Raw genomic sequence first — 61,820 nt, forward strand, 5'->3', positions numbered from 1 at the left:
TGAGAACAGTTAGAAAGAACAAAGTACTTACCAAAGGTGGAAGAATTGAAAGTAGTCCAACCATCTATGACACTATGGTTCCCTGTGATGATAGTCTTGTTAATACCATCTCCAACTAGCAATATATTCTTCTTTTCTTTGGGAATAACTACATATTCCTCATAGAGTCCCTCCCTAACATACACAAGGAAATATCCATCTTCAGGCTTTGTATTATTGGGTGCAGCAGCAATAGCATCTCCAATGGAAGTGTAGTTGTCTATTCCATAATGGCTCACAATCACAAAGTCGTACAATAAAATTCCTTGACTTCCACTTTCTTTAAGAATCCTTTCAGTTCTACTAGTACAATTGGATAATTTGGCGCAACTATACTTTGTGCGAAGAAGCTGCAACAAAATAATATTTCAATTTTTACCTTATATATAATCAAATGTAACTCTGATTAAGTAACACCAAGACAAAATTCATGCATAAATTCTCAAAATTAACTTCATTGCTTCTTACCAAATACTAAGGCCACATGATTGAATTATATTCTCATAAATTATTGCATTAAATAACACCAAGACCACATTCATGCATAAATTATCATAATAAAACTTTATTGTTTCTTACTAAATACTAAGGCCATATGATTGAATTATATGCTCTTGTATTTTTATGTATTTATATATGTTGTAGCATTCATGATTGTTTGACAGGCATAAAGGAAAGCTCATGATATATATGAAATGTTCCATTTCTTTCTGATACATTTATTCTTGAAATGATATTATTGAATATGCCTTTGAATAACTTTGTTTTCAAGTTCCTTATATATAAACTCTAGCTAAATAATGGGCACTGGCACATTTGTTTCTAAGCAAACTTGGTATGAAAGCTAAGACAATAATTGAAAAGAATCTTATACGTTTTATGATACTAAAAAAAAGCTAAGAAACATGATATAAGTATGAATAATTTTTTTGTCATTTATGAAAATTTGTAAAATCTAAGAATCATTGCTCATGAATTGATCAGCAAAATGTAGACAAGTTCTCATTAATACATGGTATATATAATGGCATGAAGAAGTTTAAAGGTATATGACACGTGTATGGAAGGGTGCCAATGGCATAAGCAAACAAGACTTCACGTGATTGATCATAAAGTTGTTACATTATGTTAAGGCGTTCACGTTAAAACAGAGGAAAACAGAGCGTACTAGGTCAACCCATTTAATGTGGTTGACTTGACCTATCATTGCTTTTTAATCTAAGTAAAGCAGGTCATCTTAGAAGTTGAAACTAGCTAAGTCAAGTTATTTTGTTTATGTAAGTCGAATCTTTCACCCCATCTCCATGTGATATAAGAAACTAGATAAGTATATTATAATGACGTCAAATATGAAGAGAACAGAGGATTAATCTTGAATTACCCTAGAAATAGAACTTCTCATTAAAATTTTGAGAAAAATATAGTTTATAATAGTGGACTATTAATGATTGAAAGTTTTAGAGATAACAAGACAGAATAATAGAAAGGGTGAAGAAATAGAAACGAAAGGTATGAATTAAACTAAAAAAAAAGGGGGTTATCCTTCCCTTCCCCACTTGACATTAGAGAGACACATCCTACTCAAATTCTCAATTTTTTGTTCCCTTGCAAACTAGTTTTTCACTTTTATTTTAAAGCTTGTTATATTCTACCCCTGTTTAATATCTACTAATGTTCTAGTCTTTTTTATTTTTAATTATTGATATTTTAAAAATCCAGAATATTATTAAGTACTTTTCAACTATATCCCTATTTAACAATTATAAAAATAGTAATCTATCAATTACTATGATAATGATTCATTTATACTCTATTTAATAATTGTTTCAATAGTAATTTATCAAAATATTAAATAAAGATATTTTATCTAAATATAGTAATGTTTTCCTATTAAATGATTCTTAACATCAATAGATATAGAACAACGGAGATACTTTTAAGACAAAAGTTGTTACACAACCAAACGTGTATAACAGCTATTGAAATCTGTATGGAGGAAGTTAATTTTGTCTTACGAAAAGAATAAACTTCTGAGTCCTGACTCCACCAACAAGCAACGTGGACATGTTATGGCAATTTAAATCGATCAAATTTTTTTATTATTATTTGATATCAAGTTGTATGTTTTCTTGTTCTTAGATATATAATAGTCATCACATAAGAAAAATTTAAAAAAAAAATATATGTTTTTTAGTGTTTAATATCCATGTTGTAAAGAAACCGTATGTACCAAAAAGTAAAAAGTAGTAAAGATTTCATTCTGGAATAGAAGTGGGCAAAACATACTTGAAGAGATTTACTTTAAAAAAGAAAAAAGTCAAACTCTTTATGATAAAGCAGACAAAGAACTATGAGAGGAAATAAAAGAAATGGACAAAATCAAGCATAAACTAAAATCAATTAAACCATTCAATGAATCATGTTTTCTGCGCTTGGTTCAGATGACTGAATGGACGAAAAACCCATTGAAGATATGTCCGTCTCCCATGCAAATAAAAGTAAATCAGTGATGCTAACCTAGTCATAACATTAGAACATAGACACAAACTCTTTTTCCAACGTACTCTCTTTCAATGTTTCACTAAACGGTTTGTGACTACAATTATCGTGATCGTAATTGTAGTATATTGGTTGTATTTGTTTATAATTTCTCATAATATTAAAAATTACGATGAAAAGACCGTTCTAACCACAATCATAATTTTAAACCTTATATACTCTCTTCTTTTGGGTAAAACTTATGTGAATTTCATTCTCAAAACTAGTTAAATTCACACGAATTTAACCAATAGAAAGAATATTATTTAAAAAATAGTGTTAAAAGAGAAAATTTATTATATAATTTGAAATCATTAAATTTTTTTTATTTTATTGACAAATATTAATTATTCATTTTATTCATTTTTGTTAATAAAAAATTTTGAATCTATAACTTATTCCTTCTTTCATTGACAGCAAGTTAACTTTATATCTCATTTAAAATCATCAGTATCTTTAGATTTGACTAATATTCATGTGAGCATGACCACTTTTTTCATTTAAGAAAGAGTTAATAAAATTGTCAGTACATGCCACATGAAAATTGACCTTAGACTTAGACAAGGGATGATAATAACAATGTCACATCATACAATAATTTCACATACCATACTCACCAAAATAGTAGTCAGAAAAAACATAGCAATCATCAGAAGTAACACACCAATGCAAAATCCACAAGTGAAGAGAAAAAAAAAATGGGTTGATTAAATTAATTACCTTGATGAGCTTCTCTAGTGGTTGCCTAACCTTGAAGGTCTTGGTGGGGAGACCATGCTTGCGGGTCTTATTCCTCCTTAGGTTTTTGTCAAGAGCCTCAGTGACCAACCCAAGTGACACACTATACAACTGTGTCACATCCTTGAGTGGCACGGCAAGTGCATTGGCAATGTTGCTTTTGGTCACAACCAACCCATCATAGCAAGTGTAGTGGTTGGTGGCCACGGCACTGAGGTAGCTCTCGATTTTCTCGATGAGTTCGGAGTCTGAGGAGCTTGCGGATTTGAGCTCCTCGGATATGGACGCCAAGTAGTCCACATTGAGCTGGTTTAGGTCTCTGCAGTCACCAAGTGATGCAGTCTCAGCATGGTTGAGGGAAGGTGATTTTTGGTGGCGTTGGAGAAAGTCCTCAAAGACTTTGGCTAGTTTTCTTGCCTGTTTGAGGCTTTGTTTTATGGAGAACTTGCCATAGCCATAAGGGTCTGAAGGGGATGAACGAATGGCTGAGAGAATGGAACGGCAGAGTTTTGGATATAGTGTGCCTTTGCAGGCAACAGAAGAAGAAGAAGAAGAAGAAGGAGAAGGAGAAGGTGGAGATTGAGCTAAGAGTAATGGTGCTAACAGGAAGACAAAGAGAAGGGAAATAGAGAGAGGGGGGGAAAATGGTGGAGGTGACATTGCTTTTTTAGGTTCAATGTGGGGTTGGAAATGGGGTTTGTGATTTGTGTCTGTGAATATATGTTTTGGCTTGATGAGCATTTATAGGCCGTGAGGGGTGAAGTTGAGGAAAAATGATTGTGTTTTTTTATTATTATTTCATAAGAATTAAAAATAGGTACCAAAGAGTTACATCATCTCATGCATTATATCCCATCAATTGAATTAGATTTATGTATATTATTTATTCATATTTTTTTTCTTTTCTTTTTCCTCTCTAGTGTCAAGTAACATATTTAGTGTTGACGTAACATTTTTCTATTTTGTCACAGTAATTTTTGGACTATATAACAATTTATGAGTTGAGATTGAGAGAGCTAGGAAGCATAAATGCGCGTAAGGAATTATTAAAAGTAGAGAAATAGTACATGGTGTGGGGTGTGTCGGTGGGGGTGTGTGTGGATATGGTTATACAATGAATGCATATTGCAGAACAAAGGAACGTGCAAGGAAAGGTTTGAACTAATGTTAATTAAGGTTGCCATAGAGATGATGCATTGGTTGGTACTTCTAGTAGTGATGAGGTACTAATTACTACATGTTTGTTGGTTTTCTACCCTTGCAATTATTACCATTTGGTACAACAATAAGGAATAATATCATCAATTTTAATTTCTTGAATTATCTCTTTGTTTATTTTTTTTTCTTGTCTGTCCTTCCTGTGTTTGTGTTTTTCCAGGTTCAGTAATGAATATAGTAAACATATAACTTGAAAAACGTGTGGTGAAATCTAGAATATATGAGTTTGAGATCTCTCACAAAGATACGGATTTGTGTATCTATTTAGGTAGATGTTAAGGTAATTAATTTTAAAAAAATGAGTGATATTTAAAGTTTTATATATAAATTAAGAAAACTCAATTTTACTAAAATATTTTACTCTTTTAAAATTTTCATAATAGAATTATCAAGAATTTTTAAATTAAAATTTCTTAGGAGAGAAAATTATAATTAAAAAATTAAATATTTCATTAAAAACTTAAACGTCAATCGATATTTTTTTATTAAATATGTTTTTTTCTTTGTAAGTTAACATTTTTTATTTGTGGTCCTATAAGTTTTTTTCGTTCATTTTTTGTTTTTATAAATTTTTGTTTGTTTCAATTTTAATCTCTTTAATTATTTTTATTTGTAATTCTCATAAGTTTGTGTTTATAAGAATTAAAATTAAAAAATATAAATTTAGAATAATTAAAAATAAATAAAATATTTTAGAGGGACTAAAATTTTAAAAAAAAAACATAAACTTATAAGCACTAAAAATAATAGAAACCATAAGTTAGAAAAATACAAAACTTACGCTAACCAAAAACATGTTTAATTTTTTTAATACTAAACGTCAATTAATTCAGTCTGGAAGGAGAATATTTATGAATTCTAAGAAATTGATTGAGTAAAGTAAGATAGAATTTCTTATCTATTAAATCGCAAATTCAAACTCATACTCATCTTTTTGGAATGAGTCTAAATATAACTTAAACTGAGGCATCATTCTCTCTAATTTTTGTTTATAAAATAACGATTAAATGCTTGTGATAGTGGTTGTAATAGTAGAATCTAGAAAATATTAAACGAGTAATTCATCTAACACAGATGTGACAGCTGCTTTGTAGATATTCAACAGTCAGTTAAACAAGGATTTAGTTATTAATCATTATGTGGATATATACATATATGTACTAGAGCTCCAAACAAAATAGAATGATGGCATATATATATCATGGACACTTAAAAGCAATTTTAAACACAGTCCTTATTAGGTAGAGTTAGTTAAAAAAACTATCAAATCATATATAAAAGTTGAAGCTTAAGATATGACGTCAGTGATAGTTCAGCTGCTTAGCCAACTTTTATCTTGCAAACTTAGGTTGCAACTTAGGATTGTATTTTTATTTTTTGTTTTTATTTTTTTAGAACTGTTTTCATTTTTAAAATATTAGAATTCTAAAAATATGTTTGGTTTAACTTCTTATTTTCTGTTTTTAAGAAATAAAAACATTAAAAATGCATTTTTAAAAAAAATGTATTTTTAGATTTGCTTAAAATTATATTCCTTAAATTACATTCCTTGTCACCACGTTTTTATTTTACCCAAAATAAGATTTTCTGATTTCAATTGAAAACACTAAAAATGAAATTTTATTGTTTCCAGTTTTTGGTTCATTTGAAAAAATATTTTCATTGAAAATGAAAACAGAAATTCAACTAAACATATTTTCATCATCATTTTCTATTTTCAGTTAAAATGAAAACAAAAAACAACTAAACCAAACACCTTCTTAACTTTTTACTTGAGTTATCATCTTATATATATGACTTTCTTTATATTCGTTTGTTTCAAGGAAGACCACACTTACCCATTCAAGGAGATAAATATGGAAAAAAATATATATCAATGAGTCATAAACATATTATATCAATATGTCTAAAACATGTTGAATCACTTTGAAGAAGGTTGAGATGGTTAGATACGAGGTATAAGAATGAAGTTCATCAAGCTTAACTCAACGTGTTTTAGACATATTTTGAAACATTAGACATTAATGTGTTTTAGACATATTTTAGATATATTTTTAAAAATTTCTAGCTATTATGACAGCGACATTAATTGTGACATGTTTTGATGTCTTTGTTTTCTTTGGTAATGTATAGTAATGGTAGAAATTTTACTACTACTTGAGAACTTGGGTATGTTATATGTAATGAACAATAATTTTTTATGTTATGTGAATACTCGTTTTAATTAGCTTTGTGGACTACATGCATATTATCTTATTTCATGAATGATTTTGTTAGTGAGCGCATGTTATCACTTATCTCATGGACTAGTTTGTCTGTCCCTTAATAATATTTGTTAGGAATTAATTTGTTAATAAATATATATGTTTTGGTGAAAAATTATTAGAACAAAAGTTCTTTATATGTAATCATTATGTTTGTTGCTTAAAAAATTAATAAATTAAAAAAAAAGTGATAATTTAGTTCAAAATGATGTAAAAAATTACTACGCACATATGTACTTGTCACGTGATTGAATATGAACCACGTAGGCTACGTTCACTAATGGAGATGAAAGAATTTTAACAATTAGATTAAATTGTCGTGACATTTGATATTTATGGACTAAATAGATAATTTTCATAATAAAAAATGAAATTGTCGGAAAATATAAACTATGTGCACAAAATTAGCTATTTACCCTGTAATTATATTTGTCAATTAATAGGATTGATCAATCTTCATGTGTATATGGAGATCGACTAAAATTATATGATTTAATTAATAGGGTTGATCAATCTTCATATGTATATGGAGATAGACTAAAATTATATGATTCAAAATTATGTAATTTTAAATTATGTAATAATTTCTTCTAATTAAAAGAGTAAATGATTGGATTAAATATTTTAAATTATAATACAATAGTAAATATTTGTCACGTCTCTCTGTAATAACAATGGTTCAATAGTAAAGCTAGTGGCATTTTACACTGCTCAATACCCATGCCAGCCCAAATTCCACAAACTCCCATCCTGGTCAATGAGACAATCATAGGACTTTGAAAAGTCTAAGTATTTCTGTGACAGTGCCGGTGGTCATTGTTCTCTTTTTCGAAGTGGAATATAGCAAGCAAGAAGCTTCTTATGTTCACATTACACATTCCCGTTGCATTGCATGGTCCAAGACTAGGATATATAATTATTATATTTTTTTTTTGGTAGAGTGGCTAATGTTTTTTTTTTGGTAGAGTATATATAATTATTATATAGTATATAAAGATAATATATTTATTGTCCTCTCAACGTGTAAAAAGAGGTCCAAATTGGATACAGTCAATCAAGTAGCTGTATTCCATCTCCTATAGTCAACCTTGTAATTATGAATAAAAAAAATACTTAAATCAGTAGTATGTTTTTGTGATCTAAGTTCTCTATAAATTAACAATACTCCATTAAAAATATATTATTGTTTAGAAGAAGAAAAAAATAGCTTCAAGTTATTATTTGATAAAGAAAAGTTTTCTAGCTTTCAAGAAATTTGGACAATATCGGAGCAAGAAAAGGTGGATATATAATGAGACAAAAACATATGTTCTTATTGCATTTTGTTGAATGCAAACAACACACGGAACACTGTTCAAGAAGTTTTTGATAGGAGTTTTGCTTTTCCTTAACTTGCAAACGCGTTTTCGGCTCCTATACAAAATAGGCTCTAACTAATTTTTAGATTACAAAATTAGTTGCGATAATGTTATATATATAAAAAAAGATAATATATTTAATTTACGTATATTTAAGCTTATTAGCATTATTATGCACAATTTGAATGATATTCGAGTTAATTTTTTCTATAAAACTGATTTCTGCAAAAAAACACTTAAGTATAACTTAAGTGTAGACATGCATAAGTCATAAATCATTGTAGGCAACTTTCCATGGCCACACTTTCAATTTGAATATATTATTATAAGGAGACAATTATTAATGTTTAGCATGTAATGAAATAAACCTTCTTCTATAAAAAAAAAATATATACTTCATTTTAAATTATTTATTGAAATTAAGAAGTACTCTAACTCAACCCAAATCACGTACACAAAAACCCAAATGATGCCGAAGCCATTTCTTGTTGCTTTGGATTGATGTGGAGATCGAGAGTGTGATGATTGATGATATAAAAATGAAGTTCCAAATATATGCACAGTATTAGGAAATTCTCCATCCGAAGTAACTTTCATGAGTTGCTGAAATTTGTTTTATATAATTTTTCATAACGCCACGTCATTTTCTCTTTAAGTAATACAAACAACTTTATACTTGAATTCAATAACTCTAAAAATTTCTTCGATTGATTTCACTTTCTATACTTTTCCTGTATTTTGTATGATATTAAGATGGATCAATCATTACTATTTATAGCAACTATTACTCTTCTGTTCAAAATTTAAATCAATAAAAAAAATGCTCTTAAAATCAAAAATAAACTTGTCCCAATTCAATCATAAAATCCAATTCAAGATAAGAAGGTTGTCCAAATAATAATAAAGAGTAATCAATTAAACTTAGCCCTATAATTATTAGCCGATGTGTAATGTCAACATCCACATTATAATAATTAAAAGGGTGTCATAGTATCCTCGAGAAATTAGTTATGCACAACACACAACTTTGGTTCATTAACTGAACTACTTAGTGTCTATTATGTACGGTTGGTTGCAGACTTATAGATTGAGATGAAGGAGCAAGCAAAGCAAACCCATGTGGGTCTGTGGATTATAGGCTATCAAGTCAAGACTCGTGGGGACCAAGAGAAGAGAACTCCCCACTTGGCAACTAGTATATGTCCTTCAAACTTTGTTGGTTCCTAATCTATTGCGCTTGATATTAGAGGACATGAGAAAAAAATCTAAGGCATGCATTCTTTTGTGGGGTTAAAGTGTAGAATAGTATATCCATATACACTGGCGGATCCAAGACCTTAAGTCAGTGGGTGTAAATTATAAAAAATAAAATCAGTGGGTTCAATTATATAAATATAAATAAAATAAAATATAAAAATATAAAATTTTATTTACAAATTTAATCAATTTTATAAAATGAGAGGGTGCAAGTACACACCCTCGATTGGCTGTAGATCCGTCACTGTACATATATATATGTGTTCACGTATTACTCATTAATGAAATTTTTATATGTATGAAAAAATTAAAATTCATATTATTATGGGATATAAATCTTATTCTTATCAAATAGATTAAGCTTTGTTAACTTATAAGATAAGTTCTTTTTTTTTTATTTGAAGCGTTACCATATATTATTATTAAAAGGTATGAATTTAAGACTTTGTTAATGATTTATTTTTGTCTGAAAATCTAGTTAATCATTTTTAGTGAAATTTTTTATATATAATTACATTTTTTTTCTTTTGCAAAACTCAAATCTAAAACATTATTTAAAATATTCGAGTCCTCTTGTTATATATGTATACTAGATATGTATGAATGAGTTTTGATGTAGAGGTAGTAGAATGCAACATACAGGCCTATTTCTTATAAGAACTTTTGAGAATTAATTTGTGTGAGATTTTTATATTATCTATAAAAATGTTTCCGCTCCACACTACACTAAATTGAAAGGAAGTGAATTTAAGATTTCACTCTTATCAAGTCATATTATCAATATTTAGATTAAAAAAAATTAAATGTAGTCTTCAAAATTATATGCGATGTCACCATAATCTTTCAAACACTTTGACCAATAATTAGTTCCTCAAAGATTTAATCTTTTGCTTTGTAAAAAAAAAAAAGATTTAATCTTTTTTTCAAATTAACTTGCAACATACAAAATGACATCACATTCATTCTGATAAATAAAAAACAAAAAACTATAGTAGTGACAAAACATTGTTGATATATTAATTTGTTGACAATTTTTTTAAAAAAATAATGATAAAAGAAATATTTAAAGAACTAATTCGGTTATTCAATAATTCTAGAGAATCAAATGAAGAATCGTGTAACTTATTGTTCTCAAGTTATATCAGTACAGCTTATGTGCCTCTAGATTTTCTAGATTGGAATATGGCTTTATCCTACTAGTTTGCTAGGCCAACTTTATTTTTGATTGCGACCAGAGTTTGATCCGAAGACCCACATTTCATGGAACATGTCTGCCTTAGTTTCATATATATAATAAATTTAACTGTTCTTACACTACCAAAAACAAACTTATTTCGACCAATGGATGTCCCAAAACTTTGCTCGATTGCCAACAATGTTGTGAAAATTGAGAATTCATATTCATAAATTTATAAGTCCTAACTAATAGGTCCATCAAAACAAGTAACAACTCACAATTTGTCATATTAAAATGTAAAACTTAATTAACTTCTAATCAACTAACCTAAAATAAAATATAACACAGAAAATTATTGTTGTTATTTAGATATTTTATTATAAAATAAAATAAAAATTTTAATCTTTTTTAAATAATAAAGATGTTTAGGTGAAAGATGTCTAGGTGAATTAGATTTCAATGACTTATCTAAATCATGACAGACCTCAAAAATCATTGAGCGTCTACATGGATACTTATATATTATTCATTAACAAAATCTTTAGAGGTATTTATATATTACTTACTAAAAAAATCCTCACATGGGAAATAAAAAATTAATTTGTTCCTTATTAACTAAAAAATAAATTAAATAATATTCATTATAATTAAATTACTTGTGTATCACCTTCCTTGCAAACCAACATCATAGAGGTAGAACACAAATTGTAACCACAAAGAGGCAAGACATGAACTATTAAATAGTGGAAAACATAAGAACTAGGTAAGAGCCAAGCAGATCAAAGCGCAAGAACAGAACAGAGAACAAAGACACAACATGAGAAAAATAACCATTTTCAGGTCTTAGTTTAGACAAAGCACAAAGCAAAATACCAACGAAAAAAGGAAGATGAATAAAAGAAGAACCCTGAAGATGAAAAAAAGTTGCAAGAGAATGATCAAAGACAAAAGTACATGGATTTTTCAGCTTTTGTGAAGTGGTCGAGCAAAAACTTGATCCAAGAACCTATCTCTAGAAAAATGACATGGATCGTAACATTCATTCTTTAACGTGGAAGATCGCAAATCGGTGTGATATTGAACAATTTAAGATCTTGCTTAAGATTCAGCAAGGGTTTCAGTTAAAAAATCATAAGATCCTGAGATTTTAAATTCATCAGAAAGATGATGAGCTTGATAAGTCATTTGTCAAAAATGAGCACTCATGATAGCAAAGGAAATTGAATTTTGAAGTTTGTAGCAATTATTATAATTTTTTTTAATTATAAAAAAAATATTGTTTAAACTTTCTTTTAACAGAAAGGTCATAAAGAAGCATAGAATCTAAATTTCACACACCATATACATTTGTCCAAATATTATTACTGTAAATCAATTTCATTACAAAATTCAAAATATATTTAATATACTTCCACAAATAAACATACAATGACAAAGATTAAAAATTTAAACAAAAACAATACAAGTTAGAAGAATAAAAATTAAAACAATGTTTAAAAATAAATACTAATTTAAGATTGGATAAAAAATTTACAAATTTTAAAAAATATATATTATGAATGATTAAATATTTAAAATATAATAATATGTAATTAAAACATGCACAAATTTTCTTATCAAAGAATCATTCAATAAAAGTGTTTCATTAAAGACATAAAGTTAAAGGCTTTTGCTATTTCTACTCTCCTTTATTACTAATACACTTTCCTTTCAAAATTTTTTTCTCGGCACTTCCCTTCAGATTTGGGAATTGTCCTCAGTCAATGCATTCCAGAAATTTGCCAAGAAATTATAACAATATCTCGATTCAATAATATCCCAACACTTTGTATCTCCAACAATTTCAAATTGTTCTAAAAAATTTATGTGCATTCCAGTAACTCCCCCGCCCAACCCAAATAAAAAAGGTAGTGTTATATCCACACCTTTTCTTTTCTAAATACACTCCCTTTTGGTATTTTAATTTGGTTATCGCTTAAATGATTATTTCCCTCACATATCGCACACTCTCCCTCCACATTAATACACTCCTACCAAGGTAATGAAACACTCTTCATCTCTTTCATTAGAATTGTTCCTCTTTCTCTTTCACTCTCTTTCTAATCTTCAATTCAATATTTTCTTGTTTGCTTGGTCTCTTTATCTAACATTAATGTTTTTTCATCATCAAATTCTCAAACACGGTATGTTTGTGCTCATTTTTTGTGATTTATGCTTAACTAAAGGAAATAACTATTTTTTTGAATTTCAAAAAGTAGTTTCTAGAATATTATTTCACATTTTATATTCTGAAAAGTGATTTATGGAATACAAAAGCTAAAACAATATTCTAAAAACTACTTTCTGAAACTTTATTATTATATTAAGGAATGTAATTTCCAGAATTCCGTTTTAAATTTTGCATTTTGGAAATTAACTTTTAGAATGTTAAAAACTAAAACATATTTTGGGAAACTACTTTATGGAATAATGATAAAGGTTATTTTGGCTATAAATAGTATTTATGATAGTAAAAAAATTAAATAAAAATAAAAGGAGAATTTACTTAGAAAAAAAGGGAGTGGATATATCACTTGCCATAAAAAAACCATTAAATCCACTTACTAGGTGTGTTTACTTTCAGAAAATATATTTAAATGTATATTTTCAAATTGGCTTCCATTTGTAGTTGTCCCAGAACTAGTGTCCATCATGAGCACATTAACTACATATTACATTATCATAATTTGTCTTTCTCACAAACATAAGAAAATCTTTTTACTCTAATCCTCTTTCTTCTGTTCATAGCAAAAGGCACAGTCCTACAGGTAAGAAAAAAAAAATATTTTCACAAATTTCACAACATAATCCAAATTTAAAGCACAATAAAAAAGGAGACATGACACAAATACCAATGGTCACTACATCAAGGACCACTGCATAGCAAGAAACCATTTTCGAACAAGGAAAATTTCCTTTTCACAACAATCACAGTCAGTAAGTTGCATACAAGATTAAAGTTAACACTTAAAGTTTTAGATTTAGAACTTCCTCTCCCACTTTTATTTTTCAGAAATTCTTAGGCCTGTTAATATAAGAGAAAAAAAATAATAATATTCTTTCACAAGAGAGACTCATGCAGAGAGATGACAGATAGTGTACTTTTGGGTATTTTTGAAAAAAAGAGAGACGAGTGCATTAGTAACAAAAGAAGTTCAAATAGTAAAAGCCGAGCTAAATATCAATAAGAAGTAACTAAACTTTGAGAGCCCGAACAAAAAGGCCCATTAGTTATTTATATTTTGGGAGTTGTTATTATAACTACCAGAATTGTTATTGGCACTTTAAACCTTAATAAATGACCATTTTACCCTTATGAGTTTTCCTACACTCTCAATCCTTCTCTCTTCCTTTCTCACTTCTCCCTTCCTCTTTCACAACACCCTCAATCCTTCCCCTACCTAATTCATTTTGTCCTCTCTCTTGTCAGACCCATTCAAGACATGGTAAATTATTTTTTTACACAACAGAATCACAATGTTGTGTCTTTGGTAACTCAAAATTGTGATTTCATTTTTTTATTTTCAAAACCTTCAACGGAATTTCATTGTGCGTACATAAAATTATTCACTTAATTATAATTAAAAGTTTAATTTGATTTTTCAATTATTAAAAAGTTCAATCAGACAGATCCAACCATAAGCATGGTCGAGGGTGTGACCAGTCAAAGCCCATAGCTAAAAGGGCCCAAAAAAATTATAATTGTGTTGTACTTTTTTTTCTATATTATTTTCATAAATAAGTTAAATTGTTTTCTTGTTTTATGTCTTTCTTAATTCAACTTAAATATGACATGTAAGTATAAAGTAAAAAAAAAAAATAGTTTTTGTCTAATATGTTACATCCATAAACTCAAGTTAAATGAGTTTTCAAATGTTTGTTTTATTAACAAGATAAGAAATACATGCAATAACTCAAATTATATAAAAATAATAATTAAAAGTTAGTATATTAATGAAGAACAAAAATATATTATGTGAAGAGAATAGAAAAAGTGAAACAAAGAAAAAAAAGATGATTTTTAAGAAATAAAATTGCATAAAATTTTTATATATACATATTGTATATATCTTTTTTTCTCTAGGACGTGACCTTATATAAATATTTGTGCACATATAATTTTTAAATGACCTAAATTGTATGAAAATTGTAATGCAACTTACTTGTTGAGATTTGTTAAAATCATATTGTTTACTTAATGTAATAAAATATATCATTTTTAATGAAATTACATGTCTATTTTTTTATACACAATATGTTTATATTGTTAAATACCTAATTAGGTTCAATAAGGCCACTAAAATGTCACAATGGATTTTTTCATCATGGAAATAAACATTTTTGCAACAGATTTCAATACAATTGATGTAAAATAATTTTTTTTTGCACTAGATGCATTGTAAAAATTATTGTCATTGTTAAAATTTGTTGTCAATGTAAATAGATATTTTTATATTTATTGTCAATATAACCAATATAAAAAAAATTTATTTACACAATTTTTGTTAATTAAATTAATGTTATAGACGAAAATGATATGATTGTAGTGTTCTTAAAGAACTTGATTAAACATTTTAATAGATGGATTCAATTTGAACTTCTAATTAATTAAGAGACTAATTATATGATTAAGTATTATTATTTTTTCCTCAAAAATGAAATAGTTATTTTAACATGGTATTATTGTTCCGTGAGGTGAGCTTAATTTGCACGCGCCTTGTCATTCATTAGTGTTTTCAAGCAATAAACCGTGAGCGGGAAATGACAAATAGAGAAAATAACAAGAATACTAACATATTGATGGTCGGTCAAATTAGTGGGTAAAAAGTAAAAAATATACTCATATCTATATAGAACAATGAGTTAGTTTGTTTAAATTTTTAAAAAATAAAATTTTATATAAAAAAAAATCATTTTTTCAATGAGTAGATATGATTTTTTTTTAAAAAAGTAGAAAATGGATTTTTTTTTAAATAAAAGCAGTTTAGATAAACATAGAATTGTTTGCTCTATTTAAATAAATATATTTTTAAAAAAATAAATTTAAACAAAGATTTTAATTTTTGTTACCATTGTGAAAATCTTGTTAGTGTAATATGTAAGCACTTATTGAAATCTTAGCTAAAGTATTGATTAGAAAAGAAACACTGATTTTGATTATTATTGGTATTTAATTAAAAGAGGGCATTGGTAAGTAGAAGGTACGCGACACGTGCGGGGGTCTGGGAGAGTTGGATTGGGAAAGGAAGAGAAGAGAGTGTGTTCGGAAACCCTAAGCTTCACGCATTTGGGGAACCTCCTTCCTCCACTCGCTCATGCTCCTCGCGTGACTCGTCAACGACGATACCCCTTTTCTTTCTTTCACTCTCAAACTCATCATCATCGATCATCGATCATCGATCATCGTCACCACCATCTTCAATCTCTTCTTTCAGGTACCCTCTCTCAACACCACACAACCTAACCCTCTTCCTTGATTTCTTCTCTTGGCGTTTCACCATCATTAATCAAATTTATGCTCATGTGTGTGTATAACTGTGTGAGAGAGGGACATGATGTGCGCAATGAAGTAGAATTTGGATTGGAATTGGAAAGAGAGTTTGTATTATGGTGCTAGTTAGTTAGTGCCTATGTGACTTGCTATGTTTAATTCATTGATTTACCTGTGAAATGAAAACCCCTGGTGTGACAAGAATGGGTGAATGAGTCAGTGACAGTGTTTTTCGTTTTTGGTTTGAATTTTGGAGTTAGTTAGTTGACTGCTGTTTTTTTCTGTCTGTTTGTTTGACTTGTGGGGTATAAGAGATGGAGGGGCAGGTTGAATTGTTCTGATACTGGGGTAAAAAAAAATGAATTTTTTTAAAATGTTTTCTGAGTTTTGTTGATATTGGTAAATGATTTTGGAGATTAAACATAAATCCTTCTTGAGGGTTTCTGAAGTGATGGTTAGCCATTGGAAAGAATAATTTTCTATTTAATAAGTTGCGATAGTGAGGGCTGTGAGAAATGATTCGTCTTTTGGCTGGAGACGTACAATTATGTTAATGTTGATGTTTCTTGAGGTAGTTTTATGAGCCCTGATAAATGTCCACCCCGAAATGTGGTGGAAAGATGAGAGAGACAGGAAGAAAAGAGAAAAGGTAGAGGGAGAAAGTGATAGATGTGATAGAAAAGGAAGAGAGAGATAGGAAGAAAATTGGGTGCAAATGACATGTAAGAGAAAGTTGTGGATGATCCCTTCATGGGGATTTTCTAAAGAGATGGTTAGCGATTGGAAAGAATTCACAATCCTAAATAAAATTGTGATGGCATAACTAGCACGAACAATGCTTCATCTTTTGGTTAGAGTTGAACATATATGATTATGTCAGCGTTGATGTTACAGCCTTTCGAGGTTGTTTTATGGGAGTCCTGACTTTGCTTGGAATGTTTTCTTTTCTGAGCAAATTAGTCACTTAGATTAAACAGTTGGATTAGTATACTATTTTCCCTGAGTTTTTGCATGCTATGCATATTTTAGCACTAGATGACTGTGGAGCTTAAGGCATTTTGGTCCTTCTGTAACACCTTCTCACTGTCCGTCACTGCTTGTTGTCTTTACTTGAATCTGTTCCACAAGGTTTAATCACGATAATAACAAAAGCCTTTGCAAGTTCTTACTTCTTTGGGAGGTATGCATTACTTCTTGCTTTGCGAGATCACTAAAACCCACTATATAACCCGTTAGTGGTCAAACCACTTGTTCAAAGATACACACCTTGGTGACATGACTCTGTTCTCTGCTCTTCCTAGCCTCACCTCTGCTTACACTTTACAGCACCTGGTATAGTTTGGTTTATTAATTTGGGTGGGATTTAAGAACTTTGTACCTTCCCACTTTCTTGTTTTTGTTCAACTAAATGTTGGTTCCTGGTGCAAAGTGCATTTTTTTTAAGGATTTCCCTAAAAGGTATGCAGAGAGTCGGAAGCTCTTCTCCATTCATGTATTATCCTTACCCCTTCCCCTGCCCCTTTTTTCTGGTTTTGGAGGATCCCTTATCCTCAAAGTGGAGTGCTAGCAACACACTTCCATTGGTTGAAATTCATGTTTGAGAATGAGACCTGCCAAATGGGGATTTGGGTCCACATATTTAGTGGGATCCACATAAGGAAAGAGCATTTTAAAAAGAGAGTATCAGAGAATGTTTTGCTAGCATTTCTCATTCTCAATTAGATCACTATTTATCTAAACTTTGCTTTGTGCAACTTATGAAATATGAAATTGTGTGGAGAAAATGACTTGATTTTTGTGGCAGCCTTCGTTTTCTGTTTGCAAGATCCTAACTGGAGAATTTTGGGCCCTGTATAAATTGCCATGCATCTCTCACTCTCTCCCCTAGATTAGGAGCATTGGTTTGTTGCCGATTGATGTTTCAAAATCTGTACAAATGCTCATTACCTGTGATTGTTTTCTGGCTATAATAAAGTTATATTGTCAGTTCTCTTATTTATGAGTTAACTGCCTTGTGCCTTAAAGCCCACAGAATTATGTTTTTTTTTCCCTTTGAAGTTAAAATTTCTTGTCATGATCTATATTGCTTTCTTTTCTTTTGTTCCTACAAATTACAAAATCACATAGGGATGCACTGTATACGTTATTAAGGTGGAACTAGTTTACTTGATGGCTTGACATGTCTTTTCTTTATAATTCAGTACCCTTTAAACCATCAAGCAGAAAGCTGTTTTCATCATGGATATAGATCTTCGGTTACCTTCTGGTGAACATGATAAGGAGGATGAAGAAACAACTACAATTGATAACATGTTGGACAGTGAAGAAAAATTGCATAATGGAGGTATAGATGGCAGAAATATAGTTGATGCTGGCATTGAGGTACATGCTCTAAATGGTGGAGATTTGAATTCACCCACAGTTGATATTGTAATGTTTAAGGAAGATACAAATCTTGAGCCACTTTCTGGCATGGAATTTGAGTCTCATGGAGAAGCTTATTCATTTTACCAAGAATATGCTCGGTCGATGGGATTCAACACTGCAATACAAAATAGTCGTCGTTCAAAAACATCAAGAGAATTTATAGATGCAAAGTTTGCTTGTTCCCGATATGGAACAAAGCGAGAGTATGACAAATCATTTAATCGCCCACGTGCACGACAGAACAAGCAAGATTCTGAAAATTCAACTGGTCGAAGATCTTGTTCAAAGACTGATTGTAAAGCAAGCATGCATGTAAAAAGAAGGTCAGATGGAAAATGGGTTATACATAGCTTTGTGAAGGAGCATAATCATGAGCTTTTACCAGCCCAAGCAGTTAGTGAACAAACAAGACGAATGTATGCTGCGATGGCTAGGCAGTTTGCTGAATACAAAACTGTGGTCGGTCTCAAGAATGAAAAGAATCCATTTGATAAAGGTCGGAATTTGGGCCTGGAGTCAGGGGAGGCTAAACTCATGCTTGATTTTTTCATACAGATGCAAAACATGAATTCTAACTTCTTTTATGCAGTAGATCTTGGTGAAGATCAACGTCTGAAAAATCTTTTATGGATTGACGCTAAAAGTAGGCATGACTATATCAACTTTTGTGATGTAGTGTCGTTTGATACCACCTATGTTAGAAACAAATATAAGATGCCTCTTGCATTTTTTGTTGGAGTTAACCAGCACTACCAATTTACATTACTTGGATGTGCCCTGATATCAGACGAAAGTGCTGCCACTTTTTCTTGGCTATTTTGGACGTGGCTGAAAGGAGTTGGTGGTCAAGTTCCAAAAGTGATCATTACTGACCATGACAAGACATTGAAGTCAGTTATTTCAGATATGTTTCCTAATTCAAGTCATTGTGTTTGCCTATGGCATATATTAGGGAAGGTGTCTGAAAATTTATCTCCTGTAATTAAAAAGCATGAGAATTTTATGGCAAAATTTGAAAAATGCATTTATAGGTCCTTGACAAGTGATGATTTTGAGAAGAGATGGTGGAAAATTGTTGATAAGTTTGAACTTCGAGAGGATGAATGCATGCAGTCATTGTATGAAGATCGTAAGTTATGGGCACCAACATTCATGAAAGATGTTTTCTTAGGTGGTATGTCTACCATCCAGCGATCTGAAAGTGTAAATTCCTTCTTTGACAAATATGTTCATAAGAAGACCTCTGTCCAAGATTTTGTCAAACAGTATGAAGCAATCTTGCAAGACAGGTATGAAGAGGAAGCAAAAGCAGATTCTGATACATGGAATAAAGTGGCAACCTTAAAAACTCCTTCTCCTTTGGAGAAGAGTGTTGCAGGGATTTTCACACATGCTGTATTCAAGAAGATTCAAGCTGAGGTTATTGGTGCAGTTGCTTGTCATCCTAAAGCTGACAGGCATGACGATACAACCATTGTTCACAGGGTTCATGATATGGAGACAAATAAAGACTTCTTTGTTGTGGTGAATCAAGTAAAATCTGAGTTGTCCTGTATATGTCGGTTATTTGAATACAGAGGTTATCTTTGTAGACATGCATTGATTGTTCTTCAATATTCTGGCCAGTCAGTGTTCCCCTCTCAATATATTTTGAAACGGTGGACAAAAGATGCAAAGGTCAGGAATATAATAGGAGAAGAATCAGAACACGTGCTGACTAGGGTGCAACGGTACAATGATTTATGTCAGCGAGCACTAAAACTTATTGAAGAGGGATCATTGTCTCAAGAGAGTTATGGTATTGCATTCCATGCGCTACATGAAGCACACAAAAGTTGTGTGAGTGTTAACAATTCTAGCAAGAGTCCTACAGAAGCTGGTACATCAGGGGCTCATGGTCAGCTTTCCACTGAAGACGATACCCAAAGTAGAAATATGAGCAAGTCAAACAAAAAGAAGAATCCAACTAAAAAGAAAAAGGTTTATTGTTTATAAGAACTTTACTTTTACACTTTTATGTTTTTGCTATCATGACCTCTTCTTTGACCTGCAGGTGAACTCAGAAGCAGAAGTGATAACAGTTGGGGCACTAGACAACTTGCAACAAATGGTTTGTCCTCCTACAATATTAGTTAACCCATAAAGAGTGTTTGATCTTATAGTCTTGGGGATAAAAAACTTGTAGATGAAATTTAGGCTTGATTTCAGGATTTATGAATTTATGTGAACCTAGAGGGAAAAAGTGTTGAAACATTACATGGGAATTCCAACTTAGTTAAATGAATACATGAGTCTGCTTTTTCGAAGTAAACTGTAGTTTAGTTAAAAGGAACCTTTTTTTGTAGGACAAATTCAGCACAAGAGCAGTTACCCTTGAAGGTTATTATGGCACACAGCAGAGCGTGCAAGGGATGGTATGAATATGATATACCACATTTCTAATATTTTTATAATATACGTCCGTTTAGTGATTAAACTTTATACATTTTTTTTATTTGATGGTGTAGTTGAACTTAATGGGACCAACACGTGATGATTATTATGGGAATCAACAGACACTTCAGGGGCTGGTGCGTAGAAGAAATGTGATTATATTTTGTTGTATATTTTTGACAGTGTAATAATAATATAGAAACTGTGTTCTACATTTTCAGGGACCAATAAGTTCGATACCAACAAGTCACGATGGTTATTATGGTACACATCAGGGCATGCCTGGTCTGGTATGGTTCACTAAAGCTAATGATAATATTCTATCCTATCCCTCGTAATGTTTGATGAATTCTTATACGGTCCAAACATGTAGGCACAACTAGATTTTTTGCGAACTGGTTTCACATATGGCATTCGGGTTAGTATGGCAATATAAAACTTTTCTAGTTACTATTTTCTTTCTGAAAGAGCACTTCTGTAGTAATGGCTTCATTTTGGCAGGATGATACTAACGTGAGAGCAACACAGTTGCATGAGGATCCATCTAGACATGCATGAGTGTCATTATCCTTCATAACAAGGTAGTTTATATTTTTGAGTCAACCCCAATATTATGTTGTGATTAAATGAGTAAATTTGTTGAAGATGAATGTTTGAAGTTGTGATTTTTCAAATTGTTTGTATTTATAGGCTGGGGAAGCGAAAGCTATAAGCTAATTATCTGGCGTTGAAAATGGAATACCTCGTGCCCATTTGAGGTTATAATGGAAAACCTCCAAATCCAGTATTTGTAATATAATACTGTTATATTAATAATATAATATAGGATTACTGCTATTAAAGTCTATTATAAATATTAATAGATGTTGCAAGGCTTTAGCATTCAACCTCTTTTGGAGATTGTTGTATTATATATACTTATTCTTTAGGCTACTTGAGAAATTGTAATTATGAAATATTAGTAATGAAGTATTCGTATTATCATTTCCATTAGTGCAATAAACGAGTCCAATCTTACATTTATAATTTCATTTTCTCCTTTTGTTGCTCTCTGTCTTCTGCATGCAAATGCAGAATTAAAATTAATAGGAGACTAGAGGGTAAATTAACTATGTGCCAAATGACAACTTTGCCCCATTGAAATATCTTTGTAGTCGTCAAATGATGCTGTTCACCAAATTCGGTTTGCCTTCACTTGGCAGTTGTCACACATAGTCCGCAAATGCGTACTGTTGGATGATGATTGGATGATCTATATTTTATACCCACAAGTTAGATTCTTTTGCTTTTTGAAAGTAAGGTATTTTTATAATGAGAAGTTATGAGACTAATCCCAAAGGAATAAAGATAATTGAAGTGAGTACTTTTTCAATAATTTTTTTTTTCATAGTATGATTGGAAAATTAAATCTGTGTTAGGATGTTTTAAGAACTTAATTATGTATAACTACGTTAAACTTTGTTGATCTTACAAAGACTGAAAATACACATTTAATTAACTTCTTATTTCTTTCAATTTATAATCTTTAATTCTATCTTTAATTCTATCTTTAATTTGAATATTTTTAAATAAATTATTTATCATAAATTTAAAATATAATTTATATGTTCAAAAATATTTATTTACTATAATTTTTAATTATTATAGAATTTATACATTCAGAAGTATTTATTTATGATATATTAGAAATTTTAGTTGTATAGAGTAAAAAACATTATTATATGCAATGCACAAGCTAAACGTTTAAACAAAAATTATAAGTAAATATAAATTGAGTAGAACAGTACGTGTTTTTATTATTAATAATAAATTGTATTATCCCAAATAAAATAAATTAATGGGATATGAATTTTAAAAATAAGGATAAATTATCTCTATTAATATAATGTATTAGAATTACTTTTAAAAAAATAAATTAGGATTTTTTAAAATTATAATAATATTAAAATTCAGTTCTTTCTATATTTTTCTTCAAAAAAAAAAAGTTCTTTCTATATTTTAAAACTTTAATCTTTGTTCCTATATATATTTTTTAAAGTTTTAATCCCATCAGCTCAATATGTCACCACATATTTTTTAAGAGACAACCATCAAAGACAAATATGTGAAACTATAGATAGAAATCAAGACATAAAAAAGTGAAACTATGCATTGAGTGTTAACAGAAAAAAAGGTGCACCGAGTTGCATTGTTTGCTACATCCAAAGCGTTCTATACTTCTATTACATTAAGAAAAAATAGTACTTAAAAAACATAGGAAACCATTTATTGAGTCAGAAAACACATTACTCCATTCAAAACGTCTTGCTCTGTTTAAAGATATATTAAATACTAGTGAAACGTTTTCCATCACATTTCTTTAGATTCATTTCATCTTTCTTTGATGTCTCTATTTCAACTTCTTGTCACTTTAAGAATTCCTTTCTTCTCTATTATTGACTTTAATGTGAGCATATTTGCTTGCTACCAACCTATGATGCATTAAGAATATAGATGGATCATCAATGGAGGGTTTCCGTTTTTGGAAAAGGAAGATGATAATTAGAATCAAAATACCCATTAACATACGTGACCCCTCATTTTTTTCTTTTGTCTTTTAATCTTAGCTACAAAATTATACCTTTTTGAATAAGGGGTATTTTTCTTTCAGTGTACAACTCATCCAATTTAGTAAAATCCGAAATTGAGCAAGTCAAATCAATAAATTAATAATACCATTCCGATTCTGGTGCATATCTAATCAAAATGTTGCTTGAACAACTAATTGATTGATTAACTAATTTACCACTTAAATCAGCCAACTCGAACAAACTTTACTACATCATCAATTATTGGTATGGGTTCCAAGTGTTAAAAATATGTGAGAAACGTTAAATTATTACATCACTAATTAATGACATAGATTACGAGTATTAAAAATATGTAATAAACATTAAATTAATCTACTTTAATTCTCCTAACCATAAAATTTTCAACTATGCCATTTAAGAATGAAGAAATCTTACAACTTACATCAATGACAAATAATAGTAAAACAAGTACACAGCTACTAGTAAAAAGTTAGAAAGGAACAGAAATTAGCCTGGGTTTCTCTGTCAAAGTATTTTTGTTTTAAAACTTTTCGTATTATGGATTAATTTCCTAAATGTTTGAAGGTTAAATTATAGATGTAGTCAGTTGCCGATAAAAAAATTGTAGTCCGTCAAAATATTATGAATTTTCTAATTTAATATATTGTTTTAAAAAAATTATAATTTCTTTTTAGATATAGTCACTTTTTTCATTTTTCATGCGTAATCAATTTGGTTAATTTTCATTTATTTTGTCTGCTAAATATTGATTTTTATTTACCTTTTAATTCCACTCAATATTATTTACCATTTAATTCCTTTATATGTCATGAATTTTAATTAAATCCATTTTTGAAAAGTACACAGCTACTTGACGGGAAAAATAAGTAAAAGTTGGAAAATTATTTTTAATTAAATAACATTTAAAAAAAAATCAAAGTAAAATTTAGTCAATATTTTTATCTGCATGTACCAAAAAAATAATAAGTCAATTTTACAATAAAGATACCAATAAATGAAACATAAAAAAGGAACAGGATCACCTGCAGTCCAACATGATAATGCAATTTCAAATCAAATGGTCTAAAATTATTTTGCCTTCATTTCATTTAATATATTTAATATATAGCATTTAATTTTAATAGTTGGATTTTATTCGGATGCAAATTTGATGATAGAGAACTTGATCCCATAAAACTACTTGGGAATGACGTCTATAAACAAACAAAATACAATAAATCGTATGTTGGCTTACTTCTAGAGTGTTTAAGAAAAAATAAGAATTATGTTCAAAACATAGATTTAAATTATACAAAGTTATGTGAACATTACTATATTCAATAAAATTATCAAAAAAGATAGTACTCAATAATTTAATTGTGTTTTAATATCAATATAAAATATAAAAAAGTTAAAGGGTATTTATATATTTTATTAAATATTAAACAATTTTTAACATAAGAAATATATTATTTTATTAAATATCCTTAAGTCTTATTTTCTTTATTATTATTTTATGATCTATGCATATTTATTGGCATTTTTCAAACAACACATTAGTAATTAGTAATACAAACATAATACATACATAGAACTATCAAATGTGTGAATCATTGGTGCATATTATTTTAATTTAATCAGAAATTTTGAGTTGGAGTCTTAATTATGCGAGTATATATATTAAATAAGTAAAAATTAAAACATACAATTCAATTTAGTGTGACTGTGAAGTAGAGCTTATGGTTTAGTGGATGAGGGTGCCCGCATGCTATTTTTGTCCCATAGAGAAAAATAAAATAAAAAAGAAGTAGTAATGAATGAAACTGAACATTATTTTAAGTTAAGAAAAAAAGAAAGAGAAAAATATGCATTTGTGATTTGGTTTTGTCATTCTCTCTCTTCACTCAGGCCTAACTGGCTATTGTCATTGTCTTTCTCCGACCACATTACATCATACAACAATACATGCACTCACAACACACACACATTCATACATATTACTGAGGTTTTTCTTTTGTTTTTTAGACACTCTCAATCTCATTTTCCCCTTCACTCATCAGATCGCTCTCTCTTACACACACAAGGTACGTTTCCTTCTCTTTTTCTTTCTTTTTGTCAAATACAGAATTATTTCTTAGACCATACTCTTGATTCTTACACACCCTTGATTATCATTCATTTTCTGATGTTAAAAAACTGGACTTTGCCACTAACAAATAACGGGTTCTGTTTTGTTGTGTTGTGTTGGGTTTGATCTCATTCTGCCACTGAATTGGTTGCATGCAAAAGGTTTTTCTTTGTGTTTTTTATTTTTAACCCATCATGTGTTCTTCAATTTGTTTATTGAAAAATTATGTCTTGAATTCTGGGTATACTTTATAAAGAAAAATATATATTTTGCTCTTCTTGTCATTTGTCTCTTAATTGATCTTTCTGGGTCTGTGTTTTTATTTATTTCCATTTTTGACATTAAAGGGGAAATGTGTGCTGATATTTTAACCAGAGGGTTTTGGAATGGAGTTTCCAAAGGACATTTGTCGTTTTGAATGTGGGGTTTAGGGTTTCAATTGGAATTTAGTTGAGGTAGATGTGTGTTTGAGCCTGCATGCAAGGGATCAATGTTCTTAATGCCCTTTTTGATGTTTATATGGAGATAAATGGAAGAATCTTTACTTTTTCTCTGAGAATGAGAGTGAATTTCATTTGCTTAATTAAATTTCTGAGCGATTCTGTGAAATGTTAGTCAGACATAAGGTTTTGAAATTGGACCCCCTCCTGCCTCTCCAGTACAGAAAATAAAATTAGAGGCACACAAAAATAGAGGGAAAAAAATAAATGATGGAAAAATGAAGAGAAGGTAAAGAGAGATAGAGGGGCTGGAGAGGATCAGGTTCCAAGGTTTTAATTGTGGTCCCGGTTGGCAGTTGTGGTGGTTTTGTCGTGATTCCCGACAAATGCAGTTGATGCGGCAGCTATTGCGGTGATGACGCGGGTGGTGGTGATTTCTTGTTGCTGAAAGTGCGGTTGTAGACTGTTTTTGGTTTTTTGAAACCTTGGTGTGGCATGTTTGCCGGGATTATTTTTTCTTTAGAGATAGAGAGTCTAGGTCCATTTTCAAATTGTGGTCCTGGTTGGCGGTTGAGGTTGGTTGTCGTTTAGTGTATAGATCTTTGATGTTAAGGGGAACTGCCGACAAATGCAGCCAATCCGGCAGCAATTTTGGTCATGATGCGGTTGGCAGTGACTTCTTGCCGTTACAATTACGGGAGGTTGGTTGTCGTTTAGTGTATAGATTTTTTATGTTAAGGGGAACTGCCGACAAATGCAGCCAATCCGGCAGCAATTTTGGTCATGATGCGGTTGGCAGTGACTTCTTGCCGTTACAATTACGGTGGCAGACGGTTTTTTAAAACCTTGGTCTGACATGTTTGTTGGGATTCATTTTTCTTTTTAGTTTGCCTGTCCTCTTTTTTGCCCTTGAAGATTCAATTTTTGAAGTTGATTCTTACTGTCTATGGTTGTCATTTTATAATTCATTTTATAAAAGGGACACAATTTAATTCATAATGTGTTTGGAACTATGTCCATGGCCTACATTGAAGAAGCATGACGTGGAAGCAACAAGTGCTGGCATTGCGATTTATGGGTTTTTCATGTTGATGTGACACGTTTCATGTTGATGTAATGCAGTTCCAAACACCCTCTCAGTTTTGTCATTTTAATATTATGTTAGTGTTTCTGTTTTCTTAAAATAAGGCTTTGTTGTTGTTGTATTAGTGTTTCCGTTTTCTTAAAATAAAATAATTGAAAGTGCTATTAAATTATGGGTTCTCTCAGGTTCGTTCTTCTTGTACTGGTTTGAATCCTTTGTTTCAAATTATTGTGATCAAAAGACACTACTGCTCTATCTCTGCAAGCCTATGGATTCAATTTTTCTGTCCCCCAATTGAAAATGAACAACTACAACAATAACAGTAAAATTCTTTTATCATTAGATGGAGTTTGATGCCATTGTGCTATGTCAAAAACTAAATTTTCAGAAGAAATAAAGGGCTCATAGATCAAGTTCTTTTTAGTGTTTTCTTTGCTCTTCCATGTTGGCTCATTCCTTTTCATTTTTATTAGAAAGTATGCAAGGCCTGTAGTTTACTGCAGATCATATGAACTTTTAAGTTGATCACTATAGAGATGCTAATTTCAAATTTTGTATTCATCAGGGTCTCATTATACAGGGGGATATGATTGAAGATTTTGATCTGTTTCTTTTACCCTTTCAGTGGTAAAACTTATGAAATACGGATTGAATTCTTAACTCTGGTAATTGGTTACTGGGGATCCGAACTATGGGGTCTCAATGTGGTGGTGATAATAGTGGAAAACATTCACAACTCCAGCCTCTGGTGCCGCAAAATTCAATGTACAGCCTCACACTTGATGAAGTTCAGAATCATTTAGGTGACTTAGGGAAACCTCTAAGTAGCATGAACCTTGACGAGCTTCTAAAAAATGTGTGGACCGTCGAGGCAAACCAGTCCACTGGTGTGGACATTGAGGGTACAGCTCTAACTAGTCAAGCTGCGCTGCAGCGTCAGGCTAGTCTGTCGTTAACTAGTGCTCTAAGCGGGAAGACTGTTGATGAGGTTTGGAGGGATATACAACAAAGCAAAGATAACAAGGATAAGAAGTCTCAGGAAAGACAGTCTACATTGGGAGAGATGACTTTGGAGGATTTCTTGGTAAAAGCAGGGATTGTAGCTGAAGCATCTAATAGGAAGAATACTGGTGCTACAGTCGGCGTTGATTCAAATGTAGTGGCGCCACAGTTTCCTCAACATGGTCCTTGGATACAGTATGCACAACCACAATATCAGCATCCACAACAAGGTTTAATGGGGATTTATATACCTGGACAGAATAAAGCACAGCCATTACACATGGGAGCTGGTGTGGCAACAGATGTTCTGTATGCAGATGGTCAGGTGGCATTGTCTTCACCTGTTATGGGAACCTTGTCAGATACTAGGAGACCTGGCAGAAAACGGGGCACGTCAGAGGATATGGTAGAGAAGACCGTTGAGAGGAGGCAGAAGAGGATGATCAAGAATCGGGAATCTGCTGCCCGTTCTAGAGCAAGGAAACAGGTGAGCGTTATCTTTCTTTTGAATGCCATGCTATGGTTTTTTAGTTTCAAGTGTTTCCCCTTAGTAAATATCCTTAACCTGAATGATAACTATAAGGCTTACACAACTGAATTGGAGCACAAAGTCTCTCGTTTGGAAGAGGAAAACGAAAAGCTGAGGAGACAGCAGGTTTGTTTTTGCTTTGAAGTTCCAAAATGTTTTCTGTTAATTCAAAGTGCCTAATATAGCTTGCTGTGCATTGACTATTGAGTAATATCCCCTTTTCACTAAGTACAATAACCAAATAAATTTGGTCAATCTTCGATGGAATCTTTTTAACATTTTTTACACTTGCCTCCCCTCAAAAATTAAACTACGGTGATCAGTGTCTTAACTTAAATATTGGATAAAACTCTTAGCTGAAGCTGAATGTGATTATTATCTTAATACTTGTTGATGTTTTGATGGGCTGGATGCAATCACATGATTGGTGGGTTTTGTTTTCTCCACTTCTCCCCCATTTTCATTCAAGGGAGATAAGGCCTCCCTTATTTCCTTCTCAGCTTTATATTGTATTCTGTTTTTAAGGAGTTTTTGATTTGAGAATCTTGTTTTTAAGGATAATGGGCCATGGTGATCGGTGTTTCCATAGTGATTATTTATCCATATAATTTGGGTTGACATTCAGCTTGCTAACATTATTGTAGTAATCTATGGTAATTATGATATGCTTGATTGAGTTAGATGAGTTTTAAATTCTAACTACTAGTAAATCAAAATAATTAAACTCTGACAAATTTGTTCAATTTTTGTTATTTTTAGACTTGCTAATGGTTATGAACGAAGTTATTTAGTGATCTTAAGGCTTTGTTTAGTTTCTCCTCTGCTGTTCATAACATAAGTTATTACAAATCATTGAGCTAACTTATTGAGGGTTTTGTGACTTGCATTGTTTAAATTAGAATTCCTTTCTTGATTAATTTTGGTAGACTAAAATGATTTAAGGAGGGAGCATTTGATCAACAATATGATATCCTCAATACATTTAATAATTATTTATACATTTTTGAAAGTTGATTCTAAAGTTATTTTTGGTTTCTTCCTTTACTTTTTTTTATTTGGGTAACTTTATGAATATTGCTTCACCTGATCTGTTCTAATGGGTATTTGTATCTTGATGACAATTATGATACTTTAGAATCATTGTGAGTTTGATAATTCTTTTTACTCCAATGAAGTTTTTGTTTTTTTAGCTAGACACCTCTTCTTTAGTGGCTATTTACATTAATTCATGGAAAAGTAAAAATTGGCTTCCATTAGCAAAAGCTGGAGAAAGAAGTTTGAGAAAGTTTCTTTTTATTAAGCTTGGTTTTTAGTAGGGATCACAAGTGAGTCTTATCATATTAATGAACTTTGTAGAATTATAACAACATCACCGTTGCTATCTATCTTGATGTCATGTATTGATGCATCTCTCCTATTGTCACTGCCCTAGTAACTTCTACAGATATATTAAGAAGATTTGTTAAAAAATTATTTGAGGCAGGTTCAATTGTTGTGGTAATATACAGAAATGATCAATTAAAACCTGGCTCAACTCTTGTGCTAGATATATAACCATTCTCGAGCCTATACTTAACAACTTAAGCTTCTAAGAGAGTTGGTCCTTGATATAGTATTGAAGTCTTTTTGAGTAACTAGTCAGGAATTTTATCCTTTCTGCCAATTGAATTTCAGCACAAGCTAGGAGCATTTTTGCATGCACACACCTAGGATTGATGGGCTCTTGCTCAAGGAGCGTTAGATTTGGCCTTTGGCTGTTTGGATTATCAGATGCAATTATACAAAGATACTAATATTAATCTTAGGGGTTTACAAGTTTCAAAATTTGCCTAGTCGTACCTTGTGACAATTAATCTCACTAGGTCATTAATTGTTATTGTGAAATCTATGTAGCTGACCTCGCCTAATGGAACAAGACTTTGTTGGTGTTGTAGTTGTAAAACATCATTAATTGCTATCTTACATGGTTACATTTTCATGACTGGTGTTATGTATCTTGAATTATATGCTTATTATTTTCTGTTGATCCATGTATTTTGGTTTCTTTGGGATTGGTTGGTATGATTGCTTACTTTTATTTGTTGGTTTCACGTTCCTCATTTAGTCTCCTGCAATGGAATTTATTGGTAAGATCATGAAAGGTTCATGATCCTTGTTGAATTTATGTAGTTGGTTTCCATAATCATCTCTGCCTATTCAAATCTTGGAAATGAATTTTTGTATAGTGGTCTTTAATGCATGCTTGCTTCCTTGTTCCTTCTTTATTGGACATGTTCATTGATTTTTCTCCTCAACTTGCAGGAGCTAGAGAAAATGTTGTCAAGCAATCCACCTCCTGAACCTAGATACCAGATTCGCCGAACATCATCGGCTTCATTCTGACATCTGTACCTGTAAGGACAGGTTTGTAGATATGAGGCATCAAGGGATGCTTCCTTTAGTTTAATGTGAGTTGACAACAGACTTCTTGTCTCTCAGGAATAGTAGCTATTTGATGCATTTGCATCCAACGGCTTATTTGTTCTTCTTATTAGGCTTGTCTAGTTATAACACCTCAGTGAAATCCTTGTAGTAAAAATTTCCTGGGGAACATTCTAGTTTTACCATTCATTATATAGCCTTTCTAATCATAGGTTGGGTTTATTATGAAAATCATAAAATTTTAAGCCTTTTACTAGGTCCTTTTTCCATTTAGTGACAAAAAAATATGTTGTAGAGTTTTAAATAATTTATTCATGAGAAATTAATGCAGATTATTACCAGTGGCTTTAGAGTTCGGTACAAATTCTCACATTCTTTCATGGGTGTGGGCTGAAATTCCTCTTAAGCCACAGTTTTCACATGGTAGACAACCTTATCCTGGGGAGATTTTTTATGTTTAGGGACTAGTTGAGTGGCTGTAAATGGTTGAAACTACTTGTGGTTTGAGCCTCTGCAATCTTTTAGTAAGGTTTTTGTTGGCGATCTCAATCTCAACATGTCATTGATGTCTACGAGACCAGACTACTAAGCTAGACTTTTTTACATATAACCTAGGCTAAGGTTTTTTATTTATTTTTAAAGCCTATTAAAAAGTCAGGATTTAGGCCATTAAGAAAGTTTGTTTTAGGCCTAACAAGCCATCTTATTTAAGTAAATATAAATAAAATTTTTTTTATTGGCATTATTATTATTATTATTAAAATTTAAATTATGTTTATTTATCCTTTTTAAACATTAAACATTTTACTTATATAAAGAATTATGACTATAACCTTTATTAAAAGATAAAGGTATGTCTTATTTAGAGACTTTATTGCAAAATAAACTTCTAAATAAGTTATCGTAAATGTCAACTTAGATTGAACTAGTCAAGTATAATCTAGCAATTTCCATTCTTATCCAATGACTCGAATAGTAGTGATTTTAATTTTCATAATTTATATTTTGTTTTACATAGTTTTTTTTTGTGTGTTGGGATATTTGCCAATTACATACACAACATACATATATAATTTTTTTAACATAAAATATATTTTTAAGTAGGCTAACAAGTCAAGTCAAACTTTTAAAAAGATTAAACTAGTGAGAAAACATATTTTATAGGAGAGTGAGAGGATTAGATTTTGATTGTATAATCTTGAGATATAATGTCAAAAAATTATATAATTTTTTAAAGAATCACATAACATTAAATCTGTATCATTTATATTTAATTATATAATTTAAATTTAATCATCTCATTCTCATTTAAATAGTTTTTTTATATGATATATTTATTCTCTATACATAGAGAGAGGGGAGTTTTCTTTATGAAAACACTTATTTATATTTGAACAAAGAATGATAATCATGTGATCATATTTAATGGTTAAGATTATAATCGAAATTAAAAAAAAAAAAAAGAGGCACGTGACAAGTAATTTACGTTCTGAATCCACGCTCTTCCCTTTGGCTTCCGTGGAAAAAGCAAACGAATCCCCCTTAGATTTAAGTTCGCAGTTCGCTCCTTGCTTCCTTCTCACGCGAAAAAGATTCCGTTTTTCTCATCAGATTGCACTTTGTTTCTCTCTCTCTCAATCGCATTCTGGTTCCCTCCTTCTATTGCAGCTTTTTCCATCTAACTTTTTAGGCCAATTTCGCTGGAGGAGCAATTTCTAATGCTCGTGATGGTGCAATTCTTCCCCTTACACGTGTCTTGCAGCTTACTTCCAATTCTTCTTAGTTATTGATTTTGAGTGAAACCTGAATTAGTGTGATGAAGGAAGAGAACCAAGGTCGTGCTTTTGAGCTTCAAAAGTATTTGGCGAAGACTCGAAGTCAAGGGGAACGTGATAGAACCTAAATTAATGCCACTGTATTATTGGTGCACAATGTGAGCAAGAGAACGTGAATTAAGAGAACCGAACCCAACCGCGGTTTGGAAAATTAGAGAATTAAACCAAATCAATCACCATTGATTTCTTGGATCAATTTTCAGTTTTACACTCGATTTGATTCGATTTTAAACAATCCTAGATAGTTCCTAATGACAGGCATTCATATGAAAAATTGGCTTCTCTCTGGTCCCTGTCCAAGCTGTTCCTTCGACATGACGTTTTTGAGAGTTATGTTAATATTTTTACAATTAAATATAACATAACTCTTAAAATGCTATCTTTTTGAATGAGTAGTACGAGAACAGCTTCAAAAGAGAGGGACAGCAGAAAAGTCAAATTTATAATTAAATTTTTGTGGAAGGAAGATGATGTAAAATATTAACAAAAGAACATGGAGTTGATGACTTGTTTGTGAAGACGTGGTAATTGAGGTACTAAAGGTGCGCTAGCAGATGTGAGTCCACCATGGGTTGAAGAAGTCTCAGAATGTTCATCAAACTTCATAAATTGTGCCATCTGGGCTGCTGCCAAGTGGGCATAGCAAATGGGAGCGACTGCAATAATACATAAGAGAGTACACCTTCATCAGAATCATATATATGCTTGCAAACAGAAATCATTTGACTACAACCTTTTAACAATCAATTTGACTTCTTTAAGGTGCAAATAAGCAAGTAATCTCAGTCATCGTTGTTGAGATTTGAGAAAATTTTAACAACTGATCGATATTCTCAAACATCTATGAGTTGTTATGCATTTAGAGGCAATAATATTGATAATTGATTTTCTCTTCAATAACTGAAATTTATTACTTTACAATGATGAGTGATTCACTTTAGAGGAGGGAGATCCTAAAATAATATAATATAGTATGTACAAGTCATAGTTTAGAGAAAACTTGGATATACAGGGAAAATGGAAATTATACCTAATGATACAGCAGTTGTGCTCCTCTGATACCTGTAAAAGATTAGAAGAATTTTTAAGTATAGAAAGGTTGCAAAATCGTCTGTAGGAGAGATTTTTGAATTTTTAAGTATGAGATTTGTGACTACATGTACTTACGTATAAGACAATGAATGCACTAATTCTTGCACTTCATCAGCTGAGAATCCGATTTCATCGTGTAAAACATGGTAGTGAGTAGGTCGAGTTGTCCCCTGTTGGAACAAAATCAGGTTTGTCACAGTAGAAAATTGCAGGCATTATTAGGAGTTCAGTATCATCTTAGGAATATTATTTAATTTAACTTAATCGAGGATAAATAAAAGAACTTAATGATGGCTTATTAGAAGTAAGGTTTAATTGCATTTTGATCCCTTTAAATTTTGACATTCAAAAGTTAATGAATGAACTTATAACTGCACAGTTAACATAGTAGAATGACTAAATTGAACTTGATAGTGGACAATAATAAAAGAATAAAAAATACAATTAAGCCTAAAAGTTATATTGCCTATATATCTTGGTTGAAGATTGACAGTTATATTGCCTATATATCTTGATTGAAGATTGACGTTATTGCTAGGTCAATATCATGCCATAAAAAATGATAGCTTAAATATGTTTCTTTTTTATATATATATTTGACTTTTACATTTGGTTACTGATAATTTTTTTTATTTGAATCGGGTCCTAATATTTTAAATATTTTGTTTGAGGTCTCTGTTATTAATTGAAATCCCTTAACTGTTTATAACCAAACACGTTGGTGTGACGCGTGATATCAATTAAGTGTACAAGTTGAGTGAGTGAGATTACACGAAGATTTGTTCTCTGTTAAAAAAGTAAAAATGACGTCGTGTCTTCTTCCTCCTCCTGCAACCCCTTTCTTCCACCACCCCCTTTTCTTCACCCATCTGTGAAACCCCACTTTGTCACTTTGTCTTCTTCATCTTTCCGTGAACCAAAAAGTACCAAAAAACTCACCAGCAACCAATACCGCGAACCCACCACAGTGGCAACAGAATCAAGAACAAAAAAAAAAAAAATCAATCTTGAAATCAGAATAAAAAACACAAAAAATATTGAAACCCACCACCAACCAATGTGCGAGATGCACATCTCGATGTTGGACGTCAGCGGTGACAACAAGGGAAACCAGGGAACTCCAGGTTCACGCCCACCAAGATGCCGCCGGAGGGGGCCAGGCCCACGGCGGTGACGGAGAGGAGTTCCGGGAGGGTCACGACGGTGGATTCCGCCATGGCCAAAGGGGGAAAGAGGTTGTCCAAAGTGGCACAGCTAGAAAGGGAGAAGAGAGTCAATGCCGAAAGAAAAATTAGGGATTCAAATATTAGGGATCCAATTCGAAAGAAAAATTTATCATTTATCAGATACAAAAATTAAAAATATATATCAGAAATAAAAACAAATTTAAGCCAAAAAAGACACAAATTTAACATTGAAAATGGTACTTACAATCATCCCAGCTTGAGCACACAAGTAGAAGTCATTGTTTTTGGGATGACAGACAGTGTTGTCAATAACGGTTCCTGCACACAGCAAATAGAGGATTAAGAGAAATCGACAAATACAAATTTGATTTATTTTTTTGCTGTTAAGGTGACAAACCTGGTGGAACATTAGTTTGATCTCTAGCATTGGCCTGAAAGAACCTAGTATGATGATTCTTCTGGGCAATAATCAAAGTGAACTTTGGATCCCATTTTTCATCAAGGTGTTTGCATGCCTGAAAATCCAATTTCGATTAAACTAGGTGACTTCAATTTCAATCATGGAATAGTGCTATCAGATGCGAAATATAAATTAATTAGTGGGTATGAGTACCTCAATGATTTGACTTAACTCAATATTGAGCACCTGGTTGAACTGTGATTCACTCACTCCATCCCTAAAATAAAACACGTGGCGCTGATAATTGAGACCAGAAGTTTACACCATAATTGTAATATAAGAAATGTACTACCCACCAAAAGATATTTCTTGACTAAAATCCAAATTATTGAAAATCAATTTAAATATACCTGAAAATTATAATTTGTTGAGGCTTTCTTTTGAATGAAGTAATTTCAAAGTCCAACAGCACCTCCCTGCAAATTGAAACAACAAAATAGATTAGTATTTGATCAAAAGAGACAGAAGGAAACACATTCAATGAATAAACACCCACATAACATCATTAGAGAATATGCTCTTGCTCTCACCTGATGATACCTTCATCCTTATTAGTATTAGCCACAGGCTTGAATAGAGATTGAATCATCTCAACTTTTGATGATTGTGTGCGAACTGAAGCTCTATAACGTGAAATTTGAGGCCAACATCTTGAGCTCACAACCTGAATATATATTATATAATAACACTCACTACATGCAAACTTGTAGTAACATGATGGTGCAAACATGATCAAGATCATACCGCAGCAATAGAGGGCACATCTGATCGACCAGGAGATCCATGAGAAACGTCCATACCAAGAATCAAGGTTGGTACAGCTGAAACAAATGGAATGGAATTACAAAGCTCAACTGACAGATACGAATTCATCCCACCATACTGCATCAAAGAAATTGTGCATACATTATTATAAAAATAAAAAGATTTTATTATAACTAGGTAGCATGGTTGGTGAACTTATTTATATAGTGATTTGTGATTAGATAATAATATAAAATTATTTTATACCATCAGTATATCGGTTAACAACCTATATTCTCTTCAAAAGTTATAGTATTTCAAAATAAACTCAATATTTGAAGACATATATATACCTTTGCATTAATTTTCAAAAGTACATTAGTAATGTATTGATCATTAATCTTTGTTGGTGCAATACATTGTGTTACAATCCCTTCTTCAACAAGACTTTTCTTCTTCCAAGGACCTACATATTGATATTAGGATTTTAGAATAGAGAAGTGTTAACTGAAGAGTTTAGAAGAACTTAAACTATGTATAGAAGTTGTTTATCCTACCATAAATGTCAGAATTCTTTTTCTCTGGAAGAATACACAACAGAAAGTGAGGTTTCTCGTGCGGCAGAGTGGTCCTCAGCTTTGCATACATTCTCTCTACCCTGACATTTGGTGGTTCACGTATGAAGCAACCATCCTCTTCAATTACTTTATCAAAGAGACTATTGCTCATGGTCTACAAAAGAAAAATACATTTAGAACAACAATGAATTGAATTTGACATTTTGAGTTTTTGATTGCATTTGCAGATTGAGTTAATTGATTTTGAATAAACAAGTCAATTCCATCATTCTTCTTATATTAGGTAGATTGGCTTAATCTGTGCAAAGTTGCATGGGATAGAAAAACCCTTGTAGTAAAATTTGACTTTTTGGTTCAGTTGTAAATAAGATTAATAAAATCGACATATACAATTCTTGGGAAATCTTACCATCCCTTTAGCTGCAGCACACCTCCTAATGAGTTCTATCAGGAGTCTTGTGTCACACCGACTTGAGAAGTTTACAATGGCCCAACGACCAATCATCAAAGGTTCATATAGTTTCTGAAAGATGATACTCATTGTTAGAGAAACCACTCTAAACTTGGTTCAACTTAGTGTGTTTGTTTGGTTTAAGTATTTCTCGCGTTTGAATACATGTTGAATGCAATTTTTACTGAAAAGAAGCTTTGACGTTTAACATGCTAAATGCTAATACAAACACAGCCGTATCATTAAAACAATAGCAAAAATAAACCTTATTGTTGAAATTCCAGCGCCCATTCCGGGGAATGATGCTCTTCTCTCCTCCAACTATAAGCTGCAATAGTATATATTGACATAAAAAAGCAATTCATATATGCATAGCAAAAACAGAATCAGAAATATTAGTAACACACTTTTTCACATATTTTTGTTTAATACACTATTATTAACTAAAATTTATTAGAAATTAATTACTGAGTCAATCTTCTCATTTAATAACTGATTTTGCAGTTTTTAATAAAGTCCAACTAATGGTTTAGTGTGTGTTAAAAAGAATGTGTTAGAGAATGTGTTACTAGTATTTTTCAAAATAAGGATAAGAAGTTGGCTCATATCTGATAAACCCGCTGAAAAGAAAAAAATAAGAAAGTAAACTGAAATAAACTTCTTTCATAAGTTAAACTCAACTTACTCACTTCAAATCTAGTAGAAGTTCTCTTATTCAACTTCTCAAAAAGCTGATTTTAACTTGTTTATATGGTAATTTTAATTTATGAATTTATTCGATCTTTTATTAGAACATGATCAAATGACACATACCTTTGGGGGTTCCAATACACGACCAACGAGTCTAACAAAGTTAGGTTCAATGGTAATCCCAGAAGAGCGAAGCATAGGTTCATCGTCATATCTGCTGCTTCTTAAGGCCTGCAAAAAAATATAAACAACCATTTCATACAACAAAAAAAAGTGTTACTAGGTTCCTTCAGTTTTAAAATTTTCCACATACATCTTCCAAAGCTTGTCTCCTAACTTGGGGCTTTTGCCTTGTCTTCTCCACTAGCTGAGCCCTTTGCAAATTTGTTAGAGCCTTGGTGTAACGCTGCAACGAGACCATTTCACATAGCTGCAAAACAAGAATAAAATCATATTGTAAACTCTTCCAAAATAGTAAAACGAGTATGAACAAATAATATATTATTCTGTTATCTAATCACAATTGACTGTGAATGATACGATTCTTAGCCATTATAATAACTACTTTAAAAATCATACCAAAGATGATTTCTTATTTGTCGACAATATAAATTTTTTCAGTAATTAAACTCAATAGCACCTCTATTGGAAAATAAGACGGGCGTTTTGGTTTGCCAACATTGATGCATGGCATGTCAGCAGAATAGTTCAGGCCAATCAGTTTTTGGCGTGTAAAGTAGTCATGAACTGTGATTTCCCTTTCCTGCACTTCACCATTCGTACCCTTTTGCCTTAAAAGAAATCTGTAAGAAACAAATAAGCCAGATTTGTATAAATAGAGTAAAAAACTTTAATCTCACAATGTATCAAAATAAAATTCGTTTACTGTAAATGGAGTAAGCACAAGAAAAACTTACTTCTGATTCCTGCAAGTGTTATCACTCAATCCAGAGATTTTGAACTCAACACCATTAGCCCTGATTCTTAGGTTCTTCAGCATTCTCTTTGCCTAAATGAAAATAATCATAAATATAACAACCACAGTTCATGCACATGAAACCTCTCCTACTAGATAGAATAGCAATAACTATCACCTTGGTCCAATCAATGTAGTTTGGGTTCTGAACACTCTGATTCTGGAGAAGGAAGTCCACCACAGGGCCAGGCTTTACAATCATTGTGGTTGTCACATCTTTACAAAAGAACAACAAATTAAACAATCAACCATAACAAAAGTAACATGTATTTCCAAGCATTCCACTTGAGAATCTTACCCATGTTGAGAGATAAACCTCCTTGTGTGACTCGAAAGCTTGAATGAAAACCGCGGCACCCTTGCACACCACCTCCTATATCAGTACAGGTTCTTCGATTGTCATGAAAGAAGGATTGGCGAACAAGGAGGTATCCCCTGGAAAAAAAGCATCCAAGGTAAACAGGATTTCAAGTTTCAAGCAAGAGGAGTGCTAGCAACACATAATTTACTATTGGTTAAAATTTATTAAAAACCATGAATGACACATGTTTAATACGAGGAGTTGAGACTCCCATTCTTGTTATCCAAATGAATTTCATTTGAGCTAACAATAAGTATGTTAGAGTGTGTCACTGACATTTTTCTTCGAATAATGAAAACAACTTAACTAAATTTATGTTTTGACATACTGGTTTGCAGAATGCTGTCTCAGTATGATGTCTAGAACCCTCACTGCTTCCTGAGATTTCTCAGAATCCCGACCACGCAATGCATCTTCAATTGCTTGCAATGGAATTTTGGCTGCATATTTGATATCCACGTTGATAGTTTTTGGCCGAAACTGATGCCTAATTCTCATTCTTTTTGTATATCCTCCCTTAGGACTCTCAGCAGGGTTTCCATTCTTTCCAACCCTGAAAAACAATTAATGCCCTCTTGTGATAAATACAACACAACACAACAAAACTAGTATACACATAATCACAGTGCTAATGTGATGACAGCATATTGCTTGTTTGTTTACCTCCTTGATGAAACATCCTCCAACACAACAGGATATTGAAGCCTCTGACTTGCTAGAGGACCAAGAGTGAATAGACTTTTTTCACCATCATATGCAAAACTCATGTTTCTCAGTTCAACATATGTTTCACAAACTTGATTTAAGACCTTTCTCCCTACACCCTTGGCCTCAACAGGGTTCCCATCTTCATAACTCATGGCAACCTAACCAAACAATATGTAATTATTTATACTTTTATAATATTAAATCAACAATCATTAATATGGATATACTTCACATGCGTGCGTGCACACAAGAGATGTGACAAAATAGATAAGAAAACATACATCATAATGGTAGAAGTAGCCATCAATATCATCCTTGGGCTTGACTAGGCAAACTCCAAAATGGTTGGCTAATAGTTGTCTGGGCTCTCCCTTGGACCCAACCTCTTTCCTCGCCATAGGCACACGTTTTGAGACCTCCATTTCTCAAATCCTGCTAAAAAGTAAGACTAATTTTTTTGCTATTCAAACAAAAAATAGAAATACGTGATGGAATGCAAATTAATTTAGGCTCTAGTTGAGTGCAGTTTCGTAATAATAAAAGATAAGTACAACTACTTGAAATTTTTTTTATCTGCATACTAATAATACCACTAGAGTACTACACTTTTGATTCAGCTAGGAGCAATAAAACTCAGTTGTTAAAGCACCTTCGACAAAAAGAATGCCTAACAAATATGTATAAGCACCTTCGACAAAAATATTTTAAACTGGACATAAAGAAGAACGTTAGTCACAACAGTGCTGTTAATTTTTTTCTTGAAGGTATATTTCACTAAGGTAATGTTAGAAGCAATAACAAGAAACAGGCACTAGCATTCGAGTAGCCATATATAAGCACGATTGAGCTATATATTTATTAGCAACAACAGAATTGTAACAAAATTCTAACAAATAACAGAATTGTAGTGATAAGGGCCTTAACAGGCCTGTTTTTTCCTCCTCTAAGTCCTTCTTCCTATCGGGTAAGGTAACATCATAAATTTACATATGAACGCATAAAATATAAAAAATACAAGTTGCATTGTCCTAATAAAGTATCAACTGCCACAGAAAAAAAAACAAAAACAAGCATGCCATGGTGCTCTCCGTGCAGTGACCAATGACAAATCACAAAATAATTAATTTTTTTCCCTCTTTTGGTCATAAAAAGAGGCCAAATGCAAGCTAAAAAGTATTAGCTACTGGCTAAACACACGCATAAAAGTTAATAATGGAAATTCATACATCCACAACACAAGAATTTTAAAACCAGAAACACCAAGAACACACACCTTGACAACAATAACAGCATAAACGAAAAAAGAAAAGAAAAAGAAAAACAGAAACCAAACAACATAACGTGGTAACCTTCAGCATAGTTGAGAGAAGAGAACAACAGCATTGTTTGTTACCTTAACGTACTTAGAGAGAGCCAAACAGAGGGTACATAAAAAAAAAACAAGAACTCACTCTACAAAACAAGAAAATGTACGTATGTATGCATGTCTACTTAGAGAGAATAAAGAAACAACGAGAAGAACATTGTTACCTTCAGCGTTGTAGCAGAGAGAAGAGAAAACAAAGAGATGAATTGAATACACGAAGAAACGTTGCTGCGATTGGAGTGTGAGAGACAGATATATAGTGTTTCTGTCAACTTATGCACACTTAAACAAACTGTGTTCGACCATAACGCTTTATTTTACGTATTCTCCTTCCAACCAATCAAAAGGTGTCACGTTTTACAGAATCAATTTCTTTTTTCTAATGATTAAAAAAAAGATATTGATACTTTTTATTCTTATATCTAATCACATATCTTATTAATATTTCTCTTTCTTTTTACTCCTTTTGTGTATCTTTATATCTTTATCTTTCTTTTAACGTGTTGATTAGTATTAGTTGTCAAAAAGACTTCTTTCTTTTCTCTAAAGTGTTGCTGTAAGAATTTAATGATAATGATTAACAATTAACCTTTTTTTTATCCTAGAAAGAAAAGAGATCTAAATGAAAAGCGAGAATATTGGTGATTAGATATGTAAATTAGATTTGAGAAAAAATGAGTTCAGTATATGAAGTGATCTTTTGTTGATAAGTTATTTGATTATCGTATATTTGTTTTTAAAATATGCTACCATATCCTTTTTTAAAAAAAAATTAATCCTTAGATATATATAGTATAAATTTTGGTGGGATTTGATTTTGAAAAAATACTGAGTTCTGATTGATAATTTCTATTTTTACTTCAGTTATTTCACAATCTTCCTTTTCCACATTAATCTTTTCTTTTGGTATTATTTTTTCACTACTTTATCTCTAAGTAATGTTTTTTTTAATAAGTAATGGTTAGTTTGTTTGGATAGGTTAATTTAATTAGGTAATGTATTTTTTATAGGAAGTTAATTTTTTTTATTAAAAGTAATTGTTTTGATATTTTAGTAAAAAGAATTCAAAATTTTAGAATTTTAAAAAGGATTTTAATTAGTTGAAAGAATAGAATTTCAAATTCTATCTTCAAGAGAGTGAATTTGAAAATTCTCTGGACAGAGTCAGACCTCACTCATGCAAGTTCTCTTTGGTTCGTCTTCTCTCTTCTCTCTTGAACTTCCAAATTCGTGATTCGTCATCATAGTAGGTGACAGAATCGGACCAACGACGATGATGATGAATCGTTGATTTTGTTCCTCGGTGTCATTTTGTAGAAGAAATCTAATTTTTTATCAAAATAATTTTAAAAATGAAAAAATTTAAATTGAAGCATTTAAAATTCTCATAATTTTAAATTGTCTCATCCAAACACACTCTTAATTCATTTCACATTAGAAAATTCATCATTCATTATTACTCTTTTATCTTTATTTATATATTTATATGTATTATCTTAATTACTTATTTCTTTCAATCTGCTGCCTTCTTTTAATATTATCATTAAATTAAATTTCAATAATTTTTTAAAGCAACGATTAATAGTTAAAAGTAATCTGCTATTATAGTTTAAATTTTTTTATGTAAATCCTAAATATAACTTATGTATATACTCCTATTATAAATTAGAATTTCTAACTTGTTGAGTGAAGCTAGCTCTCATTCTCTCAATTAGAGATTTTCAATGCTCTATCTTCTCTCCTTGAGAAGTGCATTTAATACATCTTGACACATATCAGGAGAAAAAAAACATATATCATTCTATCATATTAAGCAAATCTTATATTTACGTGTGTACTTAATTTTCTTAATTATCTATAAATTTCAATTTGAAGATAACCTTCTATAAAAAATAAATTACTTATTTTAAATTTAAAATACATCTAGTGTTTTGGCATACGCAATAAAAAATGAATATTTATCTTATATAACTAACATTTATAATAAATGAATATTTTTTAATGAAATATTAGGGACACCGATATTGTATTTCAAATACTTTTTTTATGATTAGTTAAAAATTATTGGATATTATCAATTTTAGTGAGTTTCACTTCTAAATCATGATAGAATAATAAAATTAGAAGTGAGACTCACAAAAATTAATGATTTTCAACAAATTTCAACAAATGATAAAGAGAATTTGAGAGAAGTTTAGAAAAAGTAACTATAAATCACAAAATTTAAAAATCAAACCTGAGGTCTTATTTAAGGAATGTAAACCGAATTTTACTCATTTCAACAATAGGTAACCATAGGTTGTTGCCTATTGTTGGAATGAGTAAAATTGGGCTTACATAAAATCCAATCATGAATAATGAATCAATATGTTGTTGCCTATTGTTGGTATGAGTAAAATTGGGCTTTGATCTCTTAAGTAAGGTCTTAGGTTTGATTTTTGAATTTTGTGAACAAGAAAAAATGTAATTAAAAGAAAAAAAAAGTCCACTAAAGGTAATCAAATTGATCAACAAAGATTAGTCTTTTATAAAGATAACAAATATTTTACACTAACAACACGGTGAAAAAAAAATCATGAATAATAATGACTAATTTATACTCAATGGTGTTAAAAAGAGAGAGAAGAATAATAATACTTAATAAATAAGGATTTAATTAGAATTTACAAAAATTGTAATATATATATATATATATATATATATATATATATATATATATATTTGTTTGGCTAGTCACAAAGTTTCTCCACAATCAGTGTATAAACATGATTTCCTCTCAACCCACCCTCAGGCATTTTTTAGTCAGAATAAAATTGTGATGATCAATCGAGCACTTAACTGAATAATATCTCGAATACCGGAAACCTATCAAGACGTCTTTTATTATTAATGAATTAAAGATTAAAGATTATTTATTATTAAAAATTATGAACTTATAATAATAGTTATGTTAAAAATATTATTTAATTAGTTAATAATGTGAAAATCTTTAGATGGATAGTATTTTAAAAAATCTTTATTATTAAGTAGTGGAAAAGGCAAGATATGCTCAAATATTATATATATATATATATATATATATATTACTTACATGGTAGTAGTTGTCTTGTCTTTCATACATGACATTTATGTTCTGTTCTCACAAGCCTTTCAAAGTCCATGACTTAGTTTTAATCTTAAGCAAGGCCTTCAGTCCAGGTGTATGAAGGTGCCTTACTAGGAAGGAGTTTTCATTCATGCTTTGTCTTCATGATGAGCATCTTGAAGGTTTCTCCCATTGACTGAGAAGGATCTTGGATTTTCTCTCTGGGTTCTCTTTCTAAGAGTTTAGTAATAAGGTGTATAATAATTAATCAAGGCTTTCTGTTCGTGCACAAAGCATATATATATATATATATATATATATATATATATATATATATATATATATATATATGTATTTCAAAATAGAACTTTTCGTTCATGCGCAAAGCAGCACCATTCATAAGAGTTTTCATTCATGCACAAAGCATGTACCTCAAGGAAGAGGTTTTCTTTTGTTCATACACAGCATTTTCTTTCATTCATGGGTATCTTTTAACCTCTTAAAACAAGGTTAGTGATGTTCAATGTTTGAGGTAGAAGTTTTCCTCTACTAGTGTTTCCATCTTGAAGGCTCCTTTTTCTAACAACTTCATTAAATTTTGAAAGGGTCGTCCGAATTTGGCGTGCACTAGCTTGCCTTCCCTATGATCTTGTGAACTTGATCTGTGCACGTAAGCATAATTATGTCTCCTTTATGGATATTTCTAGGTTTTAAGACTTGTGTTAAGTCTTTAGGACAACCTTTGCTTTTGGAGAATGTTAATTGACATGTAGGGATTAATTGGTAACTTTGATATGTAAGCCTAATCAAAGGATTTTCTTGTGTAAATGTCTAAGTGGTGGTGTGGTAGGCCCATATATAATATGGCCAAAAGGACCTCCCGCATTTGTCTTTTGTCATTGTTTAACCACTTCTTTAAGCCTATAGTGTATTCAAAAGTTCTTGCACAAGTCACCGAAGGCTCTATGGTCAAATTATTTTCCATTGTCAGTTATCAATCAAATTGTACCTACAAATTAATAAGTTCTTCCATGTGAATTTTTTTCCTAATTTGTTCAACAATTTATGGTTGTTAGGGATTTGGCCTCATCTGTTGGATATTTTAGTGTAATTAATCTCTTTATTATGTTAAAATAAAAGTGCACGCTTGTTTTAATGTAATAATGAGATGTTCGGTTTAGGCAAATTTTGGAAGTTACATGGAAGTTACTAAAACTTCCATCAATGGTTGGAAGTTACATGGAAGTTACTAAAACTTCCATCAACGGCAGTTTTTAAAAAGAAATAACTTCCATCAACCGCCAAAAACTACCTGTTCTTTGATCATAAATAATCATTCTGGTTCAGAAAGCATAACGGTGTGACAAAACATACAAGACCAAAACAAAACTCTTGAATTATAATCTTCTGATTTTATCCGATTGAACAATTTTGGTTGAATCCCGAAATTTGATTCACTCTGAAAGTGTTATACACGACTTCAGATTTATCCAGTATTATCTCGATTTTCAAATTAACCAACAAAAGATTGAATCAAATTTTTCGAGATGACGAACGATAGTTCGAAGATGACAAGCAAGTTTGCGAAGTTGGACAAGTTTGAAGGGCAGGATTTCAGAAGATGGCAGAAGAAGATGCACTTTCTCTTGACGACATTGAATGTGGTGTATGTGCTGAGTACACCGATGTCGGTGTATATAGAAGATGAAACTCTGGATCAAACAAGGAAGCATTCGAAATGGGAGAACGGCGATTACATTTGTCGTGGACACATTCTGAACGATATGTCTGACTCTCTCTTTGATATTTATCAAAATGTTGAGTCTGCTAAGGAATTATGGGACTTTTTTGAATCCAAGTATATGGCAGAAGATGCTTCAAGTAACAAATTCTTAGTTAGTAATTTCTTTAATTACAAAATGATTGATTCGAGGCCTGTTATGGAACAATATAATGAACTGCTGCGGATTTTGGGTCAGTTTACTCAACATGATTTGAAAATGGATGAATTCATTGTAGTTTCATCTATAATTGATAAACTGCCTTCTTCTTGGAAAGACTTCAAGCATACCTTGAAACATAAGAAGGAAGAGTTGACTCTGGTTCAACTCGGTAGTCATTTCATGATTGAGGAGTCGCTGAGGGCTCAGGAAATTGACAAAGTCAATGATAGAAATGTAGCAGGTTCCTCTTCCGTTAATATGGTAGAGGAAAGTGGAACAGTTAAGCAAAATTATAATGCTAAAGGTAACAAACGCAAATTTCAAGGAAATAAGAACAAAGGTCCAAACAAACAGACAAAATTGTCATGTTGGAAGTGTGGGAAATCTGGTCATTTAAAGAGGGATTGCTGGGTGTTCAAAGGAAAGAACAAGGCTGGTCCAAGTGGGTCTAATGATCCTGAAAAGCAACAAGGATGATGACGTTGCTTGGTGGTTTGATTCGGGAGCAACAAGCCATCTGTGCAAAGATTGTCGTTGGTTCAAGGAATTTAGACCAATCGATGATGACTCTATTGTGAAGATGGACAATGTTGCAACTGAACCAATCCTACGATTAGGTTGTGCGAATTTAGTTTTTACTTCCGGAAAAAGTTTGTATTTGGATAATGTCTTATTTGTACCTGGTATTCGTAAGAACTTATTGTCTGGTATGGTTTTAAATAATTGTGGTTTCAAGCAAGTACTTGAAAGTGACAAGTACATCTTGTCAAGACATGGTTCGTTTGTTGGATTTGGTTATCGTTGTAATGGAATGTTTAAATTAAACATTGATGTTCCTTTTGTTCATGAATCTGTTTGTATGGCCTCGTGTAGTTCTATAATTAATATGACAAAATCAGAAATTTGGCATGCTAGATTAGGACATGTTCATTACAAAAGATTAAAAGATATGTCAAAAACAAGTATGATTCCTCCTATGAACATTGAAAAATGCAAAACTTGCATGTTGACCAAGACCACTAGGAAACCTTTTAAGGATGTTAAAAGTGAGACTAAAGTCTCAAACCTTATTCATAGTGATTTGTGTGACTTGCATGCTACTCCATCATTAGGTCATAAAAAAAAATATCTTGTTACTTTTATTGATGATGCATCAAGGTATTGTTATGTATATTTATTAAATACAAAAGATGAAGCTCTTGATAAATTTAAAATTTATAAGAAAGAGGTAGAACTTCATCAAAATGGGCTAATCAAAACTCTTCGTACGGATAGGGGAGGTGAGTATTATGATCCGGTTTATTTTCAATCTACTGGAATAATACATCAAACTACAGCTCCCTATACACCACAACAGAATGATGTAGCCGAAAGGAAGAATAGAACCTTGAAAGAAATGGTGAATTCCAGGTTATCCTATTCGGGTTTAAGTGAAGGATTTTGGGGTGAGGCTATGTTGACAGCCTGTTACTTGTTGAATCGAATTCCTAACAAAAGGAATAAGGTTACCCCATATGAACTTTGGCACAAAAAGACACCAAATTTGAGTTATCTCAAAATTTAGGGATGTAGGGCTGTGAGAACTCAGCATAATTTGGCCGATCATTTAACCAAAGGATTAAGTAGAGATCTCGTGAAAAGGTCGGCTGTGGGATTAGGATTAAAATCCATCTGAAATCTCTTATGTCAAGATACCCAATTCCCATCTAATATGATATTAGGTGCTGAATTCAATATGGAAAGCTTAACATGTAGAGATTGGAACATATCATCGAAAGTATCCCAAAAGGTATGTGTTCGGTTCTGCAAGTTAAGGAGGTTGAAGTATAACTTCTCAATGGTTCTTTTGAAAAATTGCATTTGCAGGTGCAAGAAAGAAAAGGACTACCTATATAAGCATGAAGTTTAGCCGCTTCAAGAAGCTGGGACTTGGCTTTGATATGCTTATGAAGGATAGGGACACAGGCTAGTAAACTAGTGTCGAGCAAGAGTAATGTTATAAACTATTGTGCAGATTATCTTCATGTATTCATTATGAATAGAAAGGGTTCAATTCTTAGTGACACCCTGATATTCGAATATTTGAAACGTGTAATTTGCTAAGATGAAATTCAATCTTCACGATATTTCATCTATGCAGTAGTTTGTGGTATGTTATGACTTTGGTGATTTAATCGGTAATTACACTAAAATGGGGGAGGTTTGTTGGACATTTTAGTGTAATTGATCTCTTTATTATGTTAAAATAAGAGTGCACGCTTGTTTTAATGTAATAACGAGATGTTCGATTTAGGCAAATTTTGGAAGTTACATGGAAGTTACTAAAATTTCCATCAACGGTTGGAAGTTACATGGAAGTTACTAAAACTTCCATCAACGGCAGTTTTTAAAAAGAAACAACTTCCATCAACCGCCAAAAACCACCTGTTCTTTGATCATAAATAATCATTCTGGTTCAGAAAGCATAACGGTGTGACAAAACATACAAGACCAAAACAAAACTCTTGAATTATAATCTTCTGATTTTATCCGATTGAACAATTTTGGTTAAACCCCGAAATTTGATTCAATCTGAAAGTGTTATACACGACTTCAGATTTATCCAGTATTATCTCGATTTTCAAATTAACCAACATCATCCATTTGATGAATTAATTTATTGCTACCACAAGATATGTTGGCAAATTGTTAACTCTTGTTGCATCTCTTAACATATTCGGCAGAGTCTCGATTTTAATGGTTAGCAATACACTTCAACCCTGAAGTATATTTAACTTAGTGTTATAATATCAACCCTGAATTTAGTCTATAACAAATTGTCTTATGAATAATTATTGGAATGAAAAGATCATCGTCTCCCAGATGTATTATTATGAGAGTAGTAAAATTCACTTAGAGTTTGTTAATCACTTAATTTATTATGGTTACTTGTTAGTGCTTATTAGTTAGTATAGATAAGAGCAGTGAATTCTAAAACTACATGGTTGGTCTTCTACTTCTTTTCTAAGTAGCTTTGATGCCTGAACAACATTCATCATGCACTAACTATATCTGAAAACACAAGGATACAATTAAACATTTAATTGTATTAACCTAAATTCTTGGATTTTGTATTAAGCAGAGAGGACAAGATGACAGTTATGAATGATCACGGACAGTTGTAGTACTGTTTTAATTGCTGCATCGAATTAACGACAGTGAGTTTAACACGAATGTTGTGAGATGTTCTTCTGATTTCAGGAAAAACTTTATCAGTGGATAATCATTTCAACAAAAAGGAGGATCACGGGTTGGAACAGTTAATGTACTTAATTAGATTCAGGTTGGTTTGGCATTTCTTCCTTTTTCATATAATATAGTTTTCCTCTGCATAGGAATACGAATTTAGTTACAGACTAATAGTGGATTGATTATTTCTGTTTAATCTGAATGTTTCCCACCCTTGACAATTTAATAGTGTGTTTCTTTACAATTTTCAACTAAGACCAAACACGAACCTCGTTTGTGGTGTGATATTTTTTTCCATATCCTATTCATGCGGTTGTACAGCTGAAGTTTTCCAATGATTTCACATTCAACATTTGACAAGTAGAGGGTGTTTGAAAATCCCAAGTTCCCAACCTGGACTAGAGAATTGTCCAACACTCTCAACAACCAAGCATGACTTTCTAAACCCCTCATTTCGGTAACTTAGTGACTAAGTTATATATTCCCTCAAATCAGAGGCAAGTTTTGGCTTTAATAATTTGTTTTCAACCTTTTCTTTGATCAAAGTGTTTCCTAATAATGGCAAATAATGTCAAAATCCTAGCAGTTGAGTGGCAAATCTTGTGATCAAAAGTTGGATTTTGTAGGCTGATTTCTACCAACAGACATGGATGGACAACCTTGTGACAAGGTGATATCTATAATCATAGTTGCTCTTAATTATATATAAATTGATATTTTTTTTATTGTAACTGCAGTGAGGTAAGTTAAATATATTTAACTTATGAGGATTTTTCTTTTCTAAACGAAGGAAAAAGTCTAACTAAACCATCGACTGAGTTTGCCCTCCTTTTTTTTCAATCATATTGTGAGAATGTGTGAATATTGGTATTATGTTTATGCCTCGTTTTTTTAGGTGATCTCGTTTTTTCTTTTGGTCTGTAAAGTACGGCAGAGTCCTAAGTGGTAACTGGTAGCTCATTCACAAAAGCCACACCTAGGAGCTACATGTGCTTTATGTATGCTTAGGTTTCTCTTTTTAAAAAAACTCACAAGTAAGAATTCAATGATTTTCGAGTATTGTGATGTATCTTTTCTGTTACAAAACCTTCCAAGATAAATGACAATTGATCTTTATTGCTTCCAAGACTTAATTTGAGATCCTAGACTTATCAAAGACAGAAAAACTTGAAAGAGTAAATCTTGGTTGTTCTGAAAGCTTGTGTGCGATCCATCTATCCATGTTGTCTCTCCCCAAGCTCATGCATTTGTATTCAAGTGGCTGTAGAGTGTAGAGAGATTGAAAGCCTAAATGTTCATTCAAAATCTATGTGACCCAGACCTTAGTGGAATTCTCACTGGCATTAGAGGAAATGACGTGAACTTAGATTATACTGCCATATGTGCAGTGCTGCCATCAATTTGGCCTAACAGGAAACTTGATTTTCTTTATCTAAGTGGTTGTAACAATCTTCATACCAACAAGGAAATTTTTGACGTAATTTATTGCTGAATTGGAGGCTTAATAATGAAAATGAAGGAGGCTAGCTAGGAACAACTTCCAGCATGAAAGATTAGGACTTCACCACAAATGATAATTAGTCTTCAGCCACTTGTTGCTTTTTTTCTTAAATGAAATTAGCCCTTCAAATGTAGAAATTATATGTTGGAAATACTCTTACATGACTCTCACAAGGTCATCTCTTTCAATTCCTCACTCCCTTCTTCTAATGCCGACCCACCTTTCCAAAAATCTAAAACAAGGGATCATCATTATCTCACTCTCAGTTTCCATTTATTAATTCCTTCTCTCACTCGATCCAGCTGTGGATATTGTTCTTACAGAAAATGGAGGTATATATAGAGTTGGTCATACAACAGTACTAGTTAGCTAGCTCTAAGGAAAAGAAAGGAAGACAAAAGTCAAATATATTATGTAATGTAACGTTGGAATGGAGCCCTACGTACATATAAATGTCAAAACTAGCTGTTATATGTTTAAACATTTATTTGATTAGTGGACAACATTTGTAACCTCCTTGTAAAAGAAAATTTAAATCTTGCTTTTTAACATATTTTATTTCATGTTTGCTTTATTCCCATTTGTTCCGTGTACACCATATAGCATCTAACAACATTTGATCACACACTAACCCTGTACTCGCATTTTGCACTGCACACACATACATCATCTCACACACATGCTTTCAACTTTCAAGAATAGAGTACCAGTTCTATAAAATAAAAGAGAGTGTTGCATATATATATATATATATATATATATATATATATACTACTTGTTGTATATTGTTTGCTCAAGTTCCGAATATAAAAAAATATCACCAACTCAAGTTAGAGTACTATTGATGAAATTGTATAATTGTATTGTTCAAACTAAGGAATCGTTTATTTATTTTTTTATTTTATTGGAACTGATAAGTTGGTAGGATGGATTGTTTAAATTTAAGTACCAAAAGAACGGTTGTTTATAGACACAAAATTATTTTTTCCGTTTAAAAATTAATATTGTAACGATGAAAACAAATTAAGTGTAAATAAAAATTATAAAATGTGAGTTGTTAAAGGGTTGTAGTACTATTGGGTAAAATATACGCGAATTACTTAAATGTTATGTGACATTATGAAACTCATTTTTAATCTGATTAAATGGTAACATAAAGATGAATTTTAGTGTGAATCACTATCATAATTGATCCACGAAGTACAATAATTATTTGGTATTTAATATTGTTGTGTAAGGATTCAAACTTATATAAAAACATTATTTAAGTTGGAATAATTTCACGTAATTATTATGTAACTTATAAGTTTGAACATTTTTCTTATATTATTTATCTTTATTATCTCAATATACTATCTTTTTCACCCTCACCTTTTCTTAATCAATTTCTTAAGTAAAAATATGCATATTAAAAAAAAGGTAAGTTGTTTTACTTATCATATTCTCTTTTTACTATTTTGTGGTTATTTTCTCTTATAATACTATTTATTTTCATTTTTAATAAAATACTTGATCATTTAAAAAATTAACAAAAAATTAAAATTAGGAAAAGAAATCTAAAACTTTAACAACTTTTAAAAAAATACATTTTTCAATAAAATTTATATAAAAATATATAAATGTATATTTTATGTTATTCTACATTTATTATTTACTGCAACAACTAACTTTACTAAATAAATACTAGTAATTCTAATTGAATAAATAAACTTATATATTCTTTTATGTTTTCAACTAACAACTTATTAATTTTAGCCAATTTTTTTACTTTTGAACTAGTTTTGTCCAACATAAGATGTATAATTTTTTAGTACATTTACACATACTAATTTTAAAGCATATAAAAAATATAAAGTTTGATATTAATACCAAATATATTTTGAACCAACATATATTACAATTTTTTAACACAACCTGTTGTGTTGTTAATGAGAGAAGTTTTTTGGATGGAAATAGAGAAGGCTTGACTAAAAAGAGAGAGAAGGAGCAGTTGAGAATACAAGTGTTCGCAACACATGATTTTTAATACTATTTACAGTTGGTTAAAAATTATAAAATCACGAGTGAGACTTGTAAAATAAGAAGTAAGATTTATAATAACTTTTAATAAATTTTAATTAATAATAAAGAGCATCCTTCTGTTATAAATAAAGACTATATTCAAATTGTAGTTAGTATTTCTCTCATAAATATACACTTATTTTCTCTTACCTTATTTTTACCTCATTTTTTTTTTATCTTTTTCCTCATCACAATACTTGTAACATTTATCACTTTCTCTCTCTAATTTTTTCCATGTTTCTCTTTTCCTTCCACCCAATCCACTCTAAAAGGAAGTGTACATTTATTATTTTTTTTTATAATAAAAAATGCTTCAACCCTGATAGAATTGTGAAAATTGAGATAGTTAGTTAAGACAATAGCATGTATTTGGTAAAAACAAAGTATTTTTATGTATGAATGCTAAAATATCAATCAATTTGAAATAAATTCACATGAAATCTCATAACTAGTTCTAATTTGTACAAAAAATTAGCATGTATTTAGGCAGTTTAATATTATCAGAAATTATTCTATAGAAAAAATAAATTTTGACAGTTAAAAAACTCAAATTATAAAATCATGAACACGTTTAACAAGGAGGGACTAAAATTAGCTTTTCAAAAATGTGAAGGATTAATAAAAACAAAAGGATTAAAAACATATTTAAATTTTCTTAATTATCCACAACTACGAACATTTATTTCTCAATCCATTATTTTGCTCCACATATGTCCCACCGATAGAGGAATTGAATGGAATTCATAACTGTCCAAATGATTTTTCATCTTCTAAAATTTCAACAATCAAGATTTTGTCTTTGCTTCTTTCGTTGTGCATAAACTAAACTAGTAGTCATAACTCATTTGTCATTTGTGCACAAAAACAAAGATACCCATAGAAGTTAGAACGTCCAAACTCATTGCTGGCAGATACAGAAAAAGTAATCAATTAAAAAAATCAAAAGTCACACTTATTAGTATCAAGTGAAAGAATGAGGGCTAGGAGGCAGAATAAATAGGACAATTCGGCTTCAAAACTCATGACAATTAGATATTGGTAGTCTCTGCTCAAATCCTGGCCCAAGTCAAACTATGCTTTGGCCCTGAAAATGAAGGCACAATACAATTTTTATACGCAATGTCAAGCTGTACAATATTATTGAGTAATATACAATTTCATACCCAAAAGGAGGAACTTGAGTTGATCAAGTGTGTGCAAGTGCAAATTGGTCCCCAGATCAGTCAACTTCAGGACAAATTAGTCCTTCTCTAACAATTTGTTCTTAAATTTGTATAGTTCATGATACTTTAGTTGCCATATACTATGATCAAGTTCACGTTGAAAGGAATAATTTGTTGCGTAGTTGCCAAATTCAGAAACCAAATTACATACACACAATTTTAGAAAACAAAACAAAAGTTGACTTGAGAATGAAATTGTATATTTACTCAATTATATATCAAATAATAATTTTTATACATTAGAAAATCAAACTCAAAACATGATCACTGGAGCCTACAGTACCAAAGGCCATGGTGATCAATTTTTAACTTGATTTTCCTGTGTAAAGCACGTGTGATATATTATTGATTTTAAAAGTTTTATTTCTTTAATTTATTATTATCAAATAAAATAAAATATTTATTATTAATAGTAAATATAAATTTGGTTCAAGCTTACGGAAAAATAATGGTAATGATTCCAAGTAGAATCACAATTTAAAAAAATCTATCTACCTAAAGAATGTCTTTCATTATACAGGATATAAATTTATTGAAGAAAATAGATACAAAGGGATGAGGTACGATTAAGAGATAAGATAAACTGTCTTAATAAAGGGACAGAAGAGGTAACAACAATCAAGCATGTCAATCCAAGAGAGTTGATGATGCTTAACAATATAAAAAGTATCACTAATTTTAGTATCAAGTTCTTTGAATTAGATTATACCACACCAACTAACCTTTCTATATAGGAGTCAAGCTCTATATTAACAACTATGGCATCACCAGCTACAATGTGAGATGGTACCTGTTTCATACAAAACTCGTCTCTCAAATTTTGTTAACCTCATTGTAAAGGGACATCAAAATAAACCCATGTACTAACATAAAAGAAATTCCCAAAGAAATACAGGTTGACATTTAGAAAAAAAAATATAAATGTTGCTTGCAACTATTGCATGAAATAATTAGATTTTCAAAGGCAGTTCCACATCTGAGTAACTTTTTGCCAATTATTTACGGATAAGTGCAGTATGAAAAATAAAGAATCATTTGACTTCGGCCGTTGTCCAGTACTACCTTTTTATTCCTTAAATCAAGAAGGAAAAAACATTAGGAAAATAATTTTAAATTTTATAGGGCAAAGAATGCAGATCACCGAGAAACTTAGATTTTCAATCTAAGTTTACTTCCATCATTGATATGTATAACAATCTCAGATGCGAATTACCAGTATGTAAATATTTACTGATACAGAAACAGATAAATAATCAGACACTAAAAAATAATCAGCGTCCTCCCACAAATTGAGAACTAAGCATTCCAAAAAATTTTACTAGTGTATGACTTAGAACGTAATTTATAACTAGTTATACTTATTGTCGTTCAGATGGAGCAAGAAAGCAAACAATTTAGGGACTAATCTAATAAAATCTTTTGGATACCTAAAACTTCCTCTAAGGTCAAGACTTCTGTAGGGGCAGAATTACTTGATAAGTTAAAAAGAAATGATTGTATACAAATTGAAGATTTCACACTACTCTCACCTGTCACGTGTGTTATGTAACTACCCAAGCTCTAAACATTGGAAAATTATTCTTCGACTACAAAGCAGATAATTTCCTTCAAATTAACCTTCACAGACAATTTCTTTCCCTTAAATTTGCTTTGGGATTGGGATAGGATTGTGTTCTTATGTTATCTTTGGTTGTCTGCCCATGGATGCTTTAAGGGAGTTACCATTCTAAGCAATCAGAGAGATTTGGTAGTTCTTTGTGTTTCCAAAAATTTAGGCTTTAGAGGACACCTTATCGCAATTTTCAAGTTCCAACTTTCATAATACTTTCTTTCTTTATCTTTTTTTTTCAAAGGTCCTTCTCTTATTACAATTCTATTTTTGTCAAAAGACATTTGCACTAGGGAATTGAACTACAACAAAACCTAAAACAGGTAAAAAAACACTTCTTCTTCTGTCCTGTTTCTTGCTTTCTGGGTTTACATCTGCTACCTACATGTTATTTTTTCAATACAATCCAAGTGAGTGTATACATAGCAACCAGCTTCATATATACTCCCTCCACTCCTTTTTATAAGACCCTTTTCAAAAAATTATTTGTCCGTTTTTATAAGATTATTTTCTAATATTATGTTGCATTAATTATTTTTTCCTAAAATACCCATAATTAATTAAAAATTTATTTAGCCAAAAAAAATAATAAATGCTGAAAATTAATAAGATAAACTCTTTTCCTCTCTCTTATTAGGATTAGAGAAAATGAGTAGCAATTAGGTAAGAAGCAATTAAGTAAGAAAGAAAAATTAATTTTATAAAAAATAAGGGTAATTTTGGAAGAACATTACAAATTAACGACAAACTTAATGTCACTAACTATGTTAACCAATTTTCTTAAAGGGTGTGAATTACTTGAAAGGGTCTTATAAAAAGGGATGAAGGGAGTGCATCTATAATATTTGGGTTCAAGTAAATTTACACATAAATCAATAGAAGTCTTTTTTAGTTGGACATATATGGTTTCATTATGGAGAATAACTTGTAAGTGTACAAGCATTTATAAAAACAAAAAAGTAGTTAACTATGACTACATAAGTAAATTTCTATTGTCTATATACAACTCGCTTTCATTCACTTTGGTTGCCACCTTTCTGATAAATGGAGTAAAATAAGAAAGTTCTCAGAATTATGGATGAAAGTTTCTTCTGCCAAGGAGGTTGTGCAGTATACAATCAAGGCATACTATATTGTGCAACAAGGAGTTGATTCTATGTGTCAAATTATATCTCAAAGAGGGTGCAGAAAGTGTGCAAAAAATGATTTTCTTAGACACAATGACCAAATAGCCTTCCCATCAGTTTGCCTTTAGAAATAAATACAATAGTAATTACATCAAAAGACAAACATTACATGATAGTATTCACTAAGCTAATTCTCTTTTCCTTACTTAAGGCAGTTGGATATGTTGCATCTGTGCACATAATACAAATATACAATATTCCATTTCAAATACAAATTGAGGAAAAAGTAAACCTTGATAGTGGCTTTTCCTCTTCCTTCATGATGAAGAAAAAGTGTTGGATAACAAGATTTAATTGATACTATTTGACATTATATTGGTAAAGTAATAAGTAGTAAAAACCTCATAAAAGCGCCCTGGAAGCAAACATGTCCAGCACAACAAGAATGCAAAGTGAATTTGTTAGAAGGCATAACATAACTACACGTGCCAAATTGAATCATATCATCAGTGTAAAATTCAATAACCCAAAAGACAAAGGAACCTTGTTTTCCAATGATATTTCCGACTTTAATCTGCACCGCAAGAGACAGTGAAGAAGCATCTATTTAAATTCCAATAAAAATAAATGAAAATGGTAAAAATTAAAGAGAAAATAGGTGATGCACTGACACCGTAAAGCAATAGTACACCATCATTCATTCGCAAACCACCATGTATGGTAAATTTATTGACTTCTACAATAATTATCTTAAAATTTGTACCAATAGTTATTTGTGATTGAATGACAGCGTAGTACATAACCATTAAACTCAAAGTTAAAAGATGCATACATACATTTGATTCCACAACATTGAGAGGCAGACCACCACGGGAGAGGTGAACAAGACGAAGAAAAAAGAAGAAGAATGTAAACAGTATGAAAGTCTGAAAAGAGACTTGGTGTGTAAAAATTAAAGAAATTCTGGTGTTAGCCATTGAACTAAATTATCCCCTTTTCAGCTTATGTAATACTAAGAATGCAATGAATAATTGTTTTATAAAACTTTACATAGCTTAAGATGGAATTCAGATTACTTCATTGTTGCAATTGTAGCATACGCTATAATAAGTGAACTTGTTACATGAACCAAAAGACAAAGGAACAATCATGAACCAATCAGAAAGTATATCTAAATTCTCAATCACGAAGAAAAAAAAAAGGATTGAGAAGAGAAATTGTTACATGAATATGGTTCGAAACGGGAATTGACAGAGCTGCGAGATGACGGAGAGAGATTGGGACTTACAGCGTTTTTTTCGTTTATATTTAGCCTCTGAAGGTCGAAACGACGTAGTTTCAAGGAATTAAATAAAAAGTGTAAATAAAAGAAGCACCAGCCTTTTTTTTATTTTACTTACATGCTGCTTAATTACTACCATTTTGGTTGTAATTTAGTTTTTTTGTCTTTAAAAGATTTAGTTTACTCTCTTAACTAATTTATTAGATTCGACTTGATCGTTTTATTTTTAAGATTCTTAGTGTTTATTGTTTAAAATTAATTCAATTTGGTTTTATTTTAAAAAAAAAGGATCCATTTTTTTAAAATGTTTAAGTTAACATAAGAATAAAGAGGTTAAATTCAACTTTTTTTTAAAAAAAAAAAACCTAATTGAACATTTCAAAAAATAAGGAGATCAAATTAAACTTAATAAATAAATAAAGAAATTAAATTGAATCTTTTAAAATAAAATATCTTACTTAAATCTAAAAAGTAAAAACCAAATTAGAAGACAATAACGTAATTGAAAATTATTTTAATTTTAAATAATTAATAAGGCCCAAATAGTTGCAGCCCACGCCAAGTGTCTTTTTTTTTTTTCTATAACAATCAAATCCTAAATATTTTTTTAGGGATCCTCATAATATTTAACATTTGTGTGAAATATTGATAAATTTAGTTGACCACTTTTTAGTGAAATCTCTCATTCTAATCCACAACAATAAAATTCAATATCTTACTTTAAAAAAATAAGATCATATTTCCATTTAGACTAATAAGGTGGTATATTCTCATATCTCTTTGAGAAAATAAATTTTTTATTAATTAGAATAATAGGTAGGATATAATTTTTTTAATTATTATTCTTATAAAATTAGACTTTCTTAAATAATTGGGGTATAAATTACAATAATTGTGAAGGACAAATGTTGAAAGGTAAAAAGAAAAATTTGGGGGCATGGCAATTCACAAAACTAATTAATAAATTTCTAACAAAAAAGTTACCATATAACATCTCACACCTAGTTTGACTTGGCATTTTGGAGAAGGGGTGTATTATTGAACTTGAACAATACTTATTTATTTATGTATGGTTTAGATGTTTGTTTAGAAATTTTATCATTTTATCAATTACATAATGAGCTATTTAACTATAAAATGTTTATATGTGTATGTGTTTCTTTATGTTTTAAGTAGTATAAAGTATTGAGTCATAAAATAAATTAAGACCCATCAACATTTTGATTTAAGTAAAAAAAATGTTAAGATATAAAATTTGTGTCTTAACGTGCATTAGAGAGAATTAACAAAGAAAGTTTATGATTGTTGAGTCTCAACATTTATAAATATTTAATTCTTTGAGAATTTGATATGTTGTTGTATAGAGAATGAATGTTTTATTCTCTATACAATATGGAGAAGATGATGAAAGAAGAAGAAAAAGTTAAAATAATTTGGTTCGTAAAAGTTTATATGTCCACTTACACAAGATATGAAAGTGCAAAAATAGAAAGATAAGCAATTTGTTTTATCATATTAGTTGACAAGTTAGTAACATGTATTAAATGCTCCAATAAATATCTTCATCAATAGACAAAGACCAAAGCCATAGTTACAACAATTATCTTTTAAAGGAAAGCTATAAATAGTTGAAGCTTTTATAATATCAAGTTAGAGAAAAACCTACACACAAACAAATTTTCTAAGCAATTCAAATTCTTTGTAAATTCTTTAAGTTCGAAACTTCGCTCTCAAAATCATTTTTATATCCTTAGAGTTTTAGATTTGAGCTTAAACGTTTTATCTGTCTATAAGACAATAAAGTTTGTGTGCACCTAGACCATCCATACATGTGTGAGATTTGTTGAAGCTTGAAGAGGTTTTGTTTTGAAGAATACTTAGCTTATTTGCTTGAAAAGGCAAGTGTAAAATTACTTGGGGTTAAGCTAGAAGTGGCTTGGAAAATAATTCTTGTATCTTTTGAGTTAGCTAACACATTGATGGAATCTCAATAGTGAATTTGAACAAGTATAAAAACCTTGGGTTTTTATCCTTGCTTTATTTGAATTATGTTTTTGTCTTGCATGTTTGTGTAAAAGTTTTGATAAAACTATGTTTTCAAACTTATCATTTGCCTTTTATACGTGTTGCTCTTAGAAATACATCTCTTATGAGATGATATAAATGTTTTGTTAAGGTTTGTGAAAAAGTTTTAAGAAATACAATTCAACCCCCTTTTTTGTATTTTCATTTTTCGACAAAAGTTTATTTCTTTATTAGGCTTAAATATTTTTTTGTCTTTCAAATTTGAGTCACTTTTATTTTTGTCTCCCCAATATAAATTTAATTTTTTTAGTCCCTACAATTAAAAAAAATGTTGTTTTGCTACAATGTCACAATTTATGGTAGTTCTTTACCACAAAATTTTTGTTTTACAATTTAATTTTTAATTAAACACAACTTTTGCCAATTTAAAATTTTCAAAATCAAGTAAAGGAAAGCAAAATTAAAAACCTAAGTGCATACCACTCATCTCCATAATCAATCCCTACAATTAATTAATCTCCAGACATATCAAAATTAAAAATTCCAACCCTAGAACCTTCTTCATTGTAATGGTCACTTGAAGTGTTTTCTTCTTTCTTTTTCATGTCACATTTGTTTTCTATTTGTCACAATCTTAGTTATTACATTCTTGTTGACCATGTAATAAATAATGTTGAATTATCATATGTATAAAAAAAATATACAGATATAATAATACAACAATATTCATTAGATATTAAAAATGTCCATAATATGTCATTATTCAAGTATATTATTCATTATCATATTTTGTTAATTAGTGGACAAAAATGAAGGGAAAGAAAATAATCAATAAGAAAAACTAATTCCTAGGATAATAGACTCCTAAAGCATCAACAAGCATTAGAGGACAAATATCATTAGGGGACGCGTCCCAAGCATGTCAAGGTGAAGATGCATAAGCACCAAACTTCATCAACCAATCAGCATAATAATTAACTATTTATTACCATATTTAATAGTATTGAAAGTCTCTTTATTTTACCTATTTTTTAATATCAAAAGTGATAAAACAAGAAAACACTCCCAATACCATCAGATAGAGTCTCAATGACATTAAAATTTCTTGTAAAAATTTACCTTGAAGAACGCTGCA

At 30.8% G+C, this 61,820-nt stretch overlaps 4 protein-coding genes across 5 annotated transcripts in view; 2 read left to right on the forward strand and 2 right to left on the reverse strand.

The window, feature by feature from the left end:
- Positions 1-4,042, reverse strand: part of LOC114417387 (probable pectinesterase/pectinesterase inhibitor 47) — a 5,383-nt gene extending 1,341 nt beyond the window's left edge. Inside the window, exons 1-2 of the mRNA XM_028382566.1 lie at positions 3,298-4,042; positions 32-389 (exon numbers count right to left, since the gene is read on the reverse strand). Of these exons, the coding sequence (XP_028238367.1) occupies positions 32-389; positions 3,298-3,975 (1,036 nt within the window). The 5' untranslated portion in view covers positions 3,976-4,042. The remainder of the gene's footprint in view (positions 1-31; positions 390-3,297) is intronic.
- An 11,777-nt stretch (positions 4,043-15,819) lies between these two features.
- LOC114417389 (protein FAR-RED ELONGATED HYPOCOTYL 3-like) lies at positions 15,820-21,982 on the forward strand. The gene is made up of 9 exons (XM_028382568.1): positions 15,820-16,063; positions 18,321-20,526; positions 20,600-20,656; positions 20,892-20,960; positions 21,054-21,116; positions 21,201-21,269; positions 21,353-21,397; positions 21,481-21,560; positions 21,670-21,982. Exons 2-8 carry the CDS (start codon positions 18,358-18,360, stop codon positions 21,535-21,537), a joined length of 2,529 nt encoding a protein of 842 aa, XP_028238369.1. The 5' UTR covers positions 15,820-16,063; positions 18,321-18,357; the 3' UTR covers positions 21,538-21,560; positions 21,670-21,982.
- Positions 21,983-25,411: 3,429 nt separating this feature from the next.
- On the forward strand, positions 25,412-31,494 carry LOC114417390 (ABSCISIC ACID-INSENSITIVE 5-like protein 2). Of its 2 annotated transcripts, none has more exons than XM_028382569.1 (4): positions 25,412-25,633; positions 27,767-28,690; positions 28,787-28,858; positions 31,034-31,494. In XM_028382569.1, the coding sequence occupies exons 2-4, from the start codon at positions 27,893-27,895 to the stop codon at positions 31,112-31,114; spliced, it is 951 nt and encodes a 316-aa protein (XP_028238370.1). In that variant the 5' UTR covers positions 25,412-25,633; positions 27,767-27,892; the 3' UTR covers positions 31,115-31,494. The 2 variants fall into 2 exon arrangements, with proteins under 2 accessions (XP_028238370.1, XP_028238371.1); XM_028382570.1 differs by lacking the exon at positions 25,412-25,633 and adding an exon at positions 27,103-27,230.
- A 1,653-nt stretch (positions 31,495-33,147) lies between these two features.
- LOC114416388 (protein argonaute 4B-like) lies at positions 33,148-40,657 on the reverse strand. Its single transcript, XM_028381247.1, has 22 exons — positions 40,517-40,657; positions 40,191-40,393; positions 39,856-40,080; positions 39,465-39,601; positions 39,285-39,382; positions 39,108-39,199; positions 38,831-38,993; positions 38,504-38,620; positions 38,314-38,421; positions 37,766-37,828; positions 37,459-37,572; positions 37,029-37,203; positions 36,825-36,937; positions 36,472-36,609; positions 36,258-36,391; positions 36,078-36,143; positions 35,881-35,944; positions 35,665-35,782; positions 35,512-35,585; positions 34,156-34,250; positions 34,019-34,050; positions 33,148-33,644 (listed from the first exon to the last, which is right to left on the reverse strand). The coding sequence occupies exons 1-22, from the start codon at positions 40,655-40,657 to the stop codon at positions 33,469-33,471; spliced, it is 2,646 nt and encodes an 881-aa protein (XP_028237048.1). The 3' UTR covers positions 33,148-33,468.
- Positions 40,658-61,820: the final 21,163 nt, after the last annotated feature.

The sequence above is a fragment of the Glycine soja genome, chromosome 6 (assembly GCF_004193775.1).
Source record: "Glycine soja cultivar W05 chromosome 6, ASM419377v2, whole genome shotgun sequence".
NCBI lineage: Eukaryota > Viridiplantae > Streptophyta > Magnoliopsida > Fabales > Fabaceae > Glycine > Glycine soja.

Bases quoted from the DNA above. Each gene is read 5' to 3' on its own strand.
- LOC114417389 (XM_028382568.1), top strand. From the start codon at position 18,358: ATGGATATAGATCTTCGGTTACCTTCTGGTGAACATGATAAGGAGGAT. The intron at 20,527-20,599 runs GTTTATTGTTTA...TTTGACCTGCAG, and splicing joins ATCCAACTAAAAAGAAAAAG to GTGAACTCAGAAGCAGAAGT. The intron at 21,270-21,352 runs GTATGGTTCACT...CCAAACATGTAG, and splicing joins ATCAGGGCATGCCTGGTCTG to GCACAACTAGATTTTTTGCG.
- LOC114416388 (XM_028381247.1), bottom strand. From the start codon at position 40,657: ATGGAGGTCTCAAAACGTGTGCCTATGGCGAGGAAAGAGGTTGGGTCC. The intron at 36,392-36,471 runs GTATGATCTTGA...ATATATATTCAG, and splicing joins ATGTGCCCTCTATTGCTGCG to GTTGTGAGCTCAAGATGTTG. The intron at 36,144-36,257 runs GTGAGAGCAAGA...TTCAATTTGCAG, and splicing joins AAGGATGAAGGTATCATCAG to GGAGGTGCTGTTGGACTTTG.
- LOC114417390 (XM_028382569.1), top strand. From the start codon at position 27,893: ATGGGGTCTCAATGTGGTGGTGATAATAGTGGAAAACATTCACAACTC. The intron at 28,691-28,786 runs GTGAGCGTTATC...GATAACTATAAG, and splicing joins GTTCTAGAGCAAGGAAACAG to GCTTACACAACTGAATTGGA. The intron at 28,859-31,033 runs GTTTGTTTTTGC...CTCAACTTGCAG, and splicing joins AAAAGCTGAGGAGACAGCAG to GAGCTAGAGAAAATGTTGTC.